Below are 72,089 nucleotides of genomic sequence, written 5' to 3'. Positions count from 1 at the left end.
CATTTGGAGGCATTTAATGTTCAAGCAAAAACGGCTGATTTTCGACAAAAGAGATAACACCCCCCCATTACGTCATGCTTCAGAAATGTGAAAAATGGTCCGTTTTCAAATGTTTTTTTTGAACGTCAGTTCACATTTGTTGGTGGATCATCAGTGTTAGAGCTAAAATTAGCATGTTTAAAGTGATTTTCATGCTTCCAGGGGCCCTAAACACAAGATTTATGGAATGGTTAAAAGTGCATGAAAATGGCCAATTTACTCACTCTGAGTTCTCAAAAAGGGTTTCTTCACCCCGGGAAGTTAATTAAATACCATTTGGAGGCATTTAATGTTCAAGCAAAAACAGCTGATTTTCGACAAAAGAGATAACACCCCCCCATTACGCCATGCTTCAGAAATGTGGAAAATGGTTCGTTTTCAAATGTTTTATTTTTGAACGTCAGTTCACATTTGTAGGTGGATCATCAGTGTTAAAGCTAAAATTAGCACGTTGAAAGTGATTTTCATGCTTCCAGGGGCCCTAAACACAAGATTTATGGAATGGTGAAAAGTGCATGAAAATGGCCAATTTACTCACTCTGTGTTCTCAAAAAGGGTTTCCTCACCCCGGGAAGTTAATTAAATACCATTTGGAGGCATTTAATGTTCAAGCAAAAACGGCTGATTTTCGACAAAAGAGATAACACCCCCATTACGTCATGCTTCAGAAATGTGGAAAATGGTCCGTTTTCAAATGTTTTATTTTTGAACGTCAGTTCACATTTGTAGGTGGATCATCAGTGTTAGAGCTAAAATTAGCATGTTTAAAGTGATTTTCATGCTTCCAGGGGCTCGGGAAGTGAATTAAATACTATTTGGAGGCATTTAATGTTCAAGCATAAACGGCAGATTTTCGACAAAAGAGATAACACCCCCCCATTACGTCATGCTTCAGAAATGTGGAAAATGGTCCGTTTGCAAATGTTTTATTTTTGAATGTCAGTTCACATTTGTAGGTGGATCATCAGTGTTAGAGATAAAATTAGCATGTTTAAAGTGATTTTTATGCTTCCAGGGGCTCAGGAAGTGAATTAAATACTATTTGGAGGCATTTAATGTTCAAGCAAAGACAGCTGATTTTTGACAAAAGAGATAACACCCCCCCCATTACGTCCTGCTTCAGAAATGTGGAAAATGGTCCGTTTTCAAATGTTTTATTTTTGAACGTCAGTTCACAATTGTAGGTGGATCATCAGTGTTAGAGCTAAAATTAGCATGTTTAAAGTGATTTTCATGCTTCCAGGGGCCCTAAACACAAGATTTATGGAATGGTGAAAAGTGCATGAAAATGGCCAATTTACTCACTCTGAGTTCTCAAAAAGGGTTTCTTCACCCCGCGAAGTTAATTAAATACCATTTGGAGGCATTTATTGTTCAAGCAAAAACGGCTGATTTTCGACAAAAGAGATAACACCCCCCCCATTAAGTCATGCTTCAGAAATGTGGAAAATGGTCCGTTTTCAAATGTTTTATTTTTGAACGTCAGTTCACATTTGTAGGTGGATCATCAGTGTTAGAGCTAAAATTAGCATGTTTAAATTGATTTTCATGCTTCCAGGGGCTCGGGAAGTGGATTAAATACTATTTGGAGGCATTTAATGTTCAAGCAAAAACAGCTGATTTTTGACAAAAGAGATAACACCCCCCCATTGCGTCATGCTTCAGAAATGTGGAAAATGGTCAGTTTTCAAATGTTTTATTTTTGAACGTCAGTTCACATTTGTAGGTGCATCATCAGTGTTAGAGCTAAAATTAGCATGTTTAAAGGGATTTTCATGCTTCCAGGGGCCCTAAACACAAGATTTATGGAATGGTTAAAAGTGCATGAAAATGGCCAATTTACTCACTCTGAGTTCTCAAAAATGGTTTCTTCACCCCGGGAAGTTAATTAAATACCATTTGGAGGCATTTAATGTTCAAGCAAAAACGGCTGATTTTCGACGAAAGAGATAACACCCGCGCATTACGTCATGCTTCAGAAATGTGGAAAATGGTCCGTTTTCAAATGTTTTATTTTTGAACGTCAGTTCACATTTGTAGGTGGATCATCAGTGTTAGAGCTAAAATGAGCATGTTTAAAGTGATTTTCATGCTTCCCGGGGCCCTAAACACAAGATTTATGGAATGGTTAAAAGTGCATGAAAATGGCCAATTTACTCACTCTGAGTTCTCAAAAAGGGTTTCTTCACCCCGGGAATTTAATTAAATACCATTTGGAGGCATTTAATGTTCAAGCAAAAACTGCTGATTTTCGACAAAAGAGATAACACCCCCCCATTACGTCATGCTTCAGAAATGTGGAAAATGGTCCATTTTCAAATGTTTTATTTTTGAACGTCACTTCACATTTGTAGGTGGATCATCAGTGTTAGAGCTACAATTTGCATGTTTAAAGTGATTTTCATGCTTCCAGGGGCTCGGGAAGTGAATTAAATACTATTTGGAGGCATTTATTGTTCAAGCAAAAACAGCTGATTTTTGACAAAAGAGATAACACCCCCCCATTACGTCAACCTTCAGAAATGTGGAAAATGGTCCGTTTTCAAATGTTTTATTTTTGAACGTCAGTTCACATTTGTAGGTGGATCATCAGTGTGAGAGCTAAAATTAGCATGTTTAAAGTGATTTTCATGCTTCCAGGGGCTCGGGAAGTGAATTAAATACTATTTGGAGGCATTTAATTTTCAAGCAAAAACAGCTGATTTTTGACAAAAGAGATAACACCCCTCCATTACGTCATGATTCAGAAATGTGGAAAATGGTCAGTTTTCAAATGTTTTAATTTTTGAACGTCAGTTCACAATTGTAGGTGGATCATCAGTGTTAGAGCTAAAATTAGCATGTTTAAAGTGATTTTCATGCTTCCAGGGGCTCGGGAAGTGGATTAAATACTATTTGGAGGCATTTAATGTTCAAGCAAAAACAGCTGATTTTTGACAAAAGAGATAACACCCCCCCATTGCGTCATGCTTCAGAAATGTGGAAAATGGTCCGTTTTCAAATGTTTTATTTTTGAACGTCAGTTCACATTTGTAGGTGCATCATCAGTGTTAGAGCTAAAATTAGCATGTTTAAAGGGATTTTCATGCTTCCAGGGGCCCTAAACACAAGATTTATGGAATGGTTAAAAGTGCATGAAAATGGCCAATTTACTCACTCTGAGTTCTCAAAAATGGTTTCTTCACCCCGGGAAGTTAATTAAATACCATTTGGAGGCATTTAATGTTCAAGCAAAACCGGCTGATTTTCGACAAAAGAGATAACACCCCCGCAATACGTCAGGCTTCAGAAATGTGGAAAATGGTCCGTTTTCAAATGTTTTCTTTTTGAACGTCAGTTCACATTTATAGGTGGATCATCAGTGTTAGAGCTAAAATTAGCATGTTTAAAGTGATTTTCATGCTTCCAGGGGCCCTAAACACAAGATTTATGGAATGGTTAAAAGTGCATGAAAATGGCCAATTTACTCACTCTGAGTTCTCAAAAAGGGTTTCTTCACCCCGGGAATTTAATTAAATACCATTTGGAGGCATTTAATGTTCAAGCAAAAACGGCTGATTTTCGACAAAAGAGATAACACCCCCCCATTACGTCATGCTTCAGAAATGTGGAATATGGTCCATTTTCAAATGTTTTATTTTTGAACGTCACTTCACATTTGTAAGTGGATCATCAGTGTTAGAGCTAAAATTAGCATGTTTAAAGTGATTTTCATGCTTCCAGGGGCTCGGGAAGTGAATTAAATACTATTTGGAGGCATTTAATGTTCAAGCAAAAACAGCTGATTTTTGACAAAAGAGATAACACCCCCCATTACGTCAACCTTCAGAAATGTGGAAAATGGTCCGTTTTCAAATGTTTTATTTTTGAACGTCAGTTCACATTTGTAGGTGGATCATCAGTGTGAGAGCTAAAATTAGCATGTTTAAAGTGATTTTCATGCTTCCAGGGGCTCGGGAAGTGAATTAAATACTATTTGGAGGCATTTAATTTTCAAGCAAAAACAGCTGATTTTTGACAAAAGAGATAACACCCCCCCATTACGTCATGATTCAGAAATGTGGAAAATGGTCAGTTTTCAAATGTTTTAATTTTTGAACGTCAGTTCACAATTGTAGGTGGATCATCAGTGTTAGAGCTAAAATTAGCATGTTTAAAGTGATTTTCATGCTTCCAGGGGCCCTAAACACAAGATTTATGGAATGGTGAAAAGTGCATGAAAATGGCCAATTTACTCACTCTGAGTTCTGAAAAAGGGTTTCTTCACCCCGGGAAGTTAATTAAATACCATTTGGAGGCATTTAATGTTCAAGCAAAAACGGATGATTTTCGACAAAAGAGATAACACCCCCCCATTACGTCATGCTTCAGAAATGTGGAAAATGGTCAGTTTTCAAATGTTTTATTTTTGAACGTCAGTTCACATTTGTAGGTGGATCATCAGTTTTAGAGCTAAAATGACCATGTTTAAAGTGATTTTCATGCTTCCAGGGGCTCGGGAAGTGAATTAAATACTATTTGGAGGCATTTAATGTTCAAGCATAAACGGCAGATTTTCGACAAAAGAGATAACACCCCCCCATTACGTCATGCTTCAGAAATGTGGAAAATGGTCCGTTTGCAAATGTTTTATTTTTAAACGTCAGTTCACATTTGTAGGTGGATCATCAGTGTTAGAGCTAAAATTAGCATGTTTAAAGTGATTTTCATGCTGCCAGGGGCTCGGGAAGTGAATTAAATACTATTTGGAGGCATATAATGTTCAAGCAAAGAAAGCTGATTTTTGACAAAAGAGATAACACCCCCCCCCCCATTACGTCATGCTTCAGAAATGTGGAAAATGGTCCGTTTTCAAATGTTTTATTTTTGAACGTCAGTTCACAATTGTAGGTGGATCATCAGTGTTAGAGCTAAAATTAGCATGTTTAAATTGATTTTCATGCTTCCAGGGGCTCGGGAAGTGGATTAAATACTATTTGGAGGCATTTAATGTTCAAGCAAAAACAGCTGATTTTTGACAAAAGAGATAACACCCCCCCATTGCGTCATGCTTCAGAAATGTGGAAAATGGTCAGTTTTCAAATGTTTTATTTTTGAACGTCAGTTCACATTTGTAGGTGCATCATCAGTGTTAGAGCTAAAATTAGCATGTTTAAAGGGATTTTCATGCTTCCAGGGGCCCTAAACACAAGATTTATGGAATGGTTAAAAGTGCATGAAAATGGCCAATTTACTCACTCTGAGTTCTCAAAAATGGTTTCTTCACCCCGGGAAGTTAATTAAATACCATTTGGAGGCATTTAATGTTCAAGCAAAAACGGCTGATTTTCGACGAAAGAGATAACACCCGCGCATTACGTCATGCTTCAGAAATGTGGAAAATGGTCCGTTTTCAAATGTTTTATTTTTGAACGTCAGTTCACATTTGTAGGTGGATCATCAGTGTTAGAGCTAAAATGAGCATGTTTAAAGTGATTTTCATGCTTCCCGGGGCCCTAAACACAAGATTTATGGAATGGTTAAAAGTGCATGAAAATGGCCAATTTACTCACTCTGAGTTCTCGAAAAGGGTTTCTTCACCCCGGGAATTTAATTAAATACCATTTGGAGGCATTTAATGTTCAAGCAAAAACTGCTGATTTTCGACAAAAGAGATAACACCCCCCCATTACGTCATGCTTCAGAAATGTGGAAAATGGTCCATTTTCAAATGTTTTATATTTGAACGTCACTTCACATTTGTAGGTGGATCATCAGTGTTAGAGCTACAATTTGCATGTTTAAAGTGATTTTCATGCTTCCAGGGGCTCGGGAAGTGAATTAAATACTATTTGGAGGCATTTATTGTTCAAGCAAAAACAGCTGATTTTTGACAAAAGAGATAACACCCCCCCATTACGTCAACCTTCAGAAATGTGGAAAATGGTCCGTTTTCAAATGTTTTATTTTTGAACGTCAGTTCACATTTGTAGGTGGATCATCAGTGTGAGAGCTAAAATTAGCATGTTTAAAGTGATTTTCATGCTTCCAGGGGCTCGGGAAGTGAATTAAATACTATTTGGAGGCATTTAATTTTCAAGCAAAAACAGCTGATTTTTGACAAAAGAGATAACACCCCTCCATTACGTCATGATTCAGAAATGTGGAAAATGGTCAGTTTTCAAATGTTTTAATTTTTGAACGTCAGTTCACAATTGTAGGTGGATCATCAGTGTTAGAGCTAAAATTAGCATGTTTAAAGTGATTTTCATGCCTCCAGGGGCTCGGGAAGTGGATTAAATACTATTTGGAGGCATTTAATGTTCAAGCAAAACCGGCTGATTTTCGACAAAAGAGATAACACCCCCGCAATACGTCAGGCTTCAGAAATGTGGAAAATGGTCCGTTTTCAAATGTTTTCTTTTTGAACGTCAGTTCACATTTATAGTTGGATCATCAGTGTTAGAGCTAAAATTAGCATGTTTAAAGTGATTTTCATGCTTCCAGGGGCCCTAAACACAAGATTTATGGAATGGTTAAAAGTGCATGAAAATGGCCAATTTACTCACTCTGAGTTCTCAAAAAGGGTTTCTTCACCCCGGGAATTTAATTAAATACCATTTGGAGGCATTTAATGTTCAAGCAAAAACGGCTGATTTTCGACAAAAGAGATAACACCCCCCCATTACGTCATGCTTCAGAAATGTGGAAAATGGTCCGTTTGCAAATGTTTTATTTTTAAACGTCAGTTCACATTTGTAGGTGGATCATCAGTGTTAGAGCTAAAATTAGCATGTTTAAAGTGATTTTCATGCTTCCAGGGGCTCGGGAAGTGAATTAAATACTATTTGGAGGCATTTAATGTTCAAGCATAAACGGCAGATTTTCGACAAAAGAGATAACACCCCCCCCATTACGTCATGCTTCAGAAATGTGGAAAATGGTCCGTTTGCAAATGTTTTATTTTTGAACGTCAGTTCACATTTGTTGGTGGATCATCAGTGTTAGAGCTAAAATTAGCATGTTTAAAGTGATTTTCATGCTTCCAGGGGCCCTTAACACAAGATTTATGGAATGGTTAAAAGTGCCTGAAAATGGCAAATTTACTCACTCTGAGTTCTCAAAAAGGGTTTCCTCACCCCGGGAAGTTAATTAAATACCATTTGGAGGCATTTAATGTTCAAGCAAAAACGGCTGATTTTCGACAAAAGAGATAACACCCCCCCATTACGTCATGCTTCAGAAATGTGAAAAATGGTCCGTTTTCAAATGTTTTTTTTGAACGTCAGTTCACATTTGTTGGTGGATCATCAGTGTTAGAGCTAAAATTAGCATGTTTAAAGTGATTTTCATGCTTCCAGGGGCCCTAAACACAAGATTTATGGAATGGTTAAAAGTGCATGAAAATGGCCAATTTACTCACTCTGAGTTCTCAAAAAGGGTTTCTTCACCCCGGGAAGTTAATTAAATACCATTTGGAGGCATTTAATGTTCAAGCAAAAACAGCTGATTTTCGACAAAAGAGATAACACCCCCCCATTACGCCATGCTTCAGAAATGTGGAAAATGGTTCGTTTTCAAATGTTTTATTTTTGAACGTCAGTTCACATTTGTAGGTGGATCATCAGTGTTAAAGCTAAAATTAGCACGTTGAAAGTGATTTTCATGCTTCCAGGGGCCCTAAACACAAGATTTATGGAATGGTGAAAAGTGCATGAAAATGGCCAATTTACTCACTCTGTGTTCTCAAAAAGGGTTTCCTCACCCCGGGAAGTTAATTAAATACCATTTGGAGGCATTTAATGTTCAAGCAAAAACGGCTGATTTTCGACAAAAGAGATAACACCCCCATTACGTCATGCTTCAGAAATGTGGAAAATGGTCCGTTTTCAAATGTTTTATTTTTGAACGTCAGTTCACATTTGTAGGTGGATCATCAGTGTTAGAGCTAAAATTAGCATGTTTAAAGTGATTTTCATGCTTCCAGGGGCTCGGGAAGTGAATTAAATACTATTTGGAGGCATTTAATGTTCAAGCATAAACGGCAGATTTTCGACAAAAGAGATAACACCCCCCCATTACGTCATGCTTCAGAAATGTGGAAAATGGTCCGTTTGCAAATGTTTTATTTTTGAATGTCAGTTCACATTTGTAGGTGGATCATCAGTGTTAGAGATAAAATTAGCATGTTTAAAGTGATTTTTATGCTTCCAGGGGCTCAGGAAGTGAATTAAATACTATTTGGAGGCATTTAATGTTCAAGCAAAGACAGCTGATTTTTGACAAAAGAGATAACACCCCCCCCATTACGTCCTGCTTCAGAAATGTGGAAAATGGTCCGTTTTCAAATGTTTTATTTTTGAACGTCAGTTCACAATTGTAGGTGGATCATCAGTGTTAGAGCTAAAATTAGCATGTTTAAAGTGATTTTCATGCTTCCAGGGGCCCTAAACACAAGATTTATGGAATGGTGAAAAGTGCATGAAAATGGCCAATTTACTCACTCTGAGTTCTCAAAAAGGGTTTCTTCACCCCGCGAAGTTAATTAAATACCATTTGGAGGCATTTATTGTTCAAGCAAAAACGGCTGATTTTCGACAAAAGAGATAACACCCCCCCCATTAAGTCATGCTTCAGAAATGTGGAAAATGGTCCGTTTTCAAATGTTTTATTTTTGAACGTCAGTTCACATTTGTAGGTGGATCATCAGTGTTAGAGCTAAAATTAGCATGTTTAAATTGATTTTCATGCTTCCAGGGGCTCGGGAAGTGGATTAAATACTATTTGGAGGCATTTAATGTTCAAGCAAAAACAGCTGATTTTTGACAAAAGAGATAACACCCCCCCATTGCGTCATGCTTCAGAAATGTGGAAAATGGTCAGTTTTCAAATGTTTTATTTTTGAACGTCAGTTCACATTTGTAGGTGCATCATCAGTGTTAGAGCTAAAATTAGCATGTTTAAAGGGATTTTCATGCTTCCAGGGGCCCTAAACACAAGATTTATGGAATGGTTAAAAGTGCATGAAAATGGCCAATTTACTCACTCTGAGTTCTCAAAAATGGTTTCTTCACCCCGGGAAGTTAATTAAATACCATTTGGAGGCATTTAATGTTCAAGCAAAAACGGCTGATTTTCGACGAAAGAGATAACACCCGCGCATTACGTCATGCTTCAGAAATGTGGAAAATGGTCCGTTTTCAAATGTTTTATTTTTGAACGTCAGTTCACATTTGTAGGTGGATCATCAGTGTTAGAGCTAAAATGAGCATGTTTAAAGTGATTTTCATGCTTCCCGGGGCCCTAAACACAAGATTTATGGAATGGTTAAAAGTGCATGAAAATGGCCAATTTACTCACTCTGAGTTCTCAAAAAGGGTTTCTTCACCCCGGGAATTTAATTAAATACCATTTGGAGGCATTTAATGTTCAAGCAAAAACTGCTGATTTTCGACAAAAGAGATAACACCCCCCCATTACGTCATGCTTCAGAAATGTGGAAAATGGTCCATTTTCAAATGTTTTATTTTTGAACGTCACTTCACATTTGTAGGTGGATCATCAGTGTTAGAGCTACAATTTGCATGTTTAAAGTGATTTTCATGCTTCCAGGGGCTCGGGAAGTGAATTAAATACTATTTGGAGGCATTTATTGTTCAAGCAAAAACAGCTGATTTTTGACAAAAGAGATAACACCCCCCCATTACGTCAACCTTCAGAAATGTGGAAAATGGTCCGTTTTCAAATGTTTTATTTTTGAACGTCAGTTCACATTTGTAGGTGGATCATCAGTGTGAGAGCTAAAATTAGCATGTTTAAAGTGATTTTCATGCTTCCAGGGGCTCGGGAAGTGAATTAAATACTATTTGGAGGCATTTAATTTTCAAGCAAAAACAGCTGATTTTTGACAAAAGAGATAACACCCCTCCATTACGTCATGATTCAGAAATGTGGAAAATGGTCAGTTTTCAAATGTTTTAATTTTTGAACGTCAGTTCACAATTGTAGGTGGATCATCAGTGTTAGAGCTAAAATTAGCATGTTTAAAGTGATTTTCATGCTTCCAGGGGCTCGGGAAGTGGATTAAATACTATTTGGAGGCATTTAATGTTCAAGCAAAAACAGCTGATTTTTGACAAAAGAGATAACACCCCCCCATTGCGTCATGCTTCAGAAATGTGGAAAATGGTCCGTTTTCAAATGTTTTATTTTTGAACGTCAGTTCACATTTGTAGGTGCATCATCAGTGTTAGAGCTAAAATTAGCATGTTTAAAGGGATTTTCATGCTTCCAGGGGCCCTAAACACAAGATTTATGGAATGGTTAAAAGTGCATGAAAATGGCCAATTTACTCACTCTGAGTTCTCAAAAATGGTTTCTTCACCCCGGGAAGTTAATTAAATACCATTTGGAGGCATTTAATGTTCAAGCAAAACCGGCTGATTTTCGACAAAAGAGATAACACCCCCGCAATACGTCAGGCTTCAGAAATGTGGAAAATGGTCCGTTTTCAAATGTTTTCTTTTTGAACGTCAGTTCACATTTATAGGTGGATCATCAGTGTTAGAGCTAAAATTAGCATGTTTAAAGTGATTTTCATGCTTCCAGGGGCCCTAAACACAAGATTTATGGAATGGTTAAAAGTGCATGAAAATGGCCAATTTACTCACTCTGAGTTCTCAAAAAGGGTTTCTTCACCCCGGGAATTTAATTAAATACCATTTGGAGGCATTTAATGTTCAAGCAAAAACGGCTGATTTTCGACAAAAGAGATAACACCCCCCCATTACGTCATGCTTCAGAAATGTGGAATATGGTCCATTTTCAAATGTTTTATTTTTGAACGTCACTTCACATTTGTAGGTGGATCATCAGTGTTAGAGCTAAAATTAGCATGTTTAAAGTGATTTTCATGCTTCCAGGGGCTCGGGAAGTGAATTAAATACTATTTGGAGGCATTTAATGTTCAAGCAAAAACAGCTGATTTTTGACAAAAGAGATAACACCCCCCATTACGTCAACCTTCAGAAATGTGGAAAATGGTCCGTTTTCAAATGTTTTATTTTTGAACGTCAGTTCACATTTGTAGGTGGATCATCAGTGTGAGAGCTAAAATTAGCATGTTTAAAGTGATTTTCATGCTTCCAGGGGCTCGGGAAGTGAATTAAATACTATTTGGAGGCATTTAATTTTCAAGCAAAAACAGCTGATTTTTGACAAAAGAGATAACACCCCCCCATTACGTCATGATTCAGAAATGTGGAAAATGGTCAGTTTTCAAATGTTTTAATTTTTGAACGTCAGTTCACAATTGTAGGTGGATCATCAGTGTTAGAGCTAAAATTAGCATGTTTAAAGTGATTTTCATGCTTCCAGGGGCCCTAAACACAAGATTTATGGAATGGTGAAAAGTGCATGAAAATGGCCAATTTACTCACTCTGAGTTCTGAAAAAGGGTTTCTTCACCCCGGGAAGTTAATTAAATACCATTTGGAGGCATTTAATGTTCAAGCAAAAACGGATGATTTTCGACAAAAGAGATAACACCCCCCCATTACGTCATGCTTCAGAAATGTGGAAAATGGTCAGTTTTCAAATGTTTTATTTTTGAACGTCAGTTCACATTTGTAGGTGGATCATCAGTTTTAGAGCTAAAATGACCATGTTTAAAGTGATTTTCATGCTTCCAGGGGCTCGGGAAGTGAATTAAATACTATTTGGAGGCATTTAATGTTCAAGCATAAACGGCAGATTTTCGACAAAAGAGATAACACCCCCCCATTACGTCATGCTTCAGAAATGTGGAAAATGGTCCGTTTGCAAATGTTTTATTTTTAAACGTCAGTTCACATTTGTAGGTGGATCATCAGTGTTAGAGCTAAAATTAGCATGTTTAAAGTGATTTTCATGCTGCCAGGGGCTCGGGAAGTGAATTAAATACTATTTGGAGGCATATAATGTTCAAGCAAAGAAAGCTGATTTTTGACAAAAGAGATAACACCCCCCCCCCCATTACGTCATGCTTCAGAAATGTGGAAAATGGTCCGTTTTCAAATGTTTTATTTTTGAACGTCAGTTCACAATTGTAGGTGGATCATCAGTGTTAGAGCTAAAATTAGCATGTTTAAATTGATTTTCATGCTTCCAGGGGCTCGGGAAGTGGATTAAATACTATTTGGAGGCATTTAATGTTCAAGCAAAAACAGCTGATTTTTGACAAAAGAGATAACACCCCCCCATTGCGTCATGCTTCAGAAATGTGGAAAATGGTCAGTTTTCAAATGTTTTATTTTTGAACGTCAGTTCACATTTGTAGGTGCATCATCAGTGTTAGAGCTAAAATTAGCATGTTTAAAGGGATTTTCATGCTTCCAGGGGCCCTAAACACAAGATTTATGGAATGGTTAAAAGTGCATGAAAATGGCCAATTTACTCACTCTGAGTTCTCAAAAATGGTTTCTTCACCCCGGGAAGTTAATTAAATACCATTTGGAGGCATTTAATGTTCAAGCAAAAACGGCTGATTTTCGACGAAAGAGATAACACCCGCGCATTACGTCATGCTTCAGAAATGTGGAAAATGGTCCGTTTTCAAATGTTTTATTTTTGAACGTCAGTTCACATTTGTAGGTGGATCATCAGTGTTAGAGCTAAAATGAGCATGTTTAAAGTGATTTTCATGCTTCCCGGGGCCCTAAACACAAGATTTATGGAATGGTTAAAAGTGCATGAAAATGGCCAATTTACTCACTCTGAGTTCTCAAAAAGGGTTTCTTCACCCCGGGAATTTAATTAAATACCATTTGGAGGCATTTAATGTTCAAGCAAAAACTGCTGATTTTCGACAAAAGAGATAACACCCCCCCATTACGTCATGCTTCAGAAATGTGGAAAATGGTCCATTTTCAAATGTTTTATTTTTGAACGTCACTTCACATTTGTAGGTGGATCATCAGTGTTAGAGCTACAATTTGCATGTTTAAAGTGATTTTCATGCTTCCAGGGGCTCGGGAAGTGAATTAAATACTATTTGGAGGCATTTATTGTTCAAGCAAAAACAGCTGATTTTTGACAAAAGAGATAACACCCCCCCATTACGTCAACCTTCAGAAATGTGGAAAATGGTCCGTTTTCAAATGTTTTATTTTTGAACGTCAGTTCACATTTGTAGGTGGATCATCAGTGTGAGAGCTAAAATTAGCATGTTTAAAGTGATTTTCATGCTTCCAGGGGCTCGGGAAGTGAATTAAATACTATTTGGAGGCATTTAATTTTCAAGCAAAAACAGCTGATTTTTGACAAAAGAGATAACACCCCTCCATTACGTCATGATTCAGAAATGTGGAAAATGGTCAGTTTTCAAATGTTTTAATTTTTGAACGTCAGTTCACAATTGTAGGTGGATCATCAGTGTTAGAGCTAAAATTAGCATGTTTAAAGTGATTTTCATGCTTCCAGGGGCTCGGGAAGTGGATTAAATACTATTTGGAGGCATTTAATGTTCAAGCAAAAACAGCTGATTTTTGACAAAAGAGATAACACCCCCCCATTGCGTCATGCTTCAGAAATGTGGAAAATGGTCCGTTTTCAAATGTTTTATTTTTGAACGTCAGTTCACATTTGTAGGTGCATCATCAGTGTTAGAGCTAAAATTAGCATGTTTAAAGGGATTTTCATGCTTCCAGGGGCCCTAAACACAAGATTTATGGAATGGTTAAAAGTGCATGAAAATGGCCAATTTACTCACTCTGAGTTCTCAAAAATGGTTTCTTCACCCCGGGAAGTTAATTAAATACCATTTGGAGGCATTTAATGTTCAAGCAAAACCGGCTGATTTTCGACAAAAGAGATAACACCCCCGCAATACGTCAGGCTTCAGAAATGTAGAAAATGGTCCGTTTTCAAATGTTTTCTTTTTGAACGTCAGTTCACATTTATAGGTGGATCATCAGTGTTAGAGCTAAAATTAGCATGTTTAAAGTGATTTTCATGCTTCCAGGGGCCCTAAACACAAGATTTATGGAATGGTTAAAAGTGCATGAAAATGGCCAATTTACTCACTCTGAGTTCTCAAAAAGGGTTTCTTCACCCCGGGAATTTAATTAAATACCATTTGGAGGCATTTAATGTTCAAGCAAAAACGGCTGATTTTCGACAAAAGAGATAACACCCCCCCATTACGTCATGCTTCAGAAATGTGGAATATGGTCCATTTTCAAATGTTTTATTTTTGAACGTCACTTCACATTTGTAGGTGGATCATCAGTGTTAGAGCTAAAATTAGCATGTTTAAAGTGATTTTCATGCTTCCAGGGGCTCGGGAAGTGAATTAAATACTATTTGGAGGCATTTAATGTTCAAGCAAAAACAGCTGATTTTTGACAAAAGAGATAACACCCCCCATTACGTCAACCTTCAGAAATGTGGAAAATGGTCCGTTTTCAAATGTTTTATTTTTGAACGTCAGTTCACATTTGTAGGTGGATCATCAGTGTGAGAGCTAAAATTAGCATGTTTAAAGTGATTTTCATGCTTCCAGGGGCTCGGGAAGTGAATTAAATACTATTTGGAGGCATTTAATTTTCAAGCAAAAACAGCTGATTTTTGACAAAAGAGATAACACCCCCCCATTACGTCATGATTCAGAAATGTGGAAAATGGTCAGTTTTCAAATGTTTTAATTTTTGAACATCAGTTCACAATTGTAGGTGGATCATCAGTGTTAGAGCTAAAATTAGCATGTTTAAAGTGATTTTCATGCTTCCAGGGGCCCTAAACACAAGATTTATGGAATGGTGAAAAGTGCATGAAAATGGCCAATTTACTCACTCTGAGTTCTGAAAAAGGGTTTCTTCACCCCGGGAAGTTAATTAAATACCATTTGGAGGCATTTAATGTTCAAGCAAAAACGGATGATTTTCGACAAAAGAGATAACACCCCCCCATTACGTCATGCTTCAGAAATGTGGAAAATGGTCAGTTTTCAAATGTTTTATTTTTGAACGTCAGTTCACATTTGTAGGTGGATCATCAGTTTTAGAGCTAAAATGACCATGTTTAAAGTGATTTTCATGCTTCCAGGGGCTCGGGAAGTGAATTAAATACTATTTGGAGGCATTTAATGTTCAAGCATAAACGGCAGATTTTCGACAAAAGAGATAACACCCCCCCATTACGTCATGCTTCAGAAATGTGGAAAATGGTCCGTTTGCAAATGTTTTATTTTTAAACGTCAGTTCACATTTGTAGGTGGATCATCAGTGTTAGAGCTAAAATTAGCATGTTTAAAGTGATTTTCATGCTGCCAGGGGCTCGGGAAGTGAATTAAATACTATTTGGAGGCATTTAATGTTCAAGCAAAGACAGCTGATTTTTGACAAAAGAGATAACACCCCCCCCCCCCCATTACGTCATGCTTCAGAAATGTGGAAAATGGTCCGTTTTCAAATGTTTTATTTTTGAACGTCAGTTCACAATTGTAGGTGGATCATCAGTGTTAGAGCTAAAATTAGCATGTTTAAAGTGATTTTCATGCTTCCAGGGGCCCTAAACACAAGATTTATGGAATGGTGAAAAGTGCATGAAAATGGCCAATTTACTCACTCCGAGTTTTCAAAAAGGGTTTCTTCACCCCGCGAAGTTAATTAAATACCATTTGGAGGCATTTAATGTTCAAGCAAAAACGGATGATTTTCGACAAAAGAGATAACACCCCCCCATTACGTCATGCTTCAGAAATGTGGAAAATGGTCAGTTTTCAAATGTTTTATTTTTGAACGTCAGTTCACATTTGTAGGTGGATCATCAGTTTTAGAGCTAAAATGACCATGTTTAAAGTGATTTTCATGCTTCCAGGGGCTCGGGAAGTGAATTAAATACTATTTGGAGGCATTTAATGTTCAAGCATAAACGGCAGATTTTCGACAAAAGAGATAACACCCCCCCATTACGTCATGCTTCAGAAATGTGGAAAATGGTCCGTTTGCAAATGTTTTATTTTTAAACGTCAGTTCACATTTGTAGGTGGATCATCAGTGTTAGAGCTAAAATTAGCATGTTTAAAGTGATTTTCATGCTTCCAGGGGCTCGGGAAGTGAATTAAATACTATTTGGAGGCATTTAATGTTCAAGCATAAACGGCAGATTTTCGACAAAAGAGATAACACCCCCCCCATTACGTCATGCTTCAGAAATGTGGAAAATGGTCCGTTTGCAAATGTTTTATTTTTGAACGTCAGTTCACATTTGTTGGTGGATCATCAGTGTTAGAGCTAAAATTAGCATGTTTAAAGTGATTTTCATGCTTCCAGGGGCCCTTAACACAAGATTTATGGAATGGTTAAAAGTGCCTGAAAATGGCAAATTTACTCACTCTGAGTTCTCAAAAAGGGTTTCCTCACCCCGGGAAGTTAATTAAATACCATTTGGAGGCATTTAATGTTCAAGCAAAAACGGCTGATTTTCGACAAAAGAGATAACACCCCCCCATTACGTCATGCTTCAGAAATGTGAAAAATGGTCCGTTTTCAAATGTTTTTTTTGAACGTCAGTTCACATTTGTTGGTGGATCATCAGTGTTAGAGCTAAAATTAGCATGTTTAAAGTGATTTTCATGCTTCCAGGGGCCCTAAACACAAGATTTATGGAATGGTTAAAAGTGCATGAAAATGGCCAATTTACTCACTCTGAGTTCTCAAAAAGGGTTTCTTCACCCCGGGAAGTTAATTAAATACCATTTGGAGGCATTTAATGTTCAAGCAAAAACAGCTGATTTTCGACAAAAGAGATAACACCCCCCCATTACGCCATGCTTCAGAAATGTGGAAAATGGTTCGTTTTCAAATGTTTTATTTTTGAACGTCAGTTCACATTTGTAGGTGGATCATCAGTGTTAAAGCTAAAATTAGCACGTTGAAAGTGATTTTCATGCTTCCAGGGGCCCTAAACACAAGATTTATGGAATGGTGAAAAGTGCATGAAAATGGCCAATTTACTCACTCTGTGTTCTCAAAAAGGGTTTCCTCACCCCGGGAAGTTAATTAAATACCATTTGGAGGCATTTAATGTTCAAGCAAAAACGGCTGATTTTCGACAAAAGAGATAACACCCCCATTACGTCATGCTTCAGAAATGTGGAAAATGGTCCGTTTTCAAATGTTTTATTTTTGAACGTCAGTTCACATTTGTAGGTGGATCATCAGTGTTAGAGCTAAAATTAGCATGTTTAAAGTGATTTTCATGCTTCCAGGGGCTCGGGAAGTGAATTAAATACTATTTGGAGGCATTTAATGTTCAAGCATAAACGGCAGATTTTCGACAAAAGAGATAACACCCCCCCATTACGTCATGCTTCAGAAATGTGGAAAATGGTCCGTTTGCAAATGTTTTATTTTTGAATGTCAGTTCACATTTGTAGGTGGATCATCAGTGTTAGAGCTAAAATTAGCATGTTTAAAGTGATTTTTATGCTTCCAGGGGCTCAGGAAGTGAATTAAATACTATTTGGAGGCATTTAATGTTCAAGCAAAGACAGCTGATTTTTGACAAAAGAGATAACACCCCCCCCATTACGTCCTGCTTCAGAAATGTGGAAAATGGTCCGTTTTCAAATGTTTTATTTTTGAACGTCAGTTCACAATTGTAGGTGGATCATCAGTGTTAGAGCTAAAATTAGCATGTTTAAAGTGATTTTCATGCTTCCAGGGGCCCTAAACACAAGATTTATGGAATGGTGAAAAGTGCATGAAAATGGCCAATTTACTCACTCTGAGTTCTCAAAAAGGGTTTCTTCACCCCGCGAAGTTAATTAAATACCATTTGGAGGCATTTATTGTTCAAGCAAAAACGGCTGATTTTCGACAAAAGAGATAACACCCCCCCATTAAGTCATGCTTCAGAAATGTGGAAAATGGTCCGTTTTCAAATGTTTTATTTTTGAACGTCAGTTCACATTTGTAGGTGGATCATCAGTGTTAGAGCTAAAATTAGCATGTTTAAATTGATTTTCATGCTTCCAGGGGCTCGGGAAGTGGATTAAATACTATTTGGAGGCATTTAATGTTCAAGCAAAAACAGCTGATTTTTGACAAAAGAGATAACACCCCCCCATTGCGTCATGCTTCAGAAATGTGGAAAATGGTCAGTTTTCAAATGTTTTATTTTTGAACGTCAGTTCACATTTGTAGGTGCATCATCAGTGTTAGAGCTAAAATTAGCATGTTTAAAGGGATTTTCATGCTTCCAGGGGCCCTAAACACAAGATTTATGGAATGGTTAAAAGTGCATGAAAATGGCCAATTTACTCACTCTGAGTTCTCAAAAATGGTTTCTTCACCCCGGGAAGTTAATTAAATACCATTTGGAGGCATTTAATGTTCAAGCAAAAACGGCTGATTTTCGACGAAAGAGATAACACCCGCGCATTACGTCATGCTTCAGAAATGTGGAAAATGGTCCGTTTTCAAATGTTTTATTTTTGAACGTCAGTTCACATTTGTAGGTGGATCATCAGTGTTAGAGCTAAAATGAGCATGTTTAAAGTGATTTTCATGCTTCCCGGGGCCCTAAACACAAGATTTATGGAATGGTTAAAAGTGCATGAAAATGGCCAATTTACTCACTCTGAGTTCTCAAAAAGGGTTTCTTCACCCCGGGAATTTAATTAAATACCATTTGGAGGCATTTAATGTTCAAGCAAAAACTGCTGATTTTCGACAAAAGAGATAACACCCCCCCATTACGTCATGCTTCAGAAATGTGGAAAATGGTCCATTTTCAAATGTTTTATTTTTGAACGTCACTTCACATTTGTAGGTGGATCATCAGTGTTAGAGCTACAATTTGCATGTTTAAAGTGATTTTCATGCTTCCAGGGGCTCGGGAAGTGAATTAAATACTATTTGGAGGCATTTATTGTTCAAGCAAAAACAGCTGATTTTTGACAAAAGAGATAACACCCCCCCATTACGTCAACCTTCAGAAATGTGGAAAATGGTCCGTTTTCAAATGTTTTTTTTTTGAACGTCAGTTCACATTTGTAGGTGGATCATCAGTGTGAGAGCTAAAATTAGCATGTTTAAAGTGATTTTCATGCTTCCAGGGGCTCGGGAAGTGAATTAAATACTATTTGGAGGCATTTAATTTTCAAGCAAAAACAGCTGATTTTTGACAAAAGAGATAACACCCCTCCATTACGTCATGATTCAGAAATGTGGAAAATGGTCAGTTTTCAAATGTTTTAATTTTTGAACGTCAGTTCACAATTGTAGGTGGATCATCAGTGTTAGAGCTAAAATTAGCATGTTTAAAGTGATTTTCATGCTTCCAGGGGCTCGGGAAGTGGATTAAATACTATTTGGAGGCATTTAATGTTCAAGCAAAAACAGCTGATTTTTGACAAAAGAGATAACACCCCCCCATTGCGTCATGCTTCAGAAATGTGGAAAATGGTCCGTTTTCAAATGTTTTATTTTTGAACGTCAGTTCACATTTGTAGGTGCATCATCAGTGTTAGAGCTAAAATTAGCATGTTTAAAGGGATTTTCATGCTTCCAGGGGCCCTAAACACAAGATTTATGGAATGGTTAAAAGTGCATGAAAATGGCCAATTTACTCACTCTGAGTTCTCAAAAATGGTTTCTTCACCCCGGGAAGTTAATTAAATACCATTTGGAGGCATTTAATGTTCAAGCAAAACCGGCTGATTTTCGACAAAAGAGATAACACCCCCGCAATACGTCAGGCTTCAGAAATGTGGAAAATGGTCCGTTTTCAAATGTTTTCTTTTTGAACGTCAGTTCACATTTATAGGTGGATCATCAGTGTTAGAGCTAAAATTAGCATGTTTAAAGTGATTTTCATGCTTCCAGGGGCCCTAAACACAAGATTTATGGAATGGTTAAAAGTGCATGAAAATGGCCAATTTACTCACTCTGAGTTCTCAAAAAGGGTTTCTTCACCCCGGGAATTTAATTAAATACCATTTGGAGGCATTTAATGTTCAAGCAAAAACGGCTGATTTTCGACAAAAGAGATAACACCCCCCATTACGTCATGCTTCAGAAATGTGGAATATGGTCCATTTTCAAATGTTTTATTTTTGAACGTCACTTCACATTTGTAGGTGGATCATCAGTGTTAGAGCTAAAATTAGCATGTTTAAAGTGATTTTCATGCTTCCAGGGGCTCGGGAAGTGAATTAAATACTATTTGGAGGCATTTAATGTTCAAGCAAAAACAGCTGATTTTTGACAAAAGAGATAACACCCCCCATTACGTCAACCTTCAGAAATGTGGAAATTGGTCCGTTTTCAAATGTTTTATTTTTGAACGTCAGTTCACATTTGTAGGTGGATCATCAGTGTGAGAGCTAAAATTAGCATGTTTAAAGTGATTTTCATGCTTCCAGGGGCTCGGGAAGTGAATTAAATACTATTTGGAGGCATTTAATTTTCAAGCAAAAACAGCTGATTTTTGACAAAAGAGATAACACCCCCCCATTACGTCATGATTCAGAAATGTGGAAAATGGTCAGTTTTCAAATGTTTTAATTTTTGAACGTCAGTTCACAATTGTAGGTGGATCATCAGTGTTAGAGCTAAAATTAGCATGTTTAAAGTGATTTTCATGCTTCCAGGGGCCCTAAACACAAGATTTATGGAATGGTGAAAAGTGCATGAAAATGGCCAATTTACTCACTCTGAGTTCTGAAAAAGGGTTTCTTCACCCCGGGAAGTTAATTAAATACCATTTGGAGGCATTTAATGTTCAAGCAAAAACGGATGATTTTCGACAAAAGAGATAACACCCCCCCATTACGTCATGCTTCAGAAATGTGGAAAATGGTCAGTTTTCAAATGTTTTATTTTTGAACGTCAGTTCACATTTGTAGGTGGATCATCAGTTTTAGAGCTAAAATGACCATGTTTAAAGTGATTTTCATGCTTCCAGGGGCTCGGGAAGTGAATTAAATACTATTTGGAGGCATTTAATGTTCAAGCATAAACGGCAGATTTTCGACAAAAGAGATAACACCCCCCCATTACGTCATGCTTCAGAAATGTGGAAAATGGTCCGTTTGCAAATGTTTTATTTTTAAACGTCAGTTCACATTTGTAGGTGGATCATCAGTGTTAGAGCTAAAATTAGCATGTTTAAAGTGATTTTCATGCTGCCAGGGGCTCGGGAAGTGAATTAAATACTATTTGGAGGCATTTAATGTTCAAGCAAAGACAGCTGATTTTTGACAAAAGAGATAACACCCCCCCCCCATTACGTCATGCTTCAGAAATGTGGAAAATGGTCCGTTTTCAAATGTTTTATTTTTGAACGTCAGTTCACAATTGTAGGTGGATCATCAGTGTTAGAGCTAAAATTAGCATGTTTAAAGTGATTTTCATGCTTCCAGGGGCTCGGGAAGTGAATTAAATACTATTTGGAGGCATTTAATGTTCAAGCAAAAACAGCTGATTTTTGACAAAAGAGATAACACCCCCCATTACGTCAACCTTCAGAAATGTGGAAAATGGTCCGTTTTCAAATGTTTTATTTTTGAACGTCAGTTCACATTTGTAGGTGGATCATCAGTGTGAGAGCTAAAATTAGCATGTTTAAAGTGATTTTCATGCTTCCAGGGGCTCGGGAAGTGAATTAAATACTATTTGGAGGCATTTAATTTTCAAGCAAAAACAGCTGATTTTTGACAAAAGAGATAACACCCCCCCATTACGTCATGATTCAGAAATGTGGAAAATGGTCAGTTTTCAAATGTTTTAATTTTTGAACGTCAGTTCACAATTGTAGGTGGATCATCAGTGTTAGAGCTAAAATTAGCATGTTTAAAGTGATTTTCATGCTTCCAGGGGCCCTAAACACAAGATTTATGGAATGGTGAAAAGTGCATGAAAATGGCCAATTTACTCACTCTGAGTTCTGAAAAAGGGTTTCTTCACCCCGGGAAGTTAATTAAATACCATTTGGAGGCATTTAATGTTCAAGCAAAAACGGATGATTTTCGACAAAAGAGATAACACCCCCCCATTACGTCATGCTTCAGAAATGTGGAAAATGGTCAGTTTTCAAATGTTTTATTTTTGAACGTCAGTTCACATTTGTAGGTGGATCATCAGTTTTAGAGCTAAAATGACCATGTTTAAAGTGATTTTCATGCTTCCAGGGGCTCGGGAAGTGAATTAAATACTATTTGGAGGCATTTAATGTTCAAGCATAAACGGCAGATTTTCGACAAAAGAGATAACACCCCCCCATTACGTCATGCTTCAGAAATGTGGAAAATGGTCCGTTTGCAAATGTTTTATTTTTAAACGTCAGTTCACATTTGTAGGTGGATCATCAGTGTTAGAGCTAAAATTAGCATGTTTAAAGTGATTTTCATGCTGCCAGGGGCTCGGGAAGTGAATTAAATACTATTTGGAGGCATTTAATGTTCAAGCAAAGACAGCTGATTTTTGACAAAAGAGATAACACCCCCCCCCCATTACGTCATGCTTCAGAAATGTGGAAAATGGTCCGTTTTCAAATGTTTTATTTTTGAACGTCAGTTCACAATTGTAGGTGGATCATCAGTGTTAGAGCTAAAATTAGCATGTTTAAAGTGATTTTCATGCTTCCAGGGGCCCTAAACACAAGATTTATGGAATGGTGAAAAGTGCATGAAAATGGCCAATTTACTCACTCCGAGTTTTCAAAAAGGGTTTCTTCACCCCGCGAAGTTAATTAAATACCATTTGGAGGCATTTAATGTTCAAGCAAAAACGGATGATTTTCGACAAAAGAGATAACACCCCCCCATTACGTCATGCTTCAGAAATGTGGAAAATGGTCAGTTTTCAAATGTTTTATTTTTGAACGTCAGTTCACATTTGTAGGTGGATCATCAGTTTTAGAGCTAAAATGACCATGTTTAAAGTGATTTTCATGCTTCCAGGGGCTCGGGAAGTGAATTAAATACTATTTGGAGGCATTTAATGTTCAAGCATAAACGGCAGATTTTCGACAAAAGAGATAACACCCCCCCATTACGTCATGCTTCAGAAATGTGGAAAATGGTCCGTTTGCAAATGTTTTATTTTTAAACGTCAGTTCACATTTGTAGGTGGATCATCAGTGTTAGAGCTAAAATTAGCATGTTTAAAGGGATTTTCATGCTTCCAGGGGCCCTAAACACAAGATTTATGGAATGGTTAAAAGTGCATGAAAATGGCCAATTTACTCACTCTGAGTTCTCAAAAATGGTTTCTTCACCCCGGGAAGTTAATTAAATACCATTTGGAGGCATTTAATGTTCAAGCAAAAACGGCTGATTTTCGACGAAAGAGATAACACCCGCGCATTACGTCATGCTTCAGAAATGTGGAAAATGGTCCGTTTTCAAATGTTTTATTTTTGAACGTCAGTTCACATTTGTAGGTGGATCATCAGTGTTAGAGCTAAAATGAGCATGTTTAAAGTGATTTTCATGCTTCCCGGGGCCCTAAACACAAGATTTATGGAATGGTTAAAAGTGCATGAAAATGGCCAATTTACTCACTCTGAGTTCTCAAAAAGGGTTTCTTCACCCCGGGAATTTAATTAAATACCATTTGGAGGCATTTAATGTTCAAGCAAAAACTGCTGATTTTCGACAAAAGAGATAACACCCCCCCATTACGTCATGCTTCAGAAATGTGGAAAATAGTCCATTTTCAAATGTTTTATTTTTGAACGTCACTTCACATTTGTAGGTGGATCATCAGTGTTAGAGCTACAATTTGCATGTTTAAAGTGATTTTCATGCTTCCAGGGGCTCGGGAAGTGAATTAAATACTATTTGGAGGCATTTATTGTTCAAGCAAAAACAGCTGATTTTTGACAAAAGAGATAACACCCCCCCATTACGTCAACCTTCAGAAATGTGGAAAATGGTCCGTTTTCAAATGTTTTATTTTTGAACGTCAGTTCACATTTGTAGGTGGATCATCAGTGTGAGAGCTAAAATTAGCATGTTTAAAGTGATTTTCATGCTTCCAGGGGCTGGAGAAAAGTGAATTGAATACTATTTGGAAGCATTTAATTTTCAAGCAAAAACAGCTGATTTTTGACAAAAGAGATAACACCCCTCCATTACGTCATGATTCAGAAATGTGGAAAATGGTCAGTTTTCAAATGTTTTAATTTTTGAACGTCAGTTCACAATTGTAGGTGGATCATCAGTGTTAGAGCTAAAATTAGCATGTTTAAAGTGATTTTCATGCTTCCAGGGGCTCGGGAAGTGGATTAAATACTATTTGGAGGCATTTAATGTTCAAGCAAAAACAGCTGATTTTTGACAAAAGAGATAACACCCCCCCATTGCGTCATGCTTCAGAAATGTGGAAAATGGTCCGTTTTCAAATGTTTTATTTTTGAACGTCAGTTCACATTTGTAGGTGCATCATCAGTGTTAGAGCTAAAATTAGCATGTTTAAAGGGATTTTCATGCTTCCAGGGGCCCTAAACACAAGATTTATGGAATGGTTAAAAGTGCATGAAAATGGCCAATTTACTCACTCTGAGTTCTCAAAAATGGTTTCTTCACCCCGGGAAGTTAATTAAATACCATTTGGAGGCATTTAATGTTCAAGCAAAACCGGCTGATTTTCGACAAAAGAGATAACACCCCGGCAATACGTCAGGCTTCAGAAATGTGGAAAATGGTCCGTTTTCAAATGTTTTCTTTTTGAACGTCAGTTCACATTTATAGGTGGATCATCAGTGTTAGAGCTAAAATTAGCATGTTTAAAGTGATTTTCATGCTTCCAGGGGCCCTAAACACAAGATTTATGGAATGGTTAAAAGTGCATGAAAATGGCCAATTTACTCACTCTGAGTTCTCAAAAAGGGTTTCTTCACCCCGGGAATTTAATTAAATACCATTTGGAGGCATTTAATGTTCAAGCAAAAACGGCTGATTTTCGACAAAAGAGATAACACCCCCCCATTACGTCATGCTTCAGAAATGTGGAATATGGTCCATTTTCAAATGTTTTATTTTTGAACGCCACTTCACATTTGTAGGTGGATCATCAGTGTTAGAGCTAAAATTAGCATGTTTAAAGTGATTTTCATGCTTCCAGGGGCTCGGGAAGTGAATTAAATACTATTTGGAGGCATTTAATGTTCAAGCAAAAACAGCAGATTTTTGACAAAAGAGATAACACCCCCCATTACGTCAACCTTCAGAAATGTGGAAAATGGTCCGTTTTCAAATGTTTTATTTTTGAACGTCAGTTCACATTTGTAGGTGGATCATCAGTGTGAGAGCTAAAATTAGCATGTTTAAAGTGATTTTCATGCTTCCAGGGGCTCGGGAAGTGAATTAAATACTATTTGGAGGCATTTAATTTTCAAGCAAAAACAGCTGATTTTTGACAAAAGAGATAACACCCCCCCATTACGTCATGATTCAGAAATGTGGAAAATGGTCAGTTTTCAAATGTTTTAATTTTTGAACGTCAGTTCACAATTGTAGGTGGATCATCAGTGTTAGAGCTAAAATTAGCATGTTTAAAGTGATTTTCATGCTTCCAGGGGCCCTAAACACAAGATTTATGGAATGGTGAAAAGTGCATGAAAATGGCCAATTTACTCACTCTGAGTTCTGAAAAAGGGTTTCTTCACCCCGGGAAGTTAATTAAATACCATTTGGAGGCATTTAATGTTCAAGCAAAAACGGATGATTTTCGACAAAAGAGATAACACCCCCCCATTACGTCATGCTTCAGAAATGTGGAAAATGGTCAGTTTTCAAATGTTTTATTTTTGAACGTCAGTTCACATTTGTAGGTGGATCATCAGTTTTAGAGCTAAAATGACCATGTTTAAAGTGATTTTCATGCTTCCAGGGGCTCGGGAAGTGAATTAAATACTATTTGGAGGCATTTAATGTTCAAGCATAAACGGCAGATTTTCGACAAAAGAGATAACACCCCCCCATTACGTCATGCTTCAGAAATGTGGAAAATGGTCCGTTTGCAAATGTTTTATTTTTAAACGTCAGTTCACATTTGTAGGTGGATCATCAGTGTTAGAGCTAAAATTAGCATGTTTAAAGTGATTTTCATGCTGCCAGGGGCTCGGGAAGTGAATTAAATACTATTTGGAGGCATTTAATGTTCAAGCAAAGACAGCTGATTTTTGACAAAAGAGATAACACCCCCCCCCATTACGTCATGCTTCAGAAATGTGGAAAATGGTCAGTTTTCAAATGTTTTATTTTTGAACGTCAGTTCACAATTGTAGGTGGATCATCAGTGTTAGAGCTAAAATTAGCATGTTTAAAGTGATTTTCATGCTTCCAGGGGCCCTAAACACAAGATTTATGGAATGGTGAAAAGTGCATGAAAATGGCCAATTTACTCACTCCGAGTTTTCAAAAAGGGTTTCTTCACCCCGCGAAGTTAATTAAATACCATTTGGAGGCATTTAATGTTCAAGCAAAAACGGATGATTTTCGACAAAAGAGATAACACCCCCCCATTACGTCATGCTTCAGAAATGTGGAAAATGGTCAGTTTTCAAATGTTTTATTTTTGAACGTCAGTTCACATTTGTAGGTGGATCATCAGTTTTAGAGCTAAAATGACCATGTTTAAAGTGATTTTCATGCTTCCAGGGGCTCGGGAAGTGAATTAAATACTATTTGGAGGCATTTAATGTTCAAGCATAAACGGCAGATTTTCGACAAAAGAGATAACACCCCCCCATTACGTCATGCTTCAGAAATGTGGAAAATGGTCCGTTTGCAAATGTTTTATTTTTAAACGTCAGTTCACATTTGTAGGTGGATCATCAGTGTTAGAGCTAAAATTAGCATGTTTAAAGTGATTTTCATGCTGCCAGGGGCTCGGGAAGTGAATTAAATACTATTTGGAGGCATTTAATGTTCAAGCAAAGACAGCTGATTTTTGACAAAAGAGATAACACCCCCCCCCCATTACGTCATGCTTCAGAAATGTGGAAAATGGTCCGTTTTCAAATGTTTTATTTTTGAACGTCAGTTCACAATTGTAGGTGGATCATCAGTGTTAGAGCTAAAATTAGCATGTTTAAAGTGATTTTCATGCTTCCAGGGGCCCTAAACACAAGATTTATGGAATGGTGAAAAGTGCATGAAAATGGCCAATTTACTCACTCTGAGTTTTCAAAAAGGGTTTCTTCACCCCGCGAAGTTAATTAAATACCATTTGGAGGCATTTATTGTTCAAGCAAAAACGGCTGATTTTCGACAAAAGAGATAACACCCCCCCATTAAGTCATGCTTCAGAAATGTGGAAAATGGTCCGTTTTCAAATGTTTTTTTTTTTAAAGTCAGTTCACCTTTGTAGGTGGATCATCAGTTTTAGAGCTAAAGTGAGCATGTTTAAAGTGATTTTCATACTTCCAGGGGCTCGGGAAGTGAATTAAATACTATTTGGAGGCATTTAATATTCAAGCAAAAACAGCTGATTTTTGACAAAAGAGATAACACCCCCCCATTGCGTCATGCTTCAGAAATGTGGAAAATGGTCCGTTTTCAAATGTTTTATTTTTGAACGTCAGTTCACATTTGTAGGTGGATCATCAGTGTTAGAGCTAAAATTAGCATGTTTAAAGTGATTTTCATGCTTCCAGGGGCCCTAAACACAAGATTTATGGAATGGTTAAAAGTCCATGAAAATGGCCAATTTACTCACTCTGAGTTCTCAAAAAGGGTTTCTTCACCCCGGGAATATAATTAAATACCATTTGGAGGCATTTAATGTTCAAGCAAAAACGGCTGATTTTCGACAAAAGAGATAACACCCCCCCTATTACGTCATGCTTCCAAAATGTGGAAAATGGTCCATTTTCAAATGTTTTAATTTTTGAACGTCAGTTCACAATTGTAGGTGGATCATCAGTGTTAGAGCTAAAATTAGCATGTTTAAAGTGATTTTCATGCTTCCAGGGGCTCGGGAAGTGAATTAAATACTATTTGGAGGCATTTAATTTTCAAGCAAAAACAGCTGATTTTTGACAAAAGAGATAACACCCCCCCATTACGTCATGATTCAGAAATGTGGAAAATGGTCCGTTTTCAAATGTTTTATTTTTGAACGTCAGTTCACATTTGTAGGTGCATCATCAGTGTCAGAGCTAAAATTAGCATGTTTGAAGGGATTTTCATGCTTCCAGGGGCCCTAAACACAAGATTTATGGAATGGTTAAAAGTGCATGAAAATGGCCAATTTACTCACTCTGAGTTCTCAAAAATGGTTTCTTCACCCCGGGAAGTTAATTAAATACCATTTGGAGGCATTTAATGTTCAAGCAAAAACGGCTGATTTTCGACAAAAGAGATAACACCCCCCCAATACGTCAGGCTTCAGAAATGTGGAAAATGGTCCGTTTTCAAATGTTTTCTTTTTGAATGTCAGTTCACATTTATAGGTGGATCATCAGTGTTAGAGCTAAAATTAGCATGTTTAAAGTGATTTTCATGCTTCCAGGGGCCCTAAACACAAGATTTATGGAATGGTTAAAAGTGCATGAAAATGGCCAATTTACTCACTCTGAGTTCTGAAAAAGGGTTTCTTCACCCCGGGAATTTAATTAAATACCATTTGGAGGCATTTAATGTTCAAGCAAAAACGGCTGATTTTCGACAAAAGAGATAACACCCCCCCATTACGTCATGCTTCAGAAATGTGGAATATGGTCCATTTTCAAATGTTTTATTTTTGAACGTCACTTCACATTTGTAGGTGGATCATCAGTGTTAGAGCTAAAATTAGCATGTTTAAAGTGATTTTCATGCTTCCAGGGGCTCGGGAAGTGAATTAAATACTATTTGGAGGCATTTAATGTTCAAGCAAAAACAGCTGATTTTTGACAAAAGAGATAACACCCCCCCATTACGTCAACCTTCAGAAATGTGGAAAATGGTCCGTTTTCAAATGTTTTATTTTTGAACGTCAGTTCACATTTGTAGGTGGATCATCAGTGTGAGAGCTAAAATTAGCATGTTTAAAGTGATTTTCATGCTTCCAGGGGCTCGGGAAGTGAATTAAATACTATTTGGAGGCATTTAATTTTCAAGCAAAAACAGCTGATTTTTGACAAAAGAGATAACACCCCCCCATTACGTCATGATTCAGAAATGTGGAAAATGGTCAGTTTTCAAATGTTTTAATTTTTGAACGTCAGTTCACAATTGTAGGTGGATCATCAGTGTTAGAGCTAAAATTAGCATGTTTAAAGTGATTTTCATGCTTCCAGGGGCCCTAAACACAAGATTTATGGAATGGTGAAAAGTGCATGAAAATGGCCAATTTACTCACTCTGAGTTCTGAAACAGGGTTTCTTCACCCCGGGAAGTTATTAAATACCATTTGGAGGCATTTAATGTTCAAGCAAAAACGGATGATTTTCGACAAAAGAGATAACACCCCCCCATTACGTCATGCTTCAGAAATGTGGAAAATGGTCAGTTTTCAAATGTTTTATTTTTGAACGTCAGTTCACATTTGTAGGTGGATCATCAGTTTTAGAGCTAAAATGACCATGTTTAAAGTGATTTTCATGCTTCCAGGGGCTCGGGAAGTGAATTAAATACTATTTGGAGGCATTTAATGTTCAAGCATAAACGGCAGATTTTCGACAAAAGAGATAACACCCCCCCATTACGTCATGCTTCAGAAATGTGGAAAATGGTCCGTTTGCAAATGTTTTATTTTTAAACGTCAGTTCACATTTGTAGGTGGATCATCAGTGTTAGAGCTAAAATTAGCATGTTTAAAGTGATTTTCATGCTGCCAGGGGCTCGGGAAGTGAATTAAATACTATTTGGAGGCATTTAATGTTCAAGCAAAGACAGCTGATTTTTGACAAAAGAGATAACACCCCCCCCCATTACGTCATGCTTCAGAAATGTGGAAAATGGTCCGTTTTCAAATGTTTTATTTTTGAACGTCAGTTCACAATTGTAGGTGGATCATCAGTGTTAGAGCTAAAATTAGCATGTTTAAAGTGATTTTCATGCTTCCAGGGGCCCTAAACACAAGATTTATGGAATGGTGAAAAGTGCATGAAAATGGCCAATTTACTCACTCTGAGTTTTCAAAAAGGGTTTCTTCACCCCGCGAAGTTAATTAAATACCATTTGGAGGCATTTATTGTTCAAGCAAAAACGGCTGATTTTCGACAAAAGAGATAACACCTCCCCATTAAGTCATGCTTCAGAAATGTGGAAAATGGTCCGTTTTCAAATGTTTTTTTTTTTAAAGTCAGTTCACCTTTGCAGGGGGATCATCAGTTTTAGAGCTAAAGTGAGCATGTTTAAAGTGATTTTCATACTTCCAGGGGCTCGGGAAGTGAATTAAATACTATTTGGAGGCATTTAATATTCAAGCAAAAACAGCTGATTTTTGACAAAAGAGATAACACCCCCCCATTGCGTCATGCTTCAGAAATGTGGAAAATGGTCCGTTTTCAAATGTTTTATTTTTGAACGTCAGTTCACATTTGTAGGTGGATCATCAGTGTTAGAGCTAAAATTAGCATGTTTAAAGTGATTTTCATGCTTCCAGGGGCCCTAAACACAAGACTTATGGAATGGTTAAAAGTCCATGAAAATGGCCAATTTACTCACTCTGAGTTCTCAAAAAGGGTTTCTTCACCCCGGGAATATAATTAAATAACATTTGGAGGCATTTAATGTTCAAGCAAAAACGGCTGATTTTCGACAAAAGAGATAACACCCCCCCTATTACGTCATGCTTCCAAAATGTGGAAAATGGTCCATTTTCAAATGTTTTAATTTTTGAACGTCAGTTCACAATTGTAGGTGGATCATCAGTGTTAGAGCTAAAATTAGCATGTTTAAAGTGATTTTCATGCTTCCAGGGGCTCGGGAAGTGAATTAAATACTATTTGGAGGCATTTAATTTTCAAGCAAAGACAGCTGATTTTTGACAAAAGAGATAACACCCCCCCCATTACGTCATGCTTCAGAAATGTGGAAAATGGTCCGTTTTCAAATGTTTTATTTTTGAACGTCAGTTCACAATTGTAGGTGGATCATCAGTGTTAGAGCTAAAATTAGCATGTTTAAAGTGATTTTCATGCTTCCAGGGGCCCTAAACACAAGATTTATGGAATGGTGAAAAGTGCATGAAAATGGCCAATTTACTCACTCTGAGTTTTCAAAAAGGGTTTCTTCACCCCGCGAAGTTAATTAAATACCATTTGGAGGCATTTATTGTTCAAGCAAAAACGGCTGATTTTCGACAAAAGAGATAACACCCCCCCATTAAGTCATGCTTCAGAAATGTGGAAAATGGTCCGTTTTCAAATGTTTTTTTTTTTAAAGTCAGTTCACCTTTGTAGGTGGATCATCAGTTTTAGAGCTAAAGTGAGCATGTTTAAAGTAATTTTCATACTTCCAGGGGCTCGGGAAGTGAATTAAAAACTATTTGGAGGCATTTAACATTCAAGCAAAAACAGCTGATTTTCGACAAAAGAGATAACACCCCCCCATTACGTCATGCTTCAGAAATTTGAAAAATGGTCCGTTTTCAAATGTTTTATTTTTGAACGTCAGTTCACATTTGTAGGTGGATCATCAGTGTTAGAGCTAAAATTAGCATGTTTAAAGTGATTTTCATGCTTCCAGGGGCCCTTAACACAAGATTTATGGAATGGTTAAAAGTGCATGAAAATGGCAAATTTACTCACTCTGAGTTCTCAAAAAGGGTTTCCTCACCCCTGGAAGTTAATTAAATACCATTTGGAGGCATTTAATGTTCAAGCAAAAACGGCTGATTTTCGACAAAAGAGATAACACCCCCCCATTACGTCATGCTTCAGAAATTTGAAAAATGGTCCGTTTTCAAATGTTTTATTTTTGAACGTCAGTTCACATTTGTAGGTGGATCATCAGTGTTAGAGCTAAAATTAGCATGTTTAAAGTGATTTTCATGCTTCCAGGGGCCCTTAACACAAGATTTATGGAATGGTTAAAAGTGCATGAAAATGGCAAATTTACTCACTCTGAGTTCTCAAAAATGGTTTCTTCACCCCGGGAAGTTAATTAAATACCATTTGGAGGCATTTAATGTTCAAGCAAAACCGGCTGATTTTCGACAAAAGAGATAACACCCCCGCAATACGTCAGGCTTCAGAAATGTGGAATATGGTCCATTTTCAAATGTTTTATTTTTGAACGTCACTTCACATTTGTAGGTGGATCATCAGTGTTAGAGCTAAAATTAGCATGTTTAAAGTGATTTTCATGCTTCCAGGGGCCCTAAACACAAGATTTATGGAATGGTGAAAAGTGCATGAAAATGGCCAATTTACTCACTCTGAGTTCTGAAAAAGGGTTTCTTCACCCCGGGAAGTTAATTAAATACCATTTGGAGGCATTTAATGTTCAAGCAAAAACGGATGATTTTCGACAAAAGAGATAACACCCCCCCATTACGTCATGCTTCAGAAATGTGGAAAATGGTCAGTTTTCAAATGTTTTATTTTTGAACGTCAGTTCACATTTGTAGGTGGATCATCAGTTTTAGAGCTAAAATGACCATGTTTAAAGTGATTTTCATGCTTCCAGGGGCTCGGGAAGTGAATTAAATACTATTTGGAGGCATTTAATGTTCAAGCATAAACGGCAGATTTTCGACAAAAGAGATAACACCCCCCCATTACGTCATGCTTCAGAAATGTGGAAAATGGTCCGTTTGCAAATGTTTTATTTTTAAACGTCAGTTCACATTTGTAGGTGGATCATCAGTGTTAGAGCTAAAATTAGCATGTTTAAAGTGATTTTCATGCTGCCAGGGGCTCGGGAAGTGAATTAAATACTATTTGGAGGCATTTAATGTTCAAGCAAAGACAGCTGATTTTTGACAAAAGAGATAACACCCCCCCCCCCATTACGTCATGCTTCAGAAATGTGGAAAATGGTCCGTTTTCAAATGTTTTATTTTTGAACGTCAGTTCACAATTGTAGGTGGATCATCAGTGTTAGAGCTAAAATTAGCATGTTTAAAGTGATTTTCATGCTTCCAGGGGCCCTAAACACAAGATTTATGGAATGGTGAAAAGTGCATGAAAATGGCCAATTTACTCACTCCGAGTTTTCAAAAAGGGTTTCTTCACCCCGCGAAGTTAATTAAATACCATTTGGAGGCATTTAATGTTCAAGCAAAAACGGATGATTTTCGACAAAAGAGATAACACCCCCCCATTACGTCATGCTTCAGAAATGTGGAAAATGGTCAGTTTTCAAATGTTTTATTTTTGAACGTCAGTTCACATTTGTAGGTGGATCATCAGTTTTAGAGCTAAAATGACCATGTTTAAAGTGATTTTCATGCTTCCAGGGGCTCGGGAAGTGAATTAAATACTATTTGGAGGCATTTAATGTTCAAGCATAAACGGCAGATTTTCGACAAAAGAGATAACACCCCCCCATTACGTCATGCTTCAGAAATGTGGAAAATGGTCCGTTTGCAAATGTTTTATTTTTAAACGTCAGTTCACATTTGTAGGTGGATCATCAGTGTTAGAGCTAAAATTAGCATGTTTAAAGGGATTTTCATGCTTCCAGGGGCCCTAAACACAAGATTTATGGAATGGTTAAAAGTGCATGAAAATGGCCAATTTACTCACTCTGAGTTCTCAAAAATGGTTTCTTCACCCCGGGAAGTTAATTAAATACCATTTGGAGGCATTTAATGTTCAAGCAAAAACGGCTGATTTTCGACGAAAGAGATAACACCCGCGCATTACGTCATGCTTCAGAAATGTGGAAAATGGTCCGTTTTCAAATGTTTTATTTTTGAACGTCAGTTCACATTTGTAGGTGGATCATCAGTGTTAGAGCTAAAATGAGCATGTTTAAAGTGATTTTCATGCTTCCCGGGGCCCTAAACACAAGATTTATGGAATGGTTAAAAGTGCATGAAAATGGCCAATTTACTCACTCTGAGTTCTCAAAAAGGGTTTCTTCACCCCGGGAATTTAATTAAATACCATTTGGAGGCATTTAATGTTCAAGCAAAAACTGCTGATTTTCGACAAAAGAGATAACACCCCCCCATTACGTCATGCTTCAGAAATGTGGAAAATGGTCCATTTTCAAATGTTTTATTTTTGAACGTCACTTCACATTTGTAGGTGGATCATCAGTGTTAGAGCTACAATTTGCATGTTTAAAGTGATTTTCATGCTTCCAGGGGCTCGGGAAGTGAATTAAATACTATTTGGAGGCATTTATTGTTCAAGCAAAAACAGCTGATTTTTGACAAAAGAGATAACACCCCCCCATTACGTCAACCTTCAGAAATGTGGAAAATGGTCCGTTTTCAAATGTTTTATTTTTGAACGTCAGTTCACATTTGTAGGTGGATCATCAGTGTGAGAGCTAAAATTAGCATGTTTAAAGTGATTTTCATGCTTCCAGGGGCTCGGGAAGTGAATTAAATACTATTTGGAGGCATTTAATTTTCAAGCAAAAACAGCTGATTTTTGACAAAAGAGATAACACCCCTCCATTACGTCATGATTCAGAAATGTGGAAAATGGTCAGTTTTCAAATGTTTTAATTTTTGAACGTCAGTTCACAATTGTAGGTGGATCATCAGTGTTAGAGCTAAAATTAGCATGTTTAAAGTGATTTTCATGCTTCCAGGGGCTCGGGAAGTGGATTAAATACTATTTGGAGGCATTTAATGTTCAAGCAAAAACAGCTGATTTTTGACAAAAGAGATAACACCCCCCCATTGCGTCATGCTTCAGAAATGTGGAAAATGGTCCGTTTTCAAATGTTTTATTTTTGAACGTCAGTTCACATTTGTAGGTGCATCATCAGTGTTAGAGCTAAAATTAGCATGTTTAAAGGGATTTTCATGCTTCCAGGGGCCCTAAACACAAGATTTATGGAATGGTTAAAAGTGCATGAAAATGGCCAATTTACTCACTCTGAGTTCTCAAAAATGGTTTCTTCACCCCGGGAAGTTAATTAAATACCATTTGGAGGCATTTAATGTTCAAGCAAAACCGGCTGATTTTCGACAAAAGAGATAACACCCCCGCAATACGTCAGGCTTCAGAAATGTGGAAAATGGTCCGTTTTCAAATGTTTTCTTTTTGAACGTCAGTTCACATTTATAGGTGGATCATCAGTGTTAGAGCTAAAATTAGCATGTTTAAAGTGATTTTCATGCTTCCAGGGGCCCTAAACACAAGATTTATGGAATGGTTAAAAGTGCATGAAAATGGCCAATTTACTCACTCTGAGTTCTCAAAAAGGGTTTCTTCACCCCGGGAATTTAATTAAATACCATTTGGAGGCATTTAATGTTCAAGCAAAAACGGCTGATTTTCGACAAAAGAGATAACACCCCCCCATTACGTCATGCTTCAGAAATGTGGAATATGGTCCATTTTCAAATGTTTTATTTTTGAACGTCACTTCACATTTGTAGGTGGATCATCAGTGTTAGAGCTAAAATTAGCATGTTTAAAGTGATTTTCATGCTTCCAGGGGCTCGGGAAGTGAATTAAATACTATTTGGAGGCATTTAATGTTCAAGCAAAAACAGCAGATTTTTGACAAAAGAGATAACACCCCCCATTACGTCAACCTTCAGAAATGTGGAAAATGGTCCGTTTTCAAATGTTTTATTTTTGAACGTCAGTTCACATTTGTAGGTGGATCATCAGTGTGAGAGCTAAAATTAGCTTGTTTAAAGTGATTTTCATGCTTCCAGGGGCTCGGGAAGTGAATTAAATACTATTTGGAGGCATTTAATTTTCAAGCAAAAACAGCTGATTTTTGACAAAAGAGATAACACCCCCCCATTACGTCATGATTCAGAAATGTGGAAAATGGTCAGTTTTCAAATGTTTTAATTTTTGAACGTCAGTTCACAATTGTAGGTGGATCATCAGTGTTAGAGCTAAAATTAGCATGTTTAAAGTGATTTTCATGCTTCCAGGGGCCCTAAACACAAGATTTATGGAATGGTGAAAAGTGCATGAAAATGGCCAATTTACTCACTCTGAGTTCTGAAAAAGGGTTTCTTCACCCCGGGAAGTTAATTAAATACCATTTGGAGGCATTTAATGTTCAAGCAAAAACGGATGATTTTCGACAAAAGAGATAACACCCCCCCATTACGTCATGCTTCAGAAATGTGGAAAATGGTCAGTTTTCAAATGTTTTATTTTTGAACGTCAGTTCACATTTGTAGGTGGATCATCAGTTTTAGAGCTAAAATGACCATGTTTAAAGTGATTTTCATGCTTCCAGGGGCTCGGGAAGTGAATTAAATACTATTTGGAGGCATTTAATGTTCAAGCATAAACGGCAGATTTTCGACAAAAGAGATAACACCCCCCCATTACGTCATGCTTCAGAAATGTGGAAAATGGTCCGTTTGCAAATGTTTTATTTTTAAACGTCAGTTCACATTTGTAGGTGGATCATCAGTGTTAGAGCTAAAATTAGCATGTTTAAAGTGATTTTCATGCTGCCAGGGGCTCGGGAAGTGAATTAAATACTATTTGGAGGCATTTAATGTTCAAGCAAAGACAGCTGATTTTTGACAAAAGAGATAACACCCCCCCCCATTACGTCATGCTTCAGAAATGTGGAAAATGGTCAGTTTTCAAATGTTTTATTTTTGAACGTCAGTTCACAATTGTAGGTGGATCATCAGTGTTAGAGCTAAAATTAGCATGTTTAAAGTGATTTTCATGCTTCCAGGGGCCCTAAACACAAGATTTATGGAATGGTGAAAAGTGCATGAAAATGGCCAATTTACTCACTCCGAGTTTTCAAAAAGGGTTTCTTCACCCCGCGAAGTTAATTAAATACCATTTGGAGGCATTTAATGTTCAAGCAAAAACGGATGATTTTCGACAAAAGAGATAACACCCCCCCATTACGTCATGCTTCAGAAATGTGGAAAATGGTCAGTTTTCAAATGTTTTATTTTTGAACGTCAGTTCACATTTGTAGGTGGATCATCAGTTTTAGAGCTAAAATGACCATGTTTAAAGTGATTTTCATGCTTCCAGGGGCTCGGGAAGTGAATTAAATACTATTTGGAGGCATTTAATGTTCAAGCATAAACGGCAGATTTTCGACAAAAGAGATAACACCCCCCCATTACGTCATGCTTCAGAAATGTGGAAAATGGTCCGTTTGCAAATGTTTTATTTTTAAACGTCAGTTCACATTTGTAGGTGGATCATCAGTGTTAGAGCTAAAATTAGCATGTTTAAAGTGATTTTCATGCTGCCAGGGGCTCGGGAAGTGAATTAAATACTATTTGGAGGCATTTAATGTTCAAGCAAAGACAGCTGATTTTTGACAAAAGAGATAACACCCCCCCCCATTACGTCATGCTTCAGAAATGTGGAAAATGGTCCGTTTTCAAATGTTTTATTTTTGAACGTCAGTTCACAATTGTAGGTGGATCATCAGTGTTAGAGCTAAAATTAGCATGTTTAAAGTGATTTTCATGCTTCCAGGGGCCCTAAACACAAGATTTATGGAATGGTGAAAAGTGCATGAAAATGGCCAATTTACTCACTCTGAGTTTTCAAAAAGGGTTTCTTCACCCCGCGAAGTTAATTAAATACCATTTGGAGGCATTTATTGTTCAAGCAAAAACGGCTGATTTTCGACAAAAGAGATAACACCCCCCCATTAAGTCATGCTTCAGAAATGTGGAAAATGGTCCGTTTTCAAATGTTTTTTTTTCTTAAAGTCAGTTCACCTTTGCAGGTGGATCATCAGTTTTAGAGCTAAAGTGAGCATGTTTAAAGTGATTTTCATACTTCCAGGGGCTCGGGAAGTGAATTAAATACTATTTAGAGGCATTTAATATTCAAGCAAAAACAGCTGATTTTTGACAAAAGAGATAACACCCCCCCATTGCGTCATGCTTCAGAAATGTGGAAAATGGTCCGTTTTCAAATGTTTTATTTTTGAACGTCAGTTCACATTTGTAGGTGGATCATCAGTGTTAGAGCTAAAATTAGCATGTTTAAAGTGATTTTCATGCTTCCAGGGGCCCTAAACACAAGATTTATGGAATGGTTAAAAGTCCATGAAAATGGCCAATTTACTCACTCTGAGTTCTCAAAAAGGGTTTCTTCACCCCGGGAATATAATTAAATACCATTTGGAGGCATTTAATGTTCAAGCAAAAACGGCTGATTTTCGACAAAAGAGATAACACCCCCCCTATTACGTCATGCTTCCAAAATGTGGAAAATGGTCCATTTTCAAATGTTTTAATTTTTGAACGTCAGTTCACAATTGTAGGTGGATCATCAGTGTTAGAGCTAAAATTAGCATGTTTAAAGTGATTTTCATGCTTCCAGGGGCTCGGGAAGTGAATTAAATACTATTTGGAGGCATTTAATGTTCAAGCATAAACGGCAGATTTTCGACAAAAGAGATAACACCCCCCCATTACGTCATGCTTCAGAAATGTGGAAAATGGTCCGTTTGCAAATGTTTTATTTTTGAACGTCAGTTCACATTTGTAGGTGGATCATCAGTGTTAGAGCTAAAATTAGCATGTTTAAAGTGATTTTCAAGCTGCCAGGGGCTCGGGAAGTGAATTAAATACTATTTGGAGGCATTTAATGTTCAAGCAAAGACAGCTGATTTTTGACAAAAGAGATAACACCCCCCCCCATTACGTCATGCTTCAGAAATGTGGAAAATGGTCCGTTTTCAAATGTTTTATTTTTGAACGTCAGTTCACAATTGTAGGTGGATCATCAGTGTTAGAGCTAAAATTAGCATGTTTAAAGTGATTTTCATGCTTCCAGGGGCCCTAAACACAAGATTTATGGAATGGTGAAAAGTGCATGAAAATGGCCAATTTACTCACTCTGAGTTCCCAAAAAGGGTTTCTTCACCCCGCGAAGTTAATTAAATACCATTTGGAGGCATTTATTGTTCAAGCAAAAACGGCTTATTTTCGACAAAAGAAATAACACCCCCCCCATTAAGTCATGCTTCAGAAATGTGGAAAATGGTCCGTTTTCAAATGTTTTATTTTTGAACGTCAGTTCACCTTTGTAGGTGGATCATCAGTTTTAGAGCTAAAGTGAGCATGTTTAAAGTGATTTTCATACTTCCAGGGGCTCGGGAAGTGAATTAAATACTATTTGGAGGCATTTAACATTCAAGCAAAAACAGCGGATTTTTGACAAAAGAGATAACACCTCCCCATTGCCTCATGCTTCAGAAATGTGGAAAATGGTCCGTTTTCAAATGTTTTATTTTTGAACGTCAGTTCACATTTGTAGGTGGATCATCAGTGTTAGAGCTAAAATTAGCATGTTTAAAGTGATTTTCATGCTTCCAGGGGCCCTAAACACAAGATTTATGGAATGGTTAAAAGTCCATGAAAATGGCCAATTTACTCACTCTGAGTTCTCAAAAAGGGTTTCTTCACCCCGGGAATTTAATTAAATACCATTTGGAGGCATTTAATGTTCAAGCAAAAACGGCTGATTTTCGACAAAAGAGATAACACCCCCCCATTACGTCATGCTTCAGAAATGTGGAAAATGGTCCATTTTCAAATGTTTTATTTTTGAACGTCACTTCACATTTGTAGGTGGATCATCAGTGTTAGAGCTAAAATTAGCATGTTTAAAGTGATTTTCATGCTTCCAGGGGCCCTAAACACAAGATTTATGGAATGGTGAAAAGTGCATGAAAATGGCCAATTTACTCACTCTGAGTTCTCAAAAGGGGTTTCTTCACCCCGGGAGGTTAATTAAATACCATTTGGAGGCATTTAATGTTCAAGCAAAAACGGCTGATTTTCGACAAAAGAGATAACACCCCCCCATTACGTCATGCTTCAGAAATGTGGAAAATGGTCCGTTTCCAAATGTTTTATTTTTGAACGTCAGTTCACATTTGTAGGTGGATCATCAGTTTTAGAGCTAAAATAACCATGTTTAAAGTGATTTTCATGCTTCCAGGGGCTCGGGAAGTGAATTAAATACTATTTGGAGGCATTTAATGTTCAAGCATAAACGGCAGATTTTCGACAAAAGAGATAACACCCCCCCATTATGTCATGCTTCAGAAATGTGGAAAATGGTCCGTTTGCAAATGTTTTATTTTTGAACGTCAGTTCACATTTGTAGGTGGATCATCAGTGTTAGAGCTAAAATTAGCATGTTTAAAGTGATTTTCATGCTTCCAGGGGCTCGGGAAGTGGATTAAATACTATTTGGAGGCATTTAATGTTCAAGCAAAAACAGCTGATTTTTGACAAAAGAGATAACACCCCCCCATTGCGTCATGCTTCAGAAATGTGGAAAATGGTCCGTTTTCAAATGTTTTCTTTTTGAACGTCAGTTCACATTTGTAGGTGCATCATCAGTGTTAGAGCTAAAATTAGCATGTTTAAAGGGATTTTCATGCTTCCAGGGGCCCTAAACACAAGATTTATGGAATGGTTAAAAGTGCATGAAAATGGCCAATTTACTCACTCTGAGTTCTCAAAAATGGTTTCTTCACCCCGGGAAGTTAATTAAATACCATTTGGAGGCATTTAATGTTCAAGCAAAAACGGCTGATTTTCGACAAAAGAGAGAACACCCCCGCATTACGTCATGCTTCAGAAATGTGGAAAATGGTCCGTTTTCAAATGTTTTATTTTTGAACGTCAGTTCACATTTGTAGGTGGATCATCAGTGTTAGAGCTAAAGTTAGCATGTTTAAAGTGATTTTCATGCTTCCAGGGGCTCTAAACACAAGATTTATGGAATGGTTAAAAGTGCATGAAAATGGCCAATTTACTCACTCTGAGTTCTCAAAAAGGGTTTCTTCACCCCGGGAATTTAATTAAATACCATTTGGAGGCATTTAATGTTCAAGCAAAAACTGCTGATTTTCGACAAAAGAGATAACACCCCCGCAATACGTCATGCTTCAGAAATGTGGAAAATGGTCCGTTTTCAAATGTTTTCTTTTTGAACGTCACTTCACATTTGTAGGTGGATCATCAGTGTTAGAGCTAAAATTAGCATGTTTAAAGTGATTTTCATGCTTCCAGGGGCTCGGGAAGTGAATTAAATACTATTTGGAGGCATTTAATGTTCAAGCAAAAACAGCTGATTTTTGACAAAAGAGATAACACCCCCCCCCCATTACGTCATGATTCAGAAATGTGGAAAATGGTCAGTTTTCAAATGTTTTAATTTTTGAACGTCAGTTCACAATTGTAGGTGGATCATCAGTGTTAGAGCTAAAATTAGCATGTTTAAAGTGATTTTCATGCTTCCAGGGGCCCTAAACACAAGATTTATGGAATGGTTAAAAGTGCATGAAAATGGCCAATTTACTCACTCTGAGTTCTGAAAAAGGGTTTCTTCACCCCGGGAATTTAATTAAATACCATTTGGAGGCATTTAATGTTCAAGCAAAAACGGCTGATTTTCGACAAAAGAGATAACACCCCCCCATTAAGTCATGCTTCAGAAATGTGGAAAATGGTCCGTTTTCAAATGTTTTATTTTTGAACGTCAGTTCACCTTTGTAGGTGGATCATCAGTTTTAGAGCTAAAGTGAGCATGTTTAAAGTGATTTTCATACTTCCAGGGGATCGGGAAGTGAATTAAATACTATTTGGAGGCATTTAATATTCAAGCAAAAACAGTTGATTTTTGACAAAAGAGATAACACCCCCCCCCCATTGCGTCATGCTTCAGAAATGTGGAAAATGGTCCATTTTCAAATGTTTTATTTTTGAACGTCAGTTCACATTTGTAGGTGGATCATCAGTGTTAGAGCTAAAATTAGCATGTTTAAAGTGATTTTCATGCTTCCAGGGGCCCTATACACAAGATTTATGGAATGGTTAAAAGTCCATGAAAATGGCCAATTTACTCACTCTGAGTTCTCAAAAAGGGTTTCTTCACCCCGGGAATTTAATTAAATACCATTTGGAGGCATTTAATGTTCAAGCAAAAACGGCTGATTTTCGACAAAAGAGAAAACACCCCCCTATTACGTCATGCTTCAGAAATGTGGAAAATGGTCCATTTTCAAATGTTTTATTTTTGAACGTCAGTTCACATTTGTAGGTGGATCATCAGTGTTAGAGCTAAAATTAGCATGTTTAAAGTGATTTTCATGCTTCCAGGGGCTCGGGAAGTGAATTAAATACTATTTGGAGGCATTTAATTTTCAAGCAAAAACAGCTGATTTTTGACAAAAGAGATAACACCCCCCATTACGTCATGATTCAGAAATGTGGAAAATGGTCAGTTTTCAAATGTTTTCATTTTGAACGTCAGTTCACAATTGTAGGTGGATCATCAGTGTTAGAGCTAAAATTAGCATGTTTAAAGTGATTTTCATGCTTCCAGGGGCCCTAAACACAAGATTTATGGAAAGGTGAAAAGTGCATGAAAATGGCCAATTTACTCACTCTGAGTTCTGAAAAAGGGTTTCTTCACCCCGGGAAGTTAATTAAATACCATTTGGAGGCATTTAATGTTCAAGCAAAAACGGCTGATTTTCGACAAAAGAGATAACACCCCCCCATTACGTCATGCTTCAGAAATGTGGAAAATGGTCAGTTTTCAAATGTTTTATTTTTGAACGTCAGTTCACATTTGTAGGTGGATCATCAGTTTTAGAGCTAAAATGACCATGTTTAAAGTGATTTTCATGCTTCCAGGGGCTCGGGAAGTGAATTAAATACTATTTGGAGGCATTTAATTTTCAAGCAAAAACAGCTGATTTTTGACAAAAGAGATAACACCCCCCCATTACGTCATGATTCAGAAATGTGGAAAATGGTCAGTTTTCAAATGTTTTAATTTTTGAACGTCAGTTCACAATTGTAGGTGGATCATCATTGTTAGAGCTAAAATTAGCATGTTTAAAGTGATTTTCATGCTTCCAGGGGCCCTAAACACAAGATTTATGGAATGGTGAAAAGTGCATGAAAATGGCCAATTTAATCACTCTGAGTTCTGAAAAAGGGTTTCTTCACCCCGGGAAGTTAATTAAATACCATTTGGAGGCATTTAATTTTCAAGCAAAAACAGCTGATTTTTGACAAAAGAGATAACACCCCCCCATTACGTCATGCTTCAGAAATGTGGAAAATGGTCAGTTTTCAAATGTTTTATTTTTGAACGTCACTTCACATTTGTAGGTGGATCATCAGTGTTAGAGCTACAATTAGCATGTTTAAAGTGATTTTCATGCTTCCAGGGGCTCGGGAAGTGAATTAAATACTATTTGGAGGCATTTAATGTTCAAGCAAAAACAGCTGATTTTTTACAAAAGAGATAACACCCCCCCATTACGTCAACCTTCAGAAATGTGGAAAATGGTCCATTTTCAAATGTTTGATTTTTGAACGTCAGTTCACATTTGTAGGTGGATCATCAGTGTTAGAGCTAAAATTAGCATGTTTAAAGTGATTTTCATGCTTCCAGGGGCTCGGGAAGTGAATTAAATACTATTTGGAGGCATTTAATTTTCAAGCAAAAACAGCTGATTTTTGACAAAAGAGATAACACCCCCCATTACGTCATGATTCAGAAATGTGGAAAATGGTTAGTTTTCAAATGTTTTCATTTTGAACGTCAGTTCACATTTGTAGGTGGATCATCAGTGTTAGAGCTACAATTAGCATGTTTAAAGTGATTTTCATGCTTCCAGGGGCTCGGGAAGTGAATTAAATACTATTTGGAGGCATTTAATGTTCAAGCAAAAACAGCTGATTTTTTACAAAAGAGATAACACCCCCCCATTACGTCAACCTTCAGAAATGTGGAAAATGGTCCGTTTTCAAATGTTTGATTTTTGAACGTCAGTTCACATTTGTAGGTGGATCATCAGTGTTAGAGCTAAAATTAGCATGTTTAAAGTGATTTTCATGCTTCCAGGGGCTCGGGAAGTGAATTAAATACTATTTGGAGGCATTTAATTTTCAAGCAAAAACAGCTGATTTTTGACAAAAGAGATAACACCCCCCATTACGTCATGATTCAGAAATGTGGAAAATGGTCAGTTTTCAAATGTTTTCATTTTGAACGTCAGTTCACAATTGTAGGTGGATCATCAGTGTTAGAGCTAAAATTAGCATGTTTAAAGTGATTTTCATGCTTCCAGGGGCCCTAAACACAAGATTTATGGAATGGTGAAAAGTGCATGAAAATGGCCAATTTACTCACTCTGAGTTCTGAAAAAGGGTTTCTTCATCCCGGGAAGTTAATTAAATACCATTTGGAGGCATTTAATGTTCAAGCAAAAACGGCTGATTTTCGACAAAAGAGATAACACCCCCCCATTAAGTCATGCTTCAGAAATGTGGAAAATGGTCCGTTTTCAAATGTTTTATTTTTGAACGTCAGTTCACCTTTGTAGGTGGATCATCAGTTTTAGAGCTAAAGTGAGCATGTTTAAAGTGATTTTCATACTTCCAGGGGATCGGGAAGTGAATTAAATACTATTTGGAGGCATTTAATATTCAAGCAAAAACAGCTGATTTTTGACAAAAGAGATAACACCCCCCCATTGCGTCATGCTTCAGAAATGTGGAAAATGGTCCATTTTCAAATGTTTTATTTTTGAACGTCAGTTCACATTTGTAGGTGGATCATCAGTGTTAGAGCTAAAATTAGCATGTTTAAAGTGATTTTCATGCTTCCAGGGGCCCTAAACACAAGATTTATGGAATGGTTAAAAGTCCATGAAAATGGCCAATTTACTCACTCTGAGTTCTCAAAAAGTGTTTCTTACCCCCGGGAATTTAATTAAATACCATTTGGAGGCATTTAATGTTCAAGCAAAAACGGCTGATTTTCGACAAAAGAGAAAACACCCCCCCTATTACGTCATGCTTCAGAAATGTGGAAAATGGTCCATTTTCAAATGTTTCATTTTTGAACGTCACTTCACATTTGTAGGTGGAGCATCAGTGTTAGAGCTAAAATTAGCATGTTTAAAGTGATTTTCATGCTTCCAGGGGCTCGGGAAGTGAATTAAATACTATTTGGAGGCATTTAATGTTCAAGCAAAAACAGCTGATTTTTTACAAAAGAGATAACACCCCCCCATTACGTCAACCTTCAGAAATGTGGAAAATGGTCCGTTTTCAAATGTTTGATTTTTGAACGTCAGTTCACATTTGTAGGTGGATCATCAGTGTTAGAGCTAAAATTAGCATGTTTAAAGTGATTTTCATGCTTCCAGGGGCTCGGGAAGTGAATTAAATACTATTTGGAGGCATTTAATTTTCAAGCAAAAACAGCTGATTTTTGACAAAAGAGATAACACCCCCCATTACGTCATGTTTCAGAAATGTGGAAAATGGTCCGTTTTCAAATGTTTTATTTTTTAACGTCAGTTCACATTTGTAGGTGGATCATCAGTGTTAGAGCTAAAATTAGCATGTTTAAAGTGATTTTCATGCTTCCAGGGGCTCGGGAAGTGAATTACATACTATTTGGAGGCATTTAATTTTCAAGCAAAAACAGCTGATTTTTGACAAAAGAGATAACACCCCCCCATTACGTCATGCTTCAGAAATGTGGAAAATGGTAAGTTTTCAAATGTTTTATTTTTGAACGTCAGTTCACAATTGTAGGTGGATCATCAGTGTTAGAGCTAAAATTAGCATGTTTAAAGTGATTTTCATGCTTCCAGGGGCCCTTAACACAAGATTTATGGAATGGTTAAAAGTGCATGAAAATGGCAAATTTACTCACTCTGAGTTCTCAAAAAGGGTTTCCTCACCCCTGGAAGTTTTTAAATACCATTTGGAGGCATTTAATGTTCAAGCAAAAACGGCTGATTTTCGGCAAAAGAGATAACACCCCCCCATTACGTCATGCTTCAGAAATGTGAAAAATGGTCCGTTTTCAAATGTTTTTGTTTTAACGTCAGTTCACATTTGTAGGTGGATCATCAGTGTTAGAGCTAAAATTAGCATGTTTAAAGTGATTTTCATGCTTCCAGGGGCCCTAAACACAAGATTTATGGAATGGTTAAAAGTGCATGAAAATGGCCAATTTACTCACTCTGAGTTCTCAAAAAGGGTTTCTTCACCCCGGGAAGTTAATTAAATACCATTTGGAGGCATTTAATGTTCAAGCAAAAACAGCTGATTTTCGACAAAAGAGATAACACCCCCCCATTACGCCATGCTTCAGAAATGTGGAAAATGGTTTGTTTTCAAATGTATTATTTTTGAACGTCAGTTCACATTTGTAGGTGGATCATCAGTGTTAGAGCTAAAATTAGCATGTTTAAAGTGATTTTCATGCTTCCAGGGGCCCTAAACACAAGATTTATGGAATGGTGAAAAGTGCATGAAAATGGCCAATTTACTCACTCTGAGTTCTCAAAAAGGGTTTCTTCACCCCGGGAGGTTAATTAAATACCATTTGGAGGCATTTAATGTTCAAGCAAAAACGGCTGATTTTCGACAAAAGAGATAACACCCCCCCATTACGTCATGCTTCATAAATGTGGAAAATGGTCCGTTTTCAAATGTTTTATTTTTGAACGTCAGTTCACATTTGTAGGTGGATCATCAGTGTTAGAGCTAAAATTAGCATGTTTAAAGTGATTTTCATGCTGCCAGGGGCTCGGGAAGTGAATTAAATACTATTTGGAGGCATTTAATGTTCAAGCAAAGACAGCTGATTTTTGACAAAAGAGATAACACCCCCCCCCATTACGTCATGCTTCAGAAATGTGGAAAATGGTCCGTTTGCAAATGTTTTATTTTTGAACGTCAGTTCACATTTGTAGGTGGATCATCAGTGTTAGAGCTAAAATTAGCATGTTTAAAGTGATTTTCATGCTGCCAGGGGCTCGGGAAGTGAATTAAATACTATTTGGAGGCATTTAATGTTCAAGCAAAGACAGCTGATTTTTGACAAAAGAGATAACACCCCCCCCCCATTACGTCATGCTTCAGAAATGTGGAAAATGGTCCGTTTTCAAATGTTTTATTTTTGAACGTCAGTTCACAATTGTAGGTGGATCATCAGTGTTAGAGCTAAAATTAGCATGTTTAAAGTGATTTTCATGCTTCCAGGGGCCCTAAACACAAGATTTATGGAATGGTGAAAAGTGCATGAAAATGGCCAATTTACTCACTCTGAGTTCTCAAAAAGGGTTTCTTCACCCCGGGAATTTAATTAAATACCATTTGGAGGCATTTAATGTTCAAGCAAAAACGGCTGATTTTCGACAAAAGAGATAACACCCCCCCATTACGTCATGCTTCAGAAATGTGGAAAATGGTCCATTTTCAAATGTTTTATTTTTGAACGTCACTTCACATTTGTAGGTGGATCATCAGTGTTAGAGCTAAAATTAGCATGTTTAAAGTGATTTTCATGCTTCCAGGGGCTCTGGAAGTGAATTAAATACTATTTGGAGGCATATAATGTTCAAGCAAAAACAGCTGATTTTTGACAAAAGAGATAACACCCCCCCATTACGTCAACCTTCAGAAATGTGGAAAATGGTCCGTTTTCAAATGTTTTATTTTTGAACGTCAGTTCACATTTGTAGGTGGATCATCAGTGTGAGAGCTAAAATTAGCATGTTTAAAGTGATTTTCATGCTTCCAGGGGCCCGGGAAGTGAATTAAATACCATTTGGAGGCATTTATTGTTCAAGCAAAAACGGCTGATTTTCGATAAAAGAGATAACACCCCCCCATTACGTCATGCTTCAGAAATGTGGAAAATGGTCCGTTTTCAAATGTTTTATTTTTGAACCTCAGTTCACCTTTGTAGGTGGATCATCAGTTTTAGAGCTAAAGTGAGCATGTTTAAAGTGATTTTCATACTTCCAGGGGCTCGGGAAGTGAATTAAATACTATTTGGAGGTATTTAATATTCAAGCAAAAACAGCTGATTTTTGACAAAAGAGATAACACCCCCCCATTGCGTCATGCTACAGAAATGTGGAAAATGGTGCGTTTTCAAATGTTTTATTTTTGAACGTCAGTTCACATTTGTAGGTGGATCATCAGTGTTAGAGCTAAAATTAGCATGTTTAAAGTGATTTTCATGCTTCCAGGGGCCCTAAACACAAGATTTATGGAATGGTTAAAAGTCCATGAAAATGGCCAATTTACTCACTCTGAGTTCTCAAAAAGGGTTTCTTCACCCCGGGAATTTAATTAAATACCATTTGGAGGCATTTAATGTTCAAGCAAAAACGGCTGATTTTCGACAAAAGAGATAACACCCCCCCATTACGTCAACCTTCAGAAATGTGGAAAATGGTCCGTTTTCAAATGTTTTATTTTTGAACGTCAGTTCACATTTGTAGGTGGATCATCAGTGTGAGAGCTAAAATTAGCATGTTTAAAGTGATTTTCATGCTTCCAGGGGCCCGGGAAGTGAATTAAATACCATTTGGAGGCATTTATTGTTCAAGCAAAAACGGCTGATTTTCGATAAAAGAGATAACACCCCCCCATTACGTCATGCTTCAGAAATGTGGAAAATGGTCCGTTTTCAAATGTTTTATTTTTGAACCTCAGTTCACCTTTGTAGGTGGATCATCAGTTTTAGAGCTAAAGTGAGCATGTTTAAAGTGATTTTCATACTTCCAGGGGCTCGGGAAGTGAATTAAATACTATTTGGAGGTATTTAATATTCAAGCAAAAACAGCTGATTTTTGACAAAAGAGATAACACCCCCCCATTGCGTCATGCTTCAGAAATGTGGAAAATGGTGCGTTTTCAAATGTTTTATTTTTGAACGTCAGTTCACATTTGTAGGTGGATCATCAGTGTTAGAGCTAAAATTAGCATGTTTAAAGTGATTTTCATGCTTCCAGGGGCCCTAAACACAAGATTTATGGAATGGTTAAAAGTCCATGAAAATGGCCAATTTACTCACTCTGAGTTCTCAAAAAGGGTTTCTTCACCCCGGGAATTTAATTAAATACCATTTGGAGGCATTTAATGTTCAAGCAAAAACGGCTGATTTTCGACAAAAGAGATAACACCCCCCCCATTACGTCATGCTTCAGAAATGTGGAAAATGGTCCATTTTCAAATGTTTTATTTTTGAACGTCAGTTCACATTTGTAGGTGGATCATCAGTGTTAGAGCTAAAATTAGCATGTTTAAAGTGATTTTCATGCTTCCAGGGGCTCGGGAAGTGAATTACATACTATTTGGAGGCATTTAATTTTCAAGCAAAAACAGCTGATTTTTGACAAAAGAGATAACACCCCCCCATTACGTCATGCTTCAGAAATGTGGAAAATTGTAAGTTTTCAAATGTTTTATTTTTGAACGTCAGTTCACAATTGTAGGTGGATCATCAGTGTTAGAGCTAAAATTAGCATGTTTAAAGTGATTTTCATGCTTCCAGGGGCTCGGGAAGTGAATTAAATACTATTTGGAGGCATTTAATGTTCAAGCAAAAACAGCTGATTTTTGACAAAAGAGATAACACCCCCCATTACGTCATGCTTCAGAAATGTGGAAAATGGTCCGTTTTCAAATGTTTTATTTTTGAACGTCAGTTCACATTTGTAGGTGGATCATCAGTGTTAGAGCTAAAATTAGCATGTTTAAAGTGATTTTCATGCTTCCAGGGGCCCTAAACACAAGATTTAAGGAATGGTTAAAAGTGCATGAAAATGGCCAATTTACTCACTCTGAGTACTCAAAAACGGTTTCTTCACCCCGGGAAGTTAATTAAATACCATTTGGAGGCATTTAATGTTCAAGCAAAAACGGCTGATTTTCGACAAAAGAGATAACACCCCCCATTACGTCATGCTTCAGAAATTTGAAAAATGGTCCGTTTTCAAATGTTTTATTTTTGAACGTCAGTTCACATTTGTAGGTGGATCATCAGTGTTAGAGCTAAAATTAGCATGTTTAAAGTGATTTTCATGCTTCCAGGGGCCCTTAACACAAGATTTATGGAATGGTTAAAAGTGCATGAAAATGGCAAATTTACTCACTCTGAGTTCTCAAAAAGGGTTTCCTCACCCCTGGAAGTTAATTAAATACCATTTGGAGGCATTTAATGTTCAAGCAAAAACGGCTGATTTTCGACAAAAGAGATAACACCCCCCCATTACGTCATGCTTCAGAAATTTGAAAAATGGTCCGTTTTCAAATGTTTTATTTTTGAACGTCAGTTCACATTTGTAGGTGGATCATCAGTGTTAGAGCTAAAATTAGCATGTTTAAAGTGATTTTCATGCTTCCAGGGGCCCTTAACACAAGATTTATGGAATGGTTAAAAGTGCATGAAAATGGCAAATTTACTCACTCTGAGTTCTCAAAAAGGGTTTCCTCACCCCTGGAAGTTAATTAAATACCATTTGGAGGCATTTAATGTTCAAGCAAAAACGGCTGATTTTCGACAAAAGAGATAACACCCCCCATTACGTCATGCTTCAGAAATGTGAAAAATGGTCCGTTTTCAAATGTTTTTTCTTTAACGTCAGTTCACATTTGTAGGTGGATCATCAGTGTTAGAGCTAAAATTAGCATGTTTAAAGTGATTTTCATGCTTCCAGGGGCCCTAAACACAAGATTTATGGAATGGTTAAAAGTGCATGAAAATGGCCAATTTACTCACTCTGAGTTCTCAAAAAGGGTTTCTTCACCCCGGGAAGTTAATTAAATACCATTTGGAGGCATTTAATGTTCAAGCAAAAACAGCTGATTTTCGACAAAAGAGATAACACCCCCCCATTACGCCATGCTTCAGAAATGTGGAAAATGGTTCGTTTTCAAATGTTTTATTTTTGAACGTCAGTTCACATTTGTAGGTGGATCATCAGTGTTAGAGCTAAAATTAGCATGTTTAAAGTGATTTTCATGCTTCCAGGGGCCCTAAACACAAGATTTATGGAATGGTGAAAAGTGCATGAAAATGGCCAATTTACTCACTCTGAGTTCTCAAAAAGGGTTTCTTCACCCCGGGAGGTTAATTAAATACCATTTGGAGGCATTTAATGTTTAAGCAAAAACGGCTGATTTTCGACAAAAGAGATAACACCCCCCATTACGTCATGCTTCAGAAATGTGGAAAATGGTCCGTTTTCAAATGTTTTATTTTTGAACGTCAGTTCACATTTGTAGGTGGATCATCAGTGTTAGAGCTAAAATTGGCATGTTTAAAGTGATTTTCATGCTTCCAGGGGCTCGGGAAGTGGATTAAATACTATTTGGAGGCATTTAATGTTCAAGCAAAAACAGCTGATTTTTGACAAAAGAGATAACACCCCCCCTTTGCGTCATGCTTCAGAAATGTGGAAAATGGTCCGTTTTCAAATGTTTTATTTTTGAACGTCAGTTCACATTTGTAGGTGGATCATCAGTGTTAGAGCTAAAATTAGCATGTTTAAAGTGATTTTCATGCTTCCAGGGGCTCGGGAAGTGAATTAAATACTATTTGGAGGCATTTAATTTTCAAACAAAAACAGCTGATTTTCGACAAAAGAGATAACACCCCCCCCATTACGTCATGCTTCAGAAATGTGGAAAATGGTCAGTTTTCAAATGTTTTATTTTTGAACGTCAGTTCACATTTGTAGGTGGATCATCAGTTTTAGAGCTAAAATGACCATGTTTAAAGTGATTTTCATGCTTCCAGGGGCTCGGGAAGTGAATTAAATACTATTTGGAGGCATTTAATGTTCAAGCATAAACGGTCGATTTTCGACAAAAGAGATAACACCCCCCCATTACGCCATGCTTCAGAAATGTGGAAAATGGTTTGTTTTCAAATGTATTATTTTTGAACGTCAGTTCACATTTGTAGGTGGATCATCAGTGTTAGAGCTAAAATTAGCATGTTTAAAGTGATTTTCATGCTTCCAGGGGCCCTAAACACAAGATTTATGGAATGGTGAAAAGTGCATGAAAATGGCCAATTTACTCACTCTGAGTTCTCAAAAAGGGTTTCTTCACCCCGGGAGGTTAATTAAATACCATTTGGAGGCATTTAATGTTCAAGCAAAAACGGCTGATTTTCGACAAAAGAGATAACACCCCCCCATTACGTCATGCTTCATAAATGTGGAAAATGGTCCGTTTTCAAATGTTTTATTTTTGAACGTCAGTTCACATTTGTAGGTGGATCATCAGTGTTAGAGCTAAAATTAGCATGTTTAAAGTGATTTTCATGCTGCCAGGGGCTCGGGAAGTGAATTAAATACTATTTGGAGGCATTTAATGTTCAAGCAAAGACAGCTGATTTTTGACAAAAGAGATAACACCCCCCCCATTACGTCATGCTTCAGAAATGTGGAAAATGGTCCGTTTGCAAATGTTTTATTTTTGAACGTCAGTTCACATTTGTAGGTGGATCATCAGTGTTAGAGCTAAAATTAGCATGTTTAAAGTGATTTTCATGCTGCCAGGGGCTCGGGAAGTGAATTAAATACTATTTGGAGGCATTTAATGTTCAAGCAAAGACAGCTGATTTTTGACAAAAGAGATAACACCCCCCCCCCATTACGTCATGCTTCAGAAATGTGGAAAATGGTCCGTTTTCAAATGTTTTATTTTTGAACGTCAGTTCACAATTGTAGGTGGATCATCAGTGTTAGAGCTAAAATTAGCATGTTTAAAGTGATTTTCATGCTTCCAGGGGCCCTAAACACAAGATTTATGGAATGGTGAAAAGTGCATGAAAATGGCCAATTTACTCACTCTGAGTTCTCAAAAAGGGTTTCTTCACCCCGGGAATTTAATTAAATACCATTTGGAGGCATTTAATGTTCAAGCAAAAACGGCTGATTTTCGACAAAAGAGATAACACCCCCCCATTACGTCATGCTTCAGAAATGTGGAAAATGGTCCATTTTCAAATGTTTTATTTTTGAACGTCACTTCACATTTGTAGGTGGATCATCAGTGTTAGAGCTAAAATTAGCATGTTTAAAGTGATTTTCATGCTTCCAGGGGCTCTGGAAGTGAATTAAATACTATTTGGAGGCATTTAATGTTCAAGCAAAAACAGCTGATTTTTGACAAAAGAGATAACACCCCCCCATTACGTCAACCTTCAGAAATGTGGAAAATGGTCCGTTTTCAAATGTTTTATTTTTGAACGTCAGTTCACATTTGTAGGTGGATCATCAGTGTGAGAGCTAAAATTAGCATGTTTAAAGTGATTTTCATGCTTCCAGGGGCCCGGGAAGTGAATTAAATACCATTTGGAGGCATTTATTGTTCAAGCAAAAACGGCTGATTTTCGATAAAAGAGATAACACCCCCCATTACGTCATGCTTCAGAAATGTGGAAAATGGTCCGTTTTCAAATGTTTTATTTTTGAACCTCAGTTCACCTTTGTAGGTGGATCATCAGTTTTAGAGCTAAAGTGAGCATGTTTAAAGTGATTTTCATACTTCCAGGGGCTCGGGAAGTGAATTAAATACTATTTGGAGGTATTTAATATTCAAGCAAAAACAGCTGATTTTTGACAAAAGAGATAACACCCCCCCATTGCGTCATGCTTCAGAAATGTGGAAAATGGTGCGTTTTCAAATGTTTTATTTTTGAACGTCAGTTCACATTTGTAGGTGGATCATCAGTGTTAGAGCTAAAATTAGCATGTTTAAAGTGATTTTCATGCTTCCAGGGGCCCTAAACACAAGATTTATGGAATGGTTAAAAGTCCATGAAAATGGCCAATTTACTCACTCTGAGTTCTCAAAAAGGGTTTCTTCACCCCGGGAATTTAATTAAATACCATTTGGAGGCATTTAATGTTCAAGCAAAAACGGCTGATTTTCGACAAAAGAGATAACACCCCCCCCATTACGTCATGCTTCAGAAATGTGGAAAATGGTCCATTTTCAAATGTTTTATTTTTGAACGTCAGTTCACATTTGTAGGTGGATCATCAGTGTTAGAGCTAAAATTAGCATGTTTAAAGTGATTTTCATGCTTCCAGGGGCTCGGGAAGTGAATTACATACTATTTGGAGGCATTTAATTTTCAAGCAAAAACAGCTGATTTTTGACAAAAGAGATAACACCCCCCCATTACGTCATGCTTCAGAAATGTGGAAAATTGTAAGTTTTCAAATGTTTTATTTTTGAACGTCAGTTCACAATTGTAGGTGGATCATCAGTGTTAGAGCTAAAATTAGCATGTTTAAAGTGATTTTCATGCTTCCAGGGGCTCGGGAAGTGAATTAAATACTATTTGGAGGCATTTAATGTTCAAGCAAAAACAGCTGATTTTTGACAAAAGAGATAACACCCCCCATTACGTCATGCTTCAGAAATGTGGAAAATGGTCCGTTTTCAAATGTTTTATTTTTGAACGTCAGTTCACATTTGTAGGTGGATCATCAGTGTTAGAGCTAAAATTAGCATGTTTAAAGTGATTTTCATGCTTCCAGGGGCCCTAAACACAAGATTTAAGGAATGGTTAAAAGTGCATGAAAATGGCCAATTTACTCACTCTGAGTACTCAAAAACGGTTTCTTCACCCCGGGAAGTTAATTAAATACCATTTGGAGGCATTTAATGTTCAAGCAAAAACGGCTGATTTTCGACAAAAGAGATAACACCCCCCATTACGTCATGCTTCAGAAATTTGAAAAATGGTCCGTTTTCAAATGTTTTATTTTTGAACGTCAGTTCACATTTGTAGGTGGATCATCAGTGTTAGAGCTAAAATTAGCATGTTTAAAGTGATTTTCATGCTTCCAGGGGCCCTTAACACAAGATTTATGGAATGGTTAAAAGTGCATGAAAATGGCAAATTTACTCACTCTGAGTTCTCAAAAAGGGTTTCCTCACCCCTGGAAGTTAATTAAATACCATTTGGAGGCATTTAATGTTCAAGCAAAAACGGCTGATTTTCGACAAAAGAGATAACACCCCCCCATTACGTCATGCTTCAGAAATTTGAAAAATGGTCCGTTTTCAAATGTTTTATTTTTGAACGTCAGTTCACATTTGTAGGTGGATCATCAGTGTTAGAGCTAAAATTAGCATGTTTAAAGTGATTTTCATGCTTCCAGGGGCCCTTAACACAAGATTTATGGAATGGTTAAAAGTGCATGAAAATGGCAAATTTACTCACTCTGAGTTCTCAAAAAGGGTTTCCTCACCCCTGGAAGTTAATTAAATACCATTTGGAGGCATTTAATGTTCAAGCAAAAACGGCTGATTTTCGACAAAAGAGATAACACCCCCCATTACGTCATGCTTCAGAAATGTGAAAAATGGTCCGTTTTCAAATGTTTTTTCTTTAACGTCAGTTCACATTTGTAGGTGGATCATCAGTGTTAGAGCTAAAATTAGCATGTTTAAAGTGATTTTCATGCTTCCAGGGGCCCTAAACACAAGATTTATGGAATGGTTAAAAGTGCATGAAAATGGCCAATTTACTCACTCTGAGTTCTCAAAAAGGGTTTCTTCACCCCGGGAAGTTAATTAAATACCATTTGGAGGCATTTAATGTTCAAGCAAAAACAGCTGATTTTCGACAAAAGAGATAACACCCCCCCATTACGCCATGCTTCAGAAATGTGGAAAATGGTTCGTTTTCAAATGTTTTATTTTTGAACGTCAGTTCACATTTGTAGGTGGATCATCAGTGTTAGAGCTAAAATTAGCATGTTTAAAGTGATTTTCATGCTTCCAGGGGCCCTAAACACAAGATTTATGGAATGGTGAAAAGTGCATGAAAATGGCCAATTTACTCACTCTGAGTTCTCAAAAAGGGTTTCTTCACCCCGGGAGGTTAATTAAATACCATTTGGAGGCATTTAATGTTTAAGCAAAAACGGCTGATTTTCGACAAAAGAGATAACACCCCCCATTACGTCATGCTTCAGAAATGTGGAAAATGGTCCGTTTTCAAATGTTTTATTTTTGAACGTCAGTTCACATTTGTAGGTGGATCATCAGTGTTAGAGCTAAAATTGGCATGTTTAAAGTGATTTTCATGCTTCCAGGGGCTCGGGAAGTGGATTAAATACTATTTGGAGGCATTTAATGTTCAAGCAAAAACAGCTGATTTTTGACAAAAGAGATAACACCCCCCCTTTGCGTCATGCTTCAGAAATGTGGAAAATGGTCCGTTTTCAAATGTTTTATTTTTGAACGTCAGTTCACATTTGTAGGTGGATCATCAGTGTTAGAGCTAAAATTAGCATGTTTAAAGTGATTTTCATGCTTCCAGGGGCTCGGGAAGTGAATTAAATACTATTTGGAGGCATTTAATTTTCAAACAAAAACAGCTGATTTTTGACAAAAGAGATAACACCCCCCCATTACGTCATGATTCAGAAATGTGGAAAATGGTCAGTTTTCAAATGTTTTATTTTTGAACGTCAGTTCACAATTGTAGGTGGATCATCAGTGTTGGAGCTAAAATTAGCATGTTTAAAGTGATTTTCATGCTTCCAGGGGCCCTAAACACAAGATTTATGGAATGGTGAAAAGTGCATGAAAATGGCCAATTTACTCACTCTGAGTTCTGAAAAAGGGATCCTTCACCCCGGGAAGTTAATTAAATACCATTTGGAGGCATTTAATGTTCAAGCAAAAATGGCTGATTTTCGACAAAAGAGATAACACCCCCCCCATTACGTCATGCTTCAGAAATGTGGAAAATGGTCAGTTTTCAAATGTTTTATTTTTGAACGTCAGTTCACATTTGTAGGTGGATCATCAGTTTTAGAGCTAAAATGACCATGTTTAAAGTGATTTTCATGCTTCCAGGGGCTCGGGAAGTGAATTAAATACTATTTGGAGGCATTTAATGTTCAAGCATAAACGGTCGATTTTCGACAAAAGAGATAACACCCCCCCATTACGTCATGCTTCAGAAATGTGGAAAATGGTCCGTTTGCAAATGTTTTATTTTTGAACGTCAATTCACATTTGTAGGTGGATCATCAGTGTTAGAGCTAAAATTAGCATGTTTAAAGTGATTTTCATGCTTCCAGGGGCCCTAAACACAAGATTTATGGAATGGTTAAAAGTGCATGAAAATGGCCAATTTACTCACTCTGAGTTCTCAAAAATGGTTTCTTCACCCCGGGAAGTTAATTAAATACCATTTGGAGGCATTTAATGTTCAAGCAAAAACGGCTGATTTTCGACAAAAGAGATAACACCCCCGCAATACGTCAGGCTTCAGAAATGTGGAAAATGGTCCGTTTTCAAATGTTTTCTTTTTGAATGTCAGTTCACATTTATAGGTGGATCATCAGTGTTAGAGCTAAAATTAGCATGTTTAAAGTGATTTTCATGCTTCCAGGGGCCCTAAACACAAGATTTATGGAATGGTTAAAAGTGCATGAAAATGGCCAATTTACTCACTCTGAGTTCTGAAAAAGGGTTTCTTCACCCCGGGAATTTAATTAAATACCATTTGGAGGCATTTAATGTACAAGCAAAAACGGCTGATTTTCGACAAAAGAGATAACACCCCCCCATTACGTCATGCTTCAGAAATGTGGAATATGGTCCATTTTCAAATGTTTTATTTTTGAACGTCACTTCACATTTGTAGGTGGATCATCAGTGTTAGAGCTAAAATTAGCATGTTTAAAGTGATTTTCATGCTTCCAGGGGCTCGGGAAGTGAATTAAATACTATTTGGAGGCATTTAATGTTCAAGCAAAAACAGCTGATTTTTGACAAAAGAGATAACACCCCCCCATTATGTCAACCTTCAGAAATGTGGAAAATGGTCCGTTTTCAAATGTTTTATTTTTGAACGTCAGTTCACATTTGTAGGTGGATCATCAGTGTGAGAGCTAAAATTAGCATGTTTAAAGTGATTTTCATGCTTCCAGGGGCTCGGGAAGTGAATTAAATACTATTTGGAGGCATTTAATTTTCAAGCAAAAACAGCTGATTTTTGACAAAAGAGATAACACCCCCCCATTACGTCATGATTCAGAAATGTGGAAAATGGTCAGTTTTCAAATGTTTTAATTTTTGAACGTCAGTTCACAATTGTAGGTGGATCATCAGTGTTAGAGCTAAAATTAGCATGTTTAAAGTGATTTTCATGCTTCCAGGGGCCCTAAACACAAGATTTATGGAATGGTGAAAAGTGCATGAAAATGGCCAATTTACTCACTCTGAGTTCTGAAACAGGGTTTCTTCACCCCGGGAAGTTATTAAATACCATTTGGAGGCATTTAATGTTCAAGCAAAAACGGATGATTTTCGACAAAAGAGATAACACCCCCCATTACGTCATGCTTCAGAAATGTGGAAAATGGTCAGTTTTCAAATGTTTTATTTTTGAACGTCAGTTCACATTTGTAGGTGGATCATCAGTTTTAGAGCTAAAATGACCATGTTTAAAGTGATTTTCATGCTTCCAGGGGCTCGGGAAGTGAATTAAATACTATTTGGAGGCATTTAATGTTCAAGCATAAACGGCAGATTTTCGACAAAAGAGATAACACCCCCCCATTACGTCATGCTTCAGAAATGTGGAAAATGGTCCGTTTGCAAATGTTTTATTTTTAAACGTCAGTTCACATTTGTAGGTGGATCATCAGTGTTAGAGCTAAAATTAGCATGTTTAAAGTGATTTTCATGCTGCCAGGGGCTCGGGAAGTGAATTAAATACTATTTGGAGGCATTTAATGTTCAAGCAAAGACAGCTGATTTTTGACAAAAGAGATAACACCCCCCCCCCATTACGTCATGCTTCAGAAATGTGGAAAATGGTCCGTTTTCAAATGTTTTATTTTTGAACGTCAGTTCACAATTGTAGGTGGATCATCAGTGTTAGAGCTAAAATTAGCATGTTTAAAGTGATTTTCATGCTTCCAGGGGCCCTAAACACAAGATTGATGGAATGGTTAAAAGTCCATGAAAATGGCCAATTTACTCACTCTGAGTTCTCAAAAAGGGTTTCTTCACCCCGGGAATATAATTAAATAACATTTGGAGGCATTTAATGTTCAAGCAAAAACGGCTGATTTTCGACAAAAGAGATAACACCCCCCCTATTACGTCATGCTTCCAAAATGTGGAAAATGGTCCATTTTCAAATGTTTTAATTTTTGAACGTCAGTTCACAATTGTAGGTGGATCATCAGTGTTAGAGCTAAAATTAGCATGTTTAAAGTGATTTTCATGCTTCCAGGGGCTCGGGAAGTGAATTAAATACTATTTGGAGGCATTTAATTTTCAAGCAAAGACAGCTGATTTTTGACAAAAGAGATAACACCCCCCCCATTACGTCATGCTTCAGAAATGTGGAAAATGGTCCGTTTTCAAATGTTTTATTTTTGAACGTCAGTTCACAATTGTAGGTGGATCATCAGTGTTAGAGCTAAAATTAGCATGTTTAAAGTGATTTTCATGCTTCCAGGGGCCCTAAACACAAGATTTATGGAATGGTGAAAAGTGCATGAAAATGGCCAATTTACTCACTCTGAGTTTTCAAAAAGGGTTTCTTCACCCCGCGAAGTTAATTAAATACCATTTGGAGGCATTTATTGTTCAAGCAAAAACGGCTGATTTTCGACAAAAGAGATAACACCCCCCCATTAAGTCATGCTTCAGAAATGTGGAAAATGGTCCGTTTTCAAATGTTTTTTTTTTTTAAGTCAGTTCACCTTTGTAGGTGGATCATCAGTTTTAGAGCTAAAGTGAGCATGTTTAAAGTAATTTTCATACTTCCAGGGGCTCGGGAAGTGAATTAAATACTATTTGGAGGCATTTAACATTCAAGCAAAAACAGCTGATTTTCGACAAAAGAGATAACACCCCCCCATTACGTCATGCTTCAGAAATTTGAAAAATGGTCCGTTTTCAAATGTTTTATTTTTGAACGTCAGTTCACATTTGTAGGTGGATCATCAGTGTTAGAGCTAAAATTAGCATGTTTAAAGTGATTTTCATGCTTCCAGGGGCCCTTAACACAAGATTTATGGAATGGTTAAAAGTGCATGAAAATGGCAAATTTACTCACTCTGAGTTCTCAAAAAGGGTTTCCTCACCCCTGGAAGTTAATTAAATACCATTTGGAGGCATTTAATGTTCAAGCAAAAACGGCTGATTTTCGACAAAAGAGATAACACCCCCCCATTACGTCATGCTTCAGAAATTTGAAAAATGGTCCGTTTTCAAATGTTTTATTTTTGAACGTCAGTTCACATTTGTAGGTGGATCATCAGTGTTAGAGCTAAAATTAGCATGTTTAAAGTGATTTTCATGCTTCCAGGGGCCCTTAACACAAGATTTATGGAATGGTTAAAAGTGCATGAAAATGGCAAATTTACTCACTCTGAGTTCTCAAAAAGGGTTTCCTCACCCCTGGAAGTTAATTAAATACCATTTGGAGGCATTTAATGTTCAAGCAAAAACGGCTGATTTTCGACAAAAGAGATAACACCCCCCATTACGTCATGCTTCAGAAATGTGAAAAATGGTCCGTTTTCAAATGTTTTTTTTTTAACGTCAGTTCACATTTGTAGGTGGATCATCAGTGTTAGAGCTAAAATTAGCATGTTTAAAGTGATTTTCATGCTTCCAGGGGCCCTAAACACAAGATTTATGGAATGGTTAAAAGTCCATGAAAATGGCCAATTTACTCACTCTGAGTTCTCAAAAAGGGTTTCTTCACCCCGGGAATATAATTAAATACCATTTGGAGGCATTTAATGTTCAAGCAAAAACGGCTGATTTTCGACAAAAGATATAACACCCCCCCTATTACGTCATGCTTCAGAAATGTGGAAAATGGTCCATTTTCAAATGTTTTATTTTTGAACGTCACTTCACATTTGTAGGTGGATCATCAGTGTTAGAGCTAAAATTAGCATGTTTAAAGTGATTTTCATGCTTCCAGGGGCTCGGGAAGTGAATTAAATACTATTTGGAGGCATTTAATGTTCAAGCAAAAACAGCAGATTTTTGACAAAAGAGATAACACCCCCCATTACGTCAACCTTCAGAAATGTGGAAAATGGTCCGTTTTCAAATGTTTTATTTTTGAACGTCAGTTCACATTTGTAGGTGCATCATCAGTGTTAGAGCTAAAATTAGCATGTTTAAAGGGATTTTCATGCTTCCAGGGGCCCTAAACACAAGATTTATGGAATGGTTAAAAGTGCATGAATATGGCCAATTTACTCACTCTGAGTTCTCAAAAATGGTTTCTTCACCCCGGGAAGTTAATTAAATACCATTTGGAGGCATTTAATGTTCAAGCAAAAACGGCTGATTTTCGACAAAAGAGATAACACCACCGCATTACGTCATGCTTCAGAAATGTGGAAAATGGTCCGTTTTCAAATGTTTTATTTTTGAACGTCAGTTCACATTTGTAGGTGGATCATCAGTGTTAGAGCTAAAATTAGCATGTTTAAAGTGATTTTCATGCTTCCAGGGGCCCTAAACACAAGATTTATGGAATGGTTAAAAGTGCATGAAAATGGCCAATTTACTCACTCTGAGTTCTCAAAAAGGGTTTCTTCACCCCGGGAATTTAATTAAATACCATTTGGAGGCATTTAATGTTCAAGCAAAAACTGCTGATTTTCAACAAAAGAGATAACACCCCCCCATTACGTCATGCTTCAGAAATGTGGAAAATGGTCCATTTTCAAATGTTTTATTTATGAACGTCACTTCACATTTGTAGGTGGATCATCAGTGTTAGAGCTAAAATTAGCATGTTTAAAGTGATTTTCATGCTTCCAGGGGCTCGGGAAGTGAATTAAATACTATTTGGAGGCATTTCATGTTCAAGCAAAAACAGCTGATTTTTGACAAAAGAGATAACACCCCCCCATTACGTCAACCTTCAGAAATGTGGAAAATGGTCCGTTTTCAAATGTTTTATTTTTGAACGTCAGTTCACATTTGTAGGTGGATCATCAGTGTGAGAGCTAAAATTAGCATGTTTAAAGTGATTTTCATGCTTCCAGGGGCTCGGGAAGTGAATTAAATACTATTTGGAGGCATTTAATTTTCAAGCAAAAACAGCTGATTTTTGACAAAAGAGATAACACCCCCCCATTACGTCATGATTCAGAAATGTGGAAAATGGTCAGTTTTCAAATGTTTTAATTTTTGAACGTCAGTTCACAATTGTAGGTGGATCATCAGTATTAGAGCTAAAATTAGCATGTTTAAAGTGATTTTCATGCTTCCAGGGGCTCGGGAAGTGAATTAAATACTATTTGGAGGCATTTCATTTTCAAGCAAAAACAGCTGATTTTTGACAAAAGAGATAACACCCCCCCCATTACGTTATGATTCAGAAATGTGGAAAATGGTCAGTTTTCAAATGTTTTAATTTTTGAACGTCAGTTCACAATTGTAGGTGGATCATCAGTGTTAGAGCTAAAATTAGCATGTTTAAAGTGATTTTCATGCTTCCAGGGGCCCTAAACACAAGATTTATGGAATGGTGAAAAGTGCATGAAAATGGCCAATTTACTCACTCTGAGTTCAGAAAAAGGGTTTCTTCACCCCGGGAAGTTAATTAAATACCATTTGGAGGCATTTAATGTTCAAGCAAAAACGGCTGATTTTCGACAAAAGAGATAACACCCCCCCATTACGTCATGCTTCAGAAATGTGGAAAATGGTCAGTTTTCAAATGTTTTATTTTTGAACGTCAGTTCACATTTGTAGGTGGATCATAAGTTTTAGAGCTAAAATGACCATGTTTAAAGTGATTTTCATGCTTCCAGGGGCTCGGGAAGTGAATTAAATACTATTTGGAGGCATTTAATGTTCAAGCATAAACGGCAAATTTTCGACAAAAGAGATAACACCCCCCCATTACGTCATGCTTCAGAAATGTGGAAAATGGTCCATTTTCAAATGTTTTATTTATGAACGTCACTTCACATTTGTAGGTGGATCATCAGTGTTAGAGCTAAAATTAGCATGTTTAAAGTGATTTTCATGCTTCCAGGGGCTCGGGAAGTGAATTAAATACTATTTGGAGGCATTTAATGTTCAAGCAAAAACAGCTGATTTTTGACAAAAGAGATAACACCCCCCCATTACATCAACCTTCAGAAATGTGGAAAATGGTCCGTTTTCAAATGTTTTATTTTTGAACGTCAGTTCACATTTGTAGGTGGATCATCAGTGTGAGAGCTAAAATTAGCATGTTTAAAGTGATTTTCATGCTTCCAGGGGCTCGGGAAGTGAATTAAATACTATTTGGAGGCATTTAATTTTCAAGCAAAAACAGCTGATTTTTGACAAAAGAGATAACACCCCCCCCATTACGTCATGATTCAGAAATGTGGAAAATGGTCAGTTTTCAAATGTTTTAATTTTTGAACGTCAGTTCACAATTGTAGGTGGATCATCAGTGTTAGAGCTAAAATTAGCATGTTTAAAGTGATTTTCATGCTTCCAGGGGCCCTAAACACAAGATTTATGGAATGGTGAAAAGTGCATGAAAATGGCCAATTTACTCACTCTGAGTTCTGAAAAAGGGTTTCTTCACCCCGGGAAGTTAATTAAATACCATTTGGAGGCATTTAATTTTCAAGCAAAAACAGCTGATTTTTGACAAAAGAGGTAACACCCCCCCATTACGTCATGCTTCAGAAATGTGGAAAATGGTCAGTTTTCAAACGTTTTATTTTTGAACGTCAGTTCACATTTGTAGGTGGATCATCAGTGTTAGAGCTAAAATTAGCATGTTTAAAGTGATTTTCATGCTTCCAGGGGCTCGGGAAGTGGATTAAATACTATTTGGAGGCATTTAATGTTCAAGCAAAAACAGCAGATTTTTGACAAAAGAGATAACACCCCCCCCATTGCGTCATGCTTCAGAAATGTGGAAAATGGTCCGTTTTCAAATGTTTTATTTTTGAACGTCAGTTCACATTTGTAGGTGGATCATCAGTGTGAGAGCTAAAATTAGCATGTTTAAAGTGATTTTCATGCTTCCAGGGGCTCGGGAAGGGAATTAAATACTATTTGGAGGCATTTCATTCTCAAGCAAAAACAGCTGATTTTTGACAAAAGAGATAACACCCCCCCATTACGTCATGATTCAGAAATGTGGAAAATGGTCAGTTTTCAAATGTTTTAATTTTTGAACGTCAGTTCACAATTGTAGGTGGATCATCAGTGTTAGAGCTAAAATTAGCATGTTTAAAGTGATTTTCATGCTTCCAGAGGCCCTAAACACAAGATTTATGGAATGGTGAAAAGTGCATGAAAATGGCCAATTTACTCACTCTGAGTTCTGAAAAAGGGTTTCTTCACCCCGGGAAGTTAATTAAATACCATTTGGAGGCATTTAATGTTCAAGCAAAAACTGCTGATTTTCGACAAAAGAGATAACACCCCCCCATTACGTCATGCTTCAGAAATGTGGAAAATGGTCAGTTTTCAAATGTTTTATTTTTGAACGTCAGTTCACATTTGTAGGTGGATCATCAGTTTTAGAGCTAAAATGACCATGTTTAAAGTGATTTTCATGCTTCCAGGGGCTCGGGAAGTGAATTAAATACTATTTGGAGGCATTTAATGTTCAAGCATAAACGGCAGATTTTCGACAAAAGAGATAACACCCCCCCATTACGTCATGCTTCAGAAATGTGGAAAATGGTCCATTTTCAAATGTTTTATTTATGAACGTCACTTCACATTTGTAGGTGGATCATCAGTGTTAGAGCTAAAATTAGCATGTTTAAAGTGATTTTCATGCTTCCAGGGGCTCGGAAAGTGAATTAAATACTATTTGGAGGCATTTAATGTTCAAGCAAAAACAGCTGATTTTTGACAAAAGAGATAACACCCCCCCATTACGTCAACCTTCAGAAATGTGGAAAATGGTCCGTTTTCAAATGTTTTATTTTTGAACGTCAGTTCACATTTGTAGGTGGATCATCAGTGTGAGAGCTAAAATTAGCATGTTTAAAGTGATTTTCATGCTGCCAGGGGCTCGGGAAGTGAATTAAATACTATTTGGAGGCATTTAATTTTCAAGCAAAAACAGCTGATTTTTGACAAAAGAGATAACACCCCCCCATTACGTCATGATTCAGAAATGTGGAAAATGGTCAGTTTTCAAATGTTTTAATTTTTGAACGTCAGTTCACAATTGTAGGTGGATCATCAGTGTTAGAGCTAAAATTAGCACGTTTAAAGTGATTTTCATGCTTCCAGGGGCCCTAAACACAAGATTTATGGAATGGTGAAAAGTGCATGAAAATGGCCAATTAACTCACTCTGAGTTCTGAAAAAGGGTTTCTTCACCCCGGGAAGTTAATTAAATACCATTTGGAGGCATTTAATTTTCAAGCAAAAACAGCTGATTTTTGACAAAAGAGATAACACCCCCCCATTACGTCATGCTTCAGAAATGTGGAAAATGGTCAGTTTTCAAATGTTTTATTTTTGAACGTCAGTTCACATTTGTAGGTGGATCATCAGTGTTAGAGCTAAAATTAGCATGTTTAAAGTGATTTTCATGCTTCCAGGGGCTCGGGAAGTGGATTAAATACTATTTGGAGGCATTTAATGTTCAAGCAAAAACAGCAGATTTTCGACAAAAGAGATAACACCCCACCCATTGCGTCATGCTTCAGAAATGTGGAAAATGGTCCGTTTTCAAATGTTTTATTTTTGAACGTCAGTTCACATTTGTAGGTGCATCTTCAGTGTTAGAGCTAAAATTAGCATGTTTAAAGGGATTTTCATGCTTCCAGGGGCCCTAAACACAAGATTTATGGAATGGTTAAAAGTGCATGAAAATGGCCAATTTACTCACTCTGAGTTCTCAAAAATGGTTTCTTCACCCCGGGAAATTAATTAAATACCATTTGGAGGCATTTAATGTTCAAGCAAAAACGGCTGATTTTCGACAAAAGAGATAACACCCCCGCAATACGTCATGCTTCAGAAATGTGGAAAATGGTCCGTTTTCAAATGTTTTCTTTTTGAACGTCAGTTCACATTTATAGGTGGATCATCAGTGTTAGAGCTAAAATTAGCATGTTTAAAGTGATTTTCATGCTTCCATGGGCCCTAAACACAAGATTTATGGAATGGTTAAAAGTGCATGAAAATGGCCAATTTACTCACTCTGAGTTCTGAAAAAGGGTTTCTTCACCCCGGGAAGTTAATTAAATACCATTTGGAGGCATTTAATGTTCAAGCAAAAACGGCTGATTTTCGACAAAAGAGATCACACCCCCCCATTACGTCATGCTTCAGAAATGTGGAAAATGGTCAGTTTTCAAATGTTTTATTTTTGAACGTCAGTTCACATTTGTAGGTGGATCATCAGTTTTAGAGCTAAAATGACCATGTTTAAAGTGATTTTCATGCTTCCAGGGGCTCGGGAAGTGAATTAAATACTATTTGGAGGCATTTAATGTTCAAGCATGAACGGCAGATTTTCGACAAAAGAGATAACACCCCCCCATTACGTCATGCTTCAGAAATGTGGAAAATGGTCCGTTTGCAAATGTTTTATTTTTGAACGTCAGTTCACATTTGTAGGTGGATCATCAGTGTTAGAGCTAAAATTAGCATGTTTAAAGTGATTTTCAAGCTGCCAGGGGCTCGGGAAGTGAATTAAATACTATTTGGAGGCATTTAATGTTCAAGCAAAGACAGCTGATTTTTGACAAAAGAGATAACACCCCCCCCCCCCCATTACGTCATGCTTCAGAAATGTGGAAAATGGTCCGTTTTCAAATGTTTTATTTTTGAACGTCAGTTCACAATTGTAGGTGGATCATCAGTGTTAGAGCTAAAATTAGCATGTTTAAAGTGATTTTCATGCTTCCAGGGGCCCTAAACACAAGATTTATGGAATGGTGAAAAGTGCATGAAAATGGCCAATTTACTCACTCTGAGGGGTATATTACCAACAACTAGCGATAATTTTTGTCTCTAACTTGTTTAGAGACAAAATTTATCGCCGCACATCGGCGATTTTTATCGCAGATAAACCTTGCTATTAGCAAGGTTTATCGCAAATGCGATAAAAAACGGCCGCAATGCATGAATATCGCTGAAAAGTCAGCGAAATTCATGCATTATCGAGCAAATGCTCTTAGCCATGTTATCCACCTCCCATTGGATAACATGGCTAAGAACTGCTCAGGGCAGGTGTTAGCTTTTGGAGATATTCGCGCCTAGGACGAATATCTCCAAAAGTTGGTAATAGGAGATAGCGATGTTAGGGACTGTTTTCAGTCGCTAACATCTTGGCACGCCCACTTTGCATGTCATTAGTGATAAATATCACTGACATGCAAAGCGGGGCCCAAGATGGTCGCTATCTCCTATTAGCTGTCACTAACTGGTGTTAGCGACAGCTTGGTAATAGGGAGATAATTTTATCTCCGCTTTCTTGGCTTTTAAAGCCAAAAAAGCGGAGATAAACCCCCTTGATAATATGCCCCTGAGTTCTCAAAAAGGGTTTCTTCACCCCGCGAAGTTAATTAAATACCATTTGGAGGCATTTATTGTTCAAGCAAAAACGGCTGATTTTTGACAAAAGAGATAACACCCCCCCATTAAGTCATGCTTCAGAAATGTGGAAAATGGTCCGTTTTCAAATGTTTTATTTTTGAACGTCAGTTCACCTTTGTAGGTGGATCATCAGTTTTAGAGCTAAAGTGAGCATGTTTAAAGTGATTTTCATACTTCCAGGGGCTCGGGAAGTGAATTAAATACTATTTGGAGGCATTTAACATTCAAGCAAAAACAGCTGATTTTTGACAAAAGAGATAACATCCCCCCATTGCGTCATTCTTCAGAAATGTGGAAAATGGTCAGTTTTTAAATGTTTTATTTTTTAACGTCAGTTCACATTTGTAGGTGGATCATCAGTGTTAGAGCTAAAATTAGCATGTTTAAAGTGATTTTCCTGCTTCCAGGGGCCCTAAACACAAGATTTATGGAATGGTTAAAAGTCCATGAAAATGGTCAATTTACTCACTCTGAGTTCTCAAAAAGGGTTTCTTCACCCCGGGAATTTAATTAAATACCATTTGGAGGCATTTAATGTTCAAGCAAAAATGGCTGATTTTCGACAAAAGAGATAACACCCCCCCATTACGTCATGCTTCAGAAATGTGGAAAATGGTCCATTTTCAAATGTTTTATTTTTGAACGTCACTTCACATTTGTAGGCGGATCATCAGTGTTAGAGCTAAAATTAGCATGTTTAAAGTGATTTTCATGCTTCCAGGGGCTCGGGAAGTGAATTAAATACTATTTGGAGGCATTTAATGTTCAAGCAAAAACAGCTGATTTTTGACAAAAGAGATAACACCCCCCTATTACGTCAACCTTCAGAAATGTGGAAAATGGTCCGTTTTCAAATGTTTTATTTTTGAACGTCAGTTCACATTTGTAGGTGGATCATCAGTGTTAGAGCTAAAATTAGCATGTTTAAAGTGATTTTCATGCTTCCAGGGGCTCGGGAAGTGAATTACATACTATTTGGAGGCATTTAATTTTCAAGCAAAAACAGCAGATTTTTGACAAAAGAGATAACACCCCCCCATTACGTCATGCTTCAGAAATGTGGAAAATGGTAAGTTTAAAAAAATGTTTTATTTTTGAATGTCAGTTCACATTTGTAGGTGGATCATCAGTGTGAGAGCTAAAATTAGCATGTTTAAAGTGATTTTCATGCTTCCAGGGGCTCGGGAAGTGAATTAAATACTATTTGGAGGCATTTAATTTTCAAGCAAAAACAGCTGATTTTTGACAAAAGAGATAACACCCCCCCATTACGTCATGATTCAGAAATGTGGAAAATGGTCAGTTTTCAAATGTTTTAATTTTTGAACGTCAGTTCACAATTGTAGGTGGATCATCAGTGTTAGAGCTAAAATTAGCATGTTTAAAGTGATTTTCATGCTTCCAGGGGCCCTAAACACAAGATTTATGGAATGGTGAAAAGTGCATGAAAATGGCCAATTTACTCACTCTGAGTTCTGAAAAAGGGTTTCTTCACCCCGGGAAGTTAATTAAATACCATTTGGAGGCATTTAATGTTCAAGCAAAAACGGCTGATTTTCGACAAAAGAGATAAAACCCCCCCATTACGTCATGCTTCAGAAATGTGGAAAATGGTCAGTTTTCAAATGTTTTATTTTTGAACGTCAGTTCACATTTGTAGGTGGATCATCAGTTTTAGAGCTAAAATTAGCATGTTTAAAGTGATTTTCATGCTTCCAGGGGCTCGGGAAGTGAATTAAATACTATTTGGAGGCATTTAATGTTCAAGCAAAAACAGCTGATTTTTGACAAAAGAGATAACACCCCCCCATTACGTCAACCTTCAGAAATGTGGAAAATGGTCCGTTTTCAAATGTTTTATTTTTGAACGTCAGTTCACATTTGTAGGTGGATCATCAGTTTTAGAGCTAAAGTGAGCATGCTTAAAGTGATTTTCATACTTCCAGGGGATCGGGAAGTGAATTAAATACTATTTGGAGGCATTTAATATTCAAGCAAAAACAGCTGATTTTTGACAAAAGAGATAACACCCCCCCATTGCGTCATGCTTCAGAAATGTGGAAAATGGTCCATTTTCAAATGTTTTATTTTTGAACGTCAGTTCACATTTGTAGGTGGATCATCAGTGTTAGAGCTAAAATTAGCATGTTTAAAGTGATTTTCATGCTTCCAGGGGCTCGGGAAGTGAATTAAATACCATTTGGAGGCATTTAATATTCAAGCAAAAACAGCTGATTTTTGACAAAAGAGATAACACCCCCCCATTACGTCAACCTTCAGAAATGTGGAAAATGGTCCGTTTTCAAATGTTTTATTTTTGAACGTCAGTTCACATTTGTAGGTGGATCATCAGTTTTAGAGCTAAAGTGAGCATGCTTAAAGTGATTTTCATGCTTCCAGGGGCTCGGGAAGTGAATTAAATACTATTTGGAGGCATTTAATTTTCAAGCAAAAACAGCTGATTTTTGACAAAAGAAATAACACCCCCCCCATTACGTCATGATTCAGAAATGTGGAAAATGGTCAGTTTTCAAATGTTTTAATTTTTGAACGTCAGTTCACAATTGTAGGTGGATCATCAGTGTTAGAGCTAAAATTAGCATGTTTAAAGTGATTTTCATGCTTCCAGGGGCTCGGGAAGTGAATTAAATACCATTTGGAGGCATTTAATATTCAAGCAAAAACAGCTGATTTTTGACAAAAGAGATAACACCCCCCCATTACGTCAACCTTCAGAAATGTGGAAAATGGTCCGTTTTCAAATGTTTTATTTTTGAACGTCAGTTCACATTTGTAGGTGGATCATCAGTTTTAGAGCTAAAGTGAGCATGCTTAAAGTGATTTTCATACTTCCAGGGGATCGGGAAGTGAATTAAATACTATTTGGAGGCATTTAATATTCAAGCAAAAACAGCTGATTTTTGACAAAAGAGATAACACCCCCCCATTACGTCATGATTCAGAAATGTGGAAAATGGTTAGTTTTCAAATGTTTTAATTTTTGAACGTCAGTTCACAATTGTAGGTGGATCATCAGTGTTAGAGCTAAAATTAGCATGTTTAAAGTGATTTTCATGCTTCCAGGGGCCCTAAACACAAGATTTATGGAATGGTGAAAAGTGCATGAAAATGGCCAATTTACTCACTCTGAGTTCTGAAAAAGGGTTTCTTCACCCCGGGAAGGTAATTAAATACCATTTGGAGGCATTTAATGTTCAAGCAAAAACGGCTGATTTTCGACAAAAGAGATAACACCCCCCCATTACGTCATGCTTCAGAAATGTGGAAAATGGTCCGTTTTCAAATGTTTTATTTTTGAACGTCAGTTCACATTTGTAGGTGGATCATCAGTGTTAGAGCTAAAATTAGCATGTTTAAAGTGATTTTCATGCTTCCAGGGGCTCGGGAAGTGAATTAAATACCATTTGGAGGCATTTAATGTTCAAGCAAACACGGCTGATTTTCGACAAAAGAGATAACACCCCCTCATTACGTCATGCTACAGAAATGTGGAAAATGGTCCGTTTTCAAATGTTTTATTTTTGAACGTCAGTTCACATTTGTAGGTGGATCATCAGTGTTAGAGCTAAAATTAGCATGTTTAAAGTGATTTTCATGCTTCCAGGGGCCCTAAACACAAGATTTATGGAATAGTTAAAAGTGCATGAAAATGGCCAATTTACTCACTCTGAGTTCTCAAAAAGGGTTTCTTCACCCCGGGAAGTGAATTAAATACCATTTGGAGGAATTTAATGTTCGAGCAAAAACGGCTGATTTTCGACAAAAGAGATAACACCCCCCCATTACGTCATGCTTCAGAAATGTGGAAAATGGTCCGTTTTCAAATGTTTTATTTTTGAACGTCAGTTCACATTTGTAGGTGGATCATCAGTGTTAGAGCTAAAATTAGCATGTTTAAAGTGATTTTCATGCTTCCAGGGGCCCTAAACACAAGATTTATGGAATGGTTAAAAGTGCATGAAAACGGCCAATTTACTCACTCTGAGTTCTCAAAAAGGGTTTCTTCACCCCGGGAAGTTAATTAAATACCATTTGGAGGCATTTAATGTTCGAGCAAAAACGGCTGATATTCGACAAAAGAGATAACACCCCCCCATTACGTCATGCTTCAGAAATGTGGAAAATGGTCCGTTTTCAAATGTTTTATTTTTGAACGTCAGTTCACATTTGTAGGTGGATCATCAGTGTTAGAGCTAAAATTAGCATGTTTAAAGTGATTTTCATGCTTCCAGGGGCTCGGGAAGTGAATTAAATACCATTTGGAGGCATTTAATGTTCAAGCAAACACGGCTGATTTTCGACAAAAGAGATAACACCCCCTCATTACGTCATGCTTCAGAAATGTGGAAAATGGTCCGTTTTCAAATGTTTTATTTTTGAACGTCAGTTCACATTTGTAGGTGGATCATCAGTGTTAGAGCTAAAATTAGCATGTTTAAAGTGATTTTCATGCTTCCAGGGGCCCTAAACACAAGATTTATGGAATAGTTAAAAGTGCATGAAAATGGCCAATTTACTCACTCTGAGTTCTCAAAAAGGGTTTCTTCACCCCGGGAA

This window comes from Lissotriton vulgaris, chromosome 10 (genome assembly GCF_964263255.1).
Source record: "Lissotriton vulgaris chromosome 10, aLisVul1.2, whole genome shotgun sequence".
Classification (NCBI taxonomy): Eukaryota; Metazoa; Chordata; class Amphibia; order Caudata; family Salamandridae; genus Lissotriton; species Lissotriton vulgaris.
This window is presented reverse-complemented; position numbering follows the sequence as displayed.